The following is a 72,089-nucleotide window of genomic DNA, read 5'->3' on the forward strand; positions in this document are numbered from 1 at the left end:
TTGGGAGTATGCCCATCTACATTGGGGAGAACAAGTATTTGATACACTGCCCATTTTGCAGGTTTTCCCACTTACAAAGCATGTAGAAGTCTGTAATTTTTATCGTAGGTACTCTTCAACTGTGAGTGATGGAACCTAAAACAAAAATCCAGAAAATCACATTGTATGATTTTTAAGTAATTAATTTGCATTTTATTGCATGACATAAGTATTTGATACATCAGAAAAGCAGAACTTAATATTTGGTACAGAAACCTTTGTTTGCAATTACAGAGATCATACGTTTCCTGTAGTTCTTGACCAGGTTTGCACACACTGCAGCAGGGATTGTGGCCCACTCCTCCATACAGACCTTCTCCAGATCCTTCAGGTTTCGGGCCTGTCGCTGGACAATACAGACTTTCAGCTCCCTCCAAAGATTTTCTATTGGGTTCAGGTCTGGAGACTGGCTAGGCCACTCCAGGACCTTGAGATGCTTCTTACGGAGCCACTCCTTAGTTGCCCTGGCTGTGTGTTTCGGGTCGTTTCATGCTGGAAGACCCATCTTCAATGTTCTTACTGAGGGAAGGAGGTTGTTGGCCAAGATCTCGCGATACATGGCCCCATCCATCCTCCCCTCAATACGGTGCAGTCGTCCTGTCACCTTTGCAGAAAAGCATCCCCAAAGAATGATGTTTCCACCTCCATGCTTCATGGTTGGGATGGTGTTCTTGGGATTGTACTCATCCTTCTTCTTCCTCCAAACACGGCGAGTGGAGTTTAGACCAAAAAGCTCTATTTTTGTCTCATCAGACCACATGACCTTCTCCCATTCCTCCTCTGGATCATCCAGATGGTCATTGGCAAACTTCAGACGGGCCTGGACATGCGCTGGCTTGAGCAGGGGGACCTTGCGTGCGCTGCAGGATTTTAATCCATGATGGCGTACTGTGTTACTAATGGTTTTCTTTGAGACTGTGGTCCCAGCTCTCTTCAGGTCATTGACCAGGTCCTGCCGTGTAGTTCTGGGCTGATCCCTCACCTTCCTCATGATCATTGATGCCCCACGAGGTGAGATCTTGCATGGAGCCCCAGACCGAGGGAGATTGACCGTCATCTTGAACTTCTTCCATTTTCTAATAATTGCGCCAACAGTTGTTGTCTTCTCACCAAGCTGCTTGCCTATTGTCCTGTAACCCATCCCAGCCTTGTGCAGGTCTAAAATTGTATCCCTGATGTCCTTACACAGCTCTCTGGTCTTGGCCATTGTGGAGAAGTTGGAGTCTGTTTGATTGAGTGTGTGGACAGGTGTCTTTTATACAGGTAACAAGTTCAAACAGGTGCAGTTAATAAAGGTAATGAGTGAAGAACAGGAGGGCTTCTTAAAGAAAAACTAACAGGTCTGTGAGAGCCAGCATTCTTACTGGTTGGTAGGTGATCAAATACTTATGTCATGCAATAAAATGCAAATTAATTATTTAAAAATCATACAATGTGATTTTCTGGATTTTTGTTTTAGATTCCGTCTCTGACAGTTGAAGTGTACCTATGATAAAAATTACAGACCTCTACATGCTTTGTAAGTAGGAAAACCTGCAAAATCGGCAGTGTATCAAATGCTTGTTCTCTCCACTGTACATGTTTTTTTGTAGATCTGGAAAAGGTGTATGAGGCAGTGAGTAGGACTCGTTATAGGTGGGAGTTGGCCTCCGCCTGGGCCGTGCTTTGTCACCAATCCTGTGATATTCATGGACAGGACATTGAGGCGTAATCGTGGTGGGGAAAGGTTGCAGTTCTCACGGGAATTCACAGCACAAATGAGGTGAATTTGGCACTCGCTTCATTTGCGCCGCCCGCTCCAAATTTGTGTCTATTCGTGTCTTTGCATTGATTTTGTATGTAATAGTGGCGCCGCATTCGTGTGAAACGTATTTGGTGGGAACATGCCATAAGGCATTTTTTTCAAACAGACAAAATCAGACCAAACTCCAGTCAAAGAGAAGAATGGAAGATGTTTCCAGTGCACTTTTTAAAACTCTCTCACACACACCTAATCTCTCACAACTGTCTCTTTAAGTTACATTGAAACACAAACTCTGTTTGTGCGCGTTTGCCCCTATTTCACTTTGCAGAAACACAAAGAACAAACAAACAAACAAACAAAGCAGAAAGGCAGCTAAAGAGAAGGGACAGAAGATAAGGAGGGGAGAATAATGGGAAAAAGTGGACAGGACAGGAGAAAGGACAGGGGCAAAGAGAAAAAAGGGCAGGAAAGACGGAAGAAATCATCTGAGTAGGAATGATGACGGGGAGCAAACAGTCACAGATGATGGATGAGAGGAAAAAGAGTGGGGAAAAGATAGTGGCTTAGAGAAAGAGAGGTGAAAGGGGAGACACCGATTGGAGGACAGTGATGCAAGTTGGATGGAAAATGCATTGAGCACAGCAGTACCTCTCTCCAGTCATTGCAGTTCACTGACTTGCTGGAAAATAGGATAAGTGACTGGTCTGGACACAGGACGGAAGAGATACAGAGGGGATGAAAAATAACCCAAACACTTTAGGAAAAAAATGACTTAAATTTGGAATAAACTTTACAAGGAGAGCTAGAAAGGTTGGTCATACTGTAAAGTATAGTTTTCTACTAAAGGACATGCAACCTAATATAACTCACGTTTGTAACAGTGGTTGTTGAAGGGTTAGTCAGGGTGACAGATTAAAGGAAAACCTAAATTAATGAGTTAAGCAACATAACTGCTTCCCCCCAGGAGACAATCGTTCAATGAATGATTTACTTATTCTTCTGAATTTAAGACCTATGAAGAATATATGGGAGATTTGGTATGAACGTGTTGGACAGAGCTGTCCACCACCATCATCAAAACAACAAATTAGGGGGTATCTTTTGGAAGAATGCAGTTCATTCCTCCAGAATTCTACACAGTGGGAGAATTAGCATGTTTCCAAACCTGGTTTATGACAAGGAGCAGTGAAGCTGTTCTGGATAGTGGTGGCCAAATGAAGCTTCATGAAGCTTTGTGATCCATTTTCTTTATTTTCTGAGCCCACTAGATGGCACTCTCTGTTCAACGAAGGGTTGAAATTTCACTGAATTGCCATTACTTGAGATTTTATTTTTAAAACCAAGTGCTGGTTAAAATAAGTATGTTTTTAATTGACTTTACATACGTAACATAACTTACAAGTTAACATTAAAGGTCCCATGGCATGAAAATTTCACTTTATGAGGTTTTTTAACATTAATATGTGTTCCCCCAGCCTGCCTATGGTCCCCCAGTGGCTAGAAATGGCGATAGGTGTAAACCGAGCCCTGGGTATCCTGCTCTGCCTTTGAGAAAATGAAATCTCAGAATGGCCGATCTGGAATCTTGCTCCTTATGAGGTCATAAGGAGCAAGGTTACCTCCCCTTTCTATGCTTTGCCCGCCCAGAGAATTTGGCCCACCCATTCAAACGAGCAAAGTGGCAGTTGGTCAAGGCCACACCCCCACCCTCCACCTTGCCCCCCCCCTCTCTCCTCCTCAATAGCTACAGACACAGAAATGGCACATACTAAGGAAAGCTCATTGTGGGACTGGCTCTAGTTGCTGTAATTCTGCACCAAGGCTGAATTTCAGGAAAAAGACTTCAGATACAGTATTAGGGGACCATTAAGGTCTATATAAAAGAGACTTCAGATACAGTATTAGGGGACCACTAAGGTCTATATAAAAGAGACTTCAGATACAGTATTAGGGGACCACTAAGGTCTATATAAAAGCATCCAAAGAGCACCATGTCATGGGACCATTAAGTTAAAATAAGTCAACATTGACTTTTTGTTTCACATGGGACACGAATAGCAGCCTCCTCCTTTTTGACCTATCCATCCACCCCCCGACACCCATTCCTCTATGTAAGGCAAGGCAGCTTTATTTGCATAGCACATTTCAGCAACAGGGCGATTCAAAGTGCTTTACACAAAACATTAAAGAGCAGTTAAAAACAATAAAAAAATTAAAAACAGATAAAATACGAGAATAAAAGTTACAGTTAAGAAATTAACAATTACTTTAAAAAAGTCAGCATCAAAATGAAAGGTCTTTAGCCTTGATTTAAAAGAACTGAGAGTTGCGGAAGACCTGCAGTTTTCTGGGAGTTTGTTCCAGCTATGTAGAGCGTAAAAACTGAACGCTGCTTCCCCCTGTTTAGTTCTGACTCTGGGGACAGAAAGCAGACCTGTCCCAGACCACCTGAGAGGTCTGGGTGGTTCACAGTGTAGCAGCAGATCAGAAATGTATTTTGGCCCAAACTGTTTAGTGATTTATAAACCAGCAAAAGTATTTTTAAATCAATTCTTTATGAGCTCTGCATTTTAACTTTGCTTGCTGCTCATAAAAGTCATGATTTATCTCTACTGAAGGTAGATTGTTTAAATATTTCGAAAGTTATACATGTATCCTCTATCAAGTTACCACCATCATCATAATCAAATTTGTTTTTAATAAAATGAAATGCTTTACAGTAAGTATTATGCATTCAAGCAGGTAATGTTAGAGAATCTAAGCTAAAACACACTGTGTGTGTGTGTGTGTGTGTGTGTGTGTGTGTGTGTGCGCGTGTGCGTGCGCATCCATATCTGTCTCTCAATGAAAGGGTGTGAGTGTCACTTTAATGCTGGAGTCAGATTAATGAAGTGTGAACCTTAGAAGAGGCTAAATTAACCTATGGCAAGCCACATAGCACAGCGCTGCTGCAGAGTGCTTTGTTTGGCATCAGTAACCGACAATGGTCTTGAAAGGACACATGGGCAGAGTAACATTCGCATGACATAATTTGTTGTGCTTAGACTTCTGCTGTTGTTTGCTACATATTTTTAATTTAGCTTTTTTCATTTCATACTGGTCAGAAATGGTGAAATCTGAGTGAAATGTATTTTTCAGTATACGTGAAACTTTTAAGGCGTTTCCTGGGTGAAAGTCTTGTGTTTTCCCCTTAATTTCTTTCGGGATACAAACTCCACTCCCCCTCTTGAAAGTGTTTCAGTAACCACATTTCCACCCTGTGTGTATTTCCACAGTTCCTGATAATTTTGCTGCTGTATATCTTGTGTACATCATCCATCATACCCCTAGAGTACGCTGTCATTTGACAAGATGTCTTAGCATTTTGACTGTCTTGGTCTAAGCAATGATAAAGGAAACATTTTTTTTATGACAATGATTTATTTATTGATGGATTTATTTACATTTGAGACAGGAGTTAATTCTTTTGATTGAGTAATCACCTTTTGCAGGTCACATACAGTGATGTGCTGAATGTACCACGTGGTGTAAGGATTGTACTTAGAGTTTTGACAATTGTAAGTTTGTTTCAGTAAATGTGCCAAAGCGATTAAGTAAATTAGCTGGATAAATGGTTAAACGTAATTTTGCTCTTACCAGTGCGTGTGTATTTTGCCCATAGCAAATCCCAGCCAATCGGTCCCAAAACGTCCCAGTTAGATAGTAAATGCTATAAACATATACTTAGTAAATCTTTACAATAATTTCCCCAAAAGAATTTGGATCGTGCAAAAGAACCAAGCAGGCCGGCCTTGGCCTGCTTGGTTCTTTGCACGATCCAAATTTTCTTCAAAACTTGACATTTTCAGCATGTATTTCAAAGCAGTTTTGGCCATTTAGTCGCTGTTTTCTAGCTTTTTGCTCGCAGGTTTCTCTATAGAGCTCCCCCTACAGCTTCGGAATAGATATTTGGCAGCTCCTATGTTTACTTGCGTCTGACTCCTCGCTCGGTCAGTCTGCTGTTTCCTCTTTCTCTGTTCCTCCGACAATGCTTTCCTAGCTTTCTGCTTCTTTTTTGCCGGCTCAGCCATGACGATAGTGTGAAAAACTCCATCGCTACCTTGTTCTTATAGCTATCCGGTTCCTGTATGTGTGCAGTGCCATGAGCAATTCGTTACATCGCAAGACCTGATATCACGCGATACTTCCTGACGCTGAGGCCGCCGGCTTGCCGGCTGAAAGTTGCAAGGGTGGTTTTTCCGCTCACAGGTGCTAGGGGGGAGCAAGACGACCACTATTCAACTTGAAAAAAGTCATATAACCATTCCAATGACTCCGAAGCTGTTCAGTTAAGGAAAATTAAGCTAAAAATAAACTGCACAGTTCCCCTTAAAGGCCATGTGATTCAGGTTCCCATCTACTGCATACACCCACAGTGAGAATTCTAAAGGGTAGTTTAAGGGAATTATTAGAACAGACAGTCATGAAACAGAAAATGCCTGAACAGCAGGTTTTTGTAACTAAGCAATTCTTTGGTATGCATGCACATTATACAATAATGAGAAATGGATATAGAGAAAAGGCTCCATTTGAGCCCATTAGGCTACTTCTGTTGAACCTTATTTCATTTAACTGCAGGCAAAATGAGTCAGGCTTGTTAAATTGGGAGTATTTGTTAGGAAGTGGCTCCCTTTCCCGGAGATTCAGAGGCTCATCTCTCTCTAGCTCACTCTTTGGCCCATACTAATCTTTCCAACCCTCAGGGCAGAGGCAACCTTTAGGCTTCAAGCTACATGGTGCATGCTGATGTGTGTGTATGCACAAAACTGTGTTTGAGAATGAGTGTGTAAGGTTTGAGCATGCTTGTGCGGGAATGAATGTGCTCATACTAGTATGGACAATGTGTTGGGTTGTGCTATTAGTGCACGTAAATTTATGTTTGTGTGCGAATATGTGTGGATTCTTCTACTTTAATACTTTAGAGAGTTTACTTGACAGAGAAATGGGAGAAAAGCCTCCAGAGTGAGGATATTTAGCTTTTCCACCCTAGGATTTGGACTTTAATTTAGCTTTTAGGTTAGGATATGGATTAGATTGATGGTGCGCTATGAATTAAGTATAGACCCATATTACTGAGAATTAAAGGAAAACCCAGCCTAAAGCAGTTTACGCAGCTCTGCCCTTCAAAGGCTAAACACAGTTATTACGTATTTGGTCTAATTTAAGTTTAGACCTTTCTGACATTTATATTAAAAATATTATGCCGTATAAATATATAGTGTGAAAAGAGCTTTTTTAAATTTGAAGTAATAACAAAACAGAGCTTAAAAAACAAATCTACCGCATTCTGTAGCACAGCGATACAGCCAACTAAAGACAGCTAAAACAACACAGCAAAATAGCTCATCAGTGTTGTTCTGGAAGTAAAAATCCTATTCATATTCTAAATCAGGATTTTATTATGGGATTATTAGCTATAATGTCTTACCCATCCAAGCTATGTGATTGTGAAACAAAGGTCTATGTTCCTGTAGAAGCCACAAGACCTCCTCCAGTATTCTCCATTAACAACTTATTACTGTAAAACTGTAGAATGTGATCTTCAAAGTGATGGAAACTAATGATTTAAAAGTTTTACATTTAAAACCCCTGAAATAATAATAATAATAATAACAATAATAATAATTAAAGCGGAAAGCAACGATGAACGGGCCCTCGCCTTCTTGCAGTCGGGGGTAGTGGCAGACGCAACATCACATGTAGACCACACATTCTAAGTTTCATGTAAATCGGAATAACTTTTGCCAAGATACAACCGTTCATGTTTTAAAAGCCACCTACAGGAAGTTGTACCTCCATAACTTGCGCATTGTTTTAGCTATCAAAATTCTTTTGATAACTTTTAGTCACGAGGGTCCACCGAGTCTATATCCAAGTTTTCATGCAGATTGGACTCACGGCCCAGGAGGAGTTAGACAAAGTATGTTTCCCATATATCGCGATGTGGCTAATTAATAAAAAAAATTCTAACAGCGCCATCTAATGGCCGATTCACTCTTAATTTGGCATGGATGCTCAAGCCCCTATGCGGAACAACTGTGTCATGTTTGGTGTCAATCGGAATAAATCTTGGTAAGATATGCAACTTCCTGTTTCGACAGCCTCCTACAAGAAGTTGGTCCTCTGTAACTTGCGCATTGTGTTAGCTATCAAAATTCTTTTGATAACTTTTTGTCATGAGGGTCCACCGAGTCTATGTGTACATTTTTGTGCAAATGGGACTCACACTCTAGGAGGAGTTAAAAAAAAGTAGGTTTCACTCAAAGTGAATTTGCTAATTAATTAAAAAAATGAAAACAGCGCCATCTAAAGGCCGATTGATGCCATATTTGGCACATGAGGAACAACTGTCTTAAGTTTTGTGTCCATCGGAATAGCCGTGTGCAAGATACAACCGTTCCTGTTTTGACACCCACCTACAGGAAGTTGGTCCTCTGTAACTTGCGCATTGTTTTAGCTATTAAAATTATTTTGATAACTTTTTGTCACGAGGGTCCTCCGAGTCTATATGCCACTTTTCGTGCCGATGGGACTCACGCCCCAGGAGTAGTTAGACAGAGTAGGTTTCCCATATACTTGTTTAGACAGGAAGTTGCTGTAACTTGCGCATTTTTTCAACTATCAAAATTCTCTAGATAAATTTTCGTCATGAGGGTCAACAGATACTACCTGCAAAGATTCAAGAAGATTGAAATCACGGCCTAGGACGAGTTTGAAAGAATGTAAAACACATGAAAAATGCATAATTAAAAATGGCCGCCTTCTGGTTGGGCGTAGCTAATGAAGGTAAATGGGAAATATGTCCGCAATGATTAGATCAATATGGGTATTAAATATGGTGAAGATCGGAGCAACTATGTCCAAGTTAAGGCCTTCCAGGCATTAGGGGGCGCTATGGAGCCCACTTACAGGGTCGGACCAAATCGCTGTACAGTCTTGCAAAGCTCCCAGGTGTTTATGTGGGCGCCAATTTTTGTGAGTTTTCGTATATATTGAGGCCGTCAAAAATGTGCCCAATGGCTAAAACCAATTAAGGTCCCATAGGCCACGCCCACTTTGACCAATCAGTACCTTACTGTAGGGGTGGCCTCATGAGTGGCCCTAAATGGTACCCTTAAAATTTTGTAAAAATCAGATGAGCCGTTCATGAGCTATAAACTTTATGTACCTGGAGTGCCCCCTAGTGGCCAATTTTTGTAAAATGTGTGGGGCATCTCCAGAGGGTCATGGCAAACAAGAATCTTAAGTTTTGCGTTGATAGCAATAATTTTGATCGAGATATGGCAAAGTTGGTGTTTTCATACTTAGCTACACAAATTTGTTTGTGCGTAATATGTGAAATTTTATCCTATAAAAATTCTTTGGATAGATTTTTGTCAGGTCCATCTGGAGATGCTACCTGCCAAGTTTCGTGCAGATCGGTTGCACGGTCTAAGAGGAGTTCGGCAAAGTAGGTTTTCGATAAATCGCGATTTTTCACGCATAAAAGTCTAGGCGGAAAATGGCCGTGGCCTATATCAGGAGATTCAGCTGGATCCAAGGAACGCGAAGATATATGGTTTTTGAATGTGCAATGTACGGCTTGGGAGTTATAGGGCCAAAGCGGGGTTTTTTCTGCAATAGCGCCACCTAGTGGTGCATATGAGTAATTATTTTGAATCCTTGCAATTTTCACCAGTTGTGACATGTGTGCAAATTCTTTTGAGTTTTCGTGCATTCTAACCCCCTCAAAAATGCGACGAGAGACTCGGAAAAATAATCTGATGAAAAACAATAGGTTCCTTCGCACTTTCAGTGCAAGGCACCGTTGGGGCCTCGCACTTTCGTGCTCGGGCCCTAATAAATGAAAATAGCTGTCACAGAAATGGCTCAGACAAGGGATGGCCTTACGACATTAGGCATTTAAAAAAAAAGCTGAACATTAAAGCTGAACATTTTCAGTATCTACAAAATCCATAGAAACACCATTACTACGTGGTTGTCAGAAACTATGACAAGTGATGGCTAACATTACATTCATTAAACTTTGTATTTCCCTCCCCGGGTCAAAATTGACCAGGTCTGGTTTGACTGTTTGCAAAGCATAGAGTACAAATGATCAGCCAATTCAACTTCATTTAACCTTACTGCTAGTTTTTTTCCTTCCTCCTTCCTCCCTTCACCCAAAGACAACAGTTGGGTTAAAGTCACTGCATCAAATGCATAGCATCTAAGAAAACTAAGTAAAAGCTAACTACATTGTGTAAAATATGTGAGAATCTGCGGCACGCCGTGCAGACCAAAACCTTTGATTGACTGTTTGCACCCCGTAAACACGCACAAGTGCACTTCCCAGTCTCACTCTCCCATAAGCTCTCACTCCTTTACAAATAACTCTGCTAACCCACAAACCAGTTATATAATTCCATTAAGAATCAATAATATCAGTAATCACAGGTACAGCTCCTCTGTGCTTCCTTTGGAGCAGCCACCCATTCATAATCCCATAACTACGGTGTCTGTCCCCCGACTGAGATCGGTAAAATCAAACGTAAACCAATGAGATGCTATACTTAACAACCTAATTGGAATTAAAACCACTGCAACAATAGAACAGAATAGGAGAATCAAATGTGGACTATTAAATATTAGATCTCTGTCTTCTAAAGCAATATTGGTAAACGATTTGATATCAGATAATCAAATTGATCTATTCTGTGTTACTGAAACATGGCTGGGACATGAAGAATATGTTAGTCTAAATGAAGCCACTCCTCCCAGTCATATTAATACTCAAATTCCTAGAGGCTCAGGCCGAGGAGGGGAATTGCAGCCATATTTGACTCAAACCTGTTAATCAATCCTAAACCTAAACTTAATTATAACTTGTTTGAAAGTCTTGTTCTTAATCTTCAACATCCGATATGGAAAACATTACAGCCAATTATATTTGTTGTTGTTTACCGAGCGCCAGGCCCATATTCAGAATTTTTATCTGAATTCTCAGAGTTTTTGTCATGTGTAGTCCTAAAATCAGATAAAATAATTATTGTAGGTGATTTTAATATTCATGTGGACGTTGACAGCAATAGCCTTAGTACTGCCTTCAACTCACTGTGCATAATGCCACGCACTGTTTTAACCACACACTTGTTCTGTACACCTTGTGCTGTCATATGGCATCAAAATTGAAGATTTAATAGTATTTCCACAGAATTCCTTATTATCAGACCATTTTTTAATAACTGTTGAATTCTTACTACCCGACTATACGAAATTAAATAAAACCTTTTACACTAGATGCCTATCTGACAGTGCTATAGCTAAATTTAAGGAAATATTCCAACAGCATTTAACTCAATGTCATGCTTTAATATAGGACCTTTAAGTTAACTTTAGTCCCTCCCAAATTGATAATTTTGTAGACGGCGTGCCTACGGACGACTTTAGACTCTGTTGCTCCCCTCAAAAAGAGGGGAGTTATACCAAGCACCTTGGTATAACTCCCAAACTCGCAAATTAAAACAAATCTCACGAAAACTTGAAAGTAAATGGCGTTCCACCAAATTGGAATCTCGTTTAGATTGGCAAGACAGTTTGAAAACATATAGGAAGGCCCTCAGAAATGCCAGATCAGACTATTACTCATCATTGATAGATGAAAATAAGAACAACCCAAGGTTTCTTTTCAGCACTTTTGCCAGGCTGACTGACAGCCACAGCTCTACTGAGCCATCTATTCCCCTAGCACTGAGTAGTGACGATTTCATGAGTTTCTTTAATGATAAAATTATAACAATTAGGGATGGAATTCATCACCTTTTGCCCTTAACTTCTAACGGTTCACCTTTGAATGCAGGAGTGCTAGAAAGAACGACAGGACCTGACATATACTTAGACTGCTTTTTTCCTATAGACCTTCAACAATTAATGCTAAAGGTCTCTTCAGCAAAGCCATCTACCTGTCTATTAGACCCCATCCCAACGAGGCTACTTAAAGAAGTGTTATCTGTGGTTAACACTTCATTACTAGATATGATCAATATGTCTTTATTAACAGGTTATGTACCGCAGTCATTTAAAGTAGCTGTGATAAAACCTCTTCTGAAAAAACCCACCCTCGATCCTGAGGTCTTAGCCAACTATAGACCTATATCTAACCTTCCCTTTCTCTCCAAGATCCTTGAGAAAGTAGTCGCTAATCAGTTATGTGACTTTTTACATAGGAATAGTCTATTTGAGGACTTTCAGTCAGGATTTAGAAAGCATCATAGCACAGAGACTGCACTGGTGAAAATTACTAACGACCTTCTAATTGCTGCTGACAAAGGACTTGTGTCCATACTTGTCTTATTAGATATTAGTGCTGCATTCGACACTATTGACCATACCATCCTTTTACAGAGACTGGAACATTTAGTTGGCATTAAAGGAATCGCACTAAGCTGGTTTAAGTCCTATTTCTCTGATCGATCTCAATTTGTCAATATCAACGATAAATCCTCCAAGTACGCTAAAGTTAGCCATGGCATTCCTCAAGGCTCAGTGCTTGGACCAATTCTTTTCTCCTTGTATATGCTTCCTCTAGGCAATATTATTAGGAAACACTCAATTAACTTTCACTGTTATGCAGATGACACCCAATTATACTTATCAATCAAGCCAGACGAAACCAGTCAGTTAGCTAAACTTTAAGTATGCATTAGAGATATCAAATCATGGATGACCTACAATTTCCTAATGTTAAACTCAAACAGAAGTTATTGTGCTGGGCCCTAAACACCTCCGAACATCATTATCCCAAGACATAATTACTCTAGATGGCATTGCCATGGCCTCCAGCACTACTGTCAGAAATCTAGGAGTTATTTTTGATCAGGATATATCCTTTAACGCCCACTTAAAACAAACCTCTAGAACAGCCTTTTTTCACCTTCGTAACATTGCCAAAATTAGGAACATCCTGTCTCAAAACGATGCTGAAAAACTAGTCCATGCATTTGTTACTTCCAGGCTGGACTATTGTAATTCCCTATTATCAGGATGCTCAAATAAAATTCTTAGGACTCTCCAGCTGATCCAGAATGCTGCAGTGCGTGTTCTGACAAGAACTAAGAAAAGAGATCATATTCCCGTATTAGCTTCTCTGCATTGGCTTCCTGTAAAATCAAGGATTGAATTTAAAATCCTTCTCCTGACCTACAAAGCTCTAAATGGTCAAGCACCATCATATCTTGAAGAGCTCATAGTACCTTATTGTCCCACTAGAGCACTAGACCGGCGGGGGAAGGTGTGTAGCCACAATCACGGAACACAGCCTCCCTATCTCCCCTTCTCTGCAGCTCTTAGTTATGCGGTTATAGTTCTAGACTACCGGGGTACCTTCTTGGACACACTGAGCTTCTCTCTCCTCTCTCTTTCCATCTGTGTGGATTCATGTCACAGAAATGCTTGTTACTAACATAGCTCCGGGGAGCTTATTCCCCGGAGTCCTTATGTTCTTTTTCCGCCCAGCATCATCATCTTGGATCATGATGACACCTACATCATGGTGGCAGCTGTCGCCGTGGTCCTGCCCTACGCCCTGCTGTGCCCTATTACACCCTGTTACGCCCTGCTGTGCTCTACGACACCATGAACTATTATAACTATTACAATATCTTTATTGTGACTATTATTGCCATTGTTCATCATACCACCAACCGGCACCGTCAGACACCGCCTACCAAGAGCCTGGGTCTGTCTGAGGTTTCTTCCTAAAAGGGAGTTTTTCCTTGCCACTGTTGCACTTACGCATTCATGCATGCTCTTGGGGGAATCACTGGAATTGTTGGGTCCTTGTAAATTATAGAGTAAGGTCTAGCCCTTCTCTATCTGTAAAGTGTCCTCAGATAATTCCCGTTATGATTTGACACTATAAATAAAATTGAATTGAAATTGAATTGAAATTGAATTAAATTACACACATTCCATTAACAATAACAATTAAACATATCAAACTGGCTCTCAACAATGGTGGGTCCAAAAATGAACCTGGACATCTGAGACAGACTGAACTATACTGGCTAAATAAAGCCCCACTCAAAGTCCATCACATTTTTTAGTAGAGTGGCCACATGGGGATTCACTGTTGTTGCCTTTTTGTGGACCAGCTTCCCCGTCTTCTTTGACACCACCTTCCCCTGGCTGGTCTTTCTTCCCCTCTCAGGATTAATCCCAATGAGGCACCTAAAATGTAATAATAGAGAAAGTATATAAGATATTAGGTATGGTAAGTAAAGATCATTTGCATTTAATATGGAACCCTATTACAGTAATTGAATAATAAATTACTTTCTGTTTATGATAATGACCCCTGTGTCTCATAATTATGAGAAAATTATCTCATTCTGATAAACTATTTATGAGAAACAAAACATTTATGATTCAAGATTACAACAGATCAGCTGTTGCCATTATTACAGTATCTATTAAACTTTGATTTGAGGGTGGCATTAGGAAACATTGTTATCTTTGGGAAACTTTATCTTTGGCAAAGTTCAACATATAGATACTTTTTGAAGACTGTATTTTAGGCTCCTCAACCATGGTATCTATTGTCAACTTAAGAAGAGCAGTTAGCAAAGAAAGTCCAAGTGACGTCAACTTCTCATTAAGCTTGGAAAGTAGGTGAGACTGATTGATGTCATGTATTTCCTGATAATGTTCAATTATTGTTTGAATGGTGGAGGATGGAAGGAGCAATTTAGTTTGTAATTTCAAATAAAAGAAGGTCAAATATCTGACAAATTCCCCTTCATCTGCTCTTTTTCTGTTAAATCACTACATAACTAACTAGTCAACTAACTTTTAGCTACTGTATATTACATTAGTGCATATTTGAAGCTACTTTTTAGCTTTTTGCATCAACCTGCATAACAAGCTTTTCCCTATAAACTACCATAAACCGTTTCACTTGAAAAAGTAAAACAACAAATGGTAAAATAGAACCTTGTAGCCCAACTTAATTAGATCTGACAACAAATCAAATGCCCAAGCCAACTTATGCTAATTTAAGTAACGTGCTTCAACAGAAAGCTAAACTTTTGTCCACATAGTTGCTAAATGAGAGTATCGTTTATGTATGAAGCTGTTACAAGAATCCTGCAACCGGCAGCCACAAAACAGGCTGCAATCAGTGTTGCCAACTCTTCTCCAATGAAAGTAGCTAGCACTAGCTCCAAAAATTACTAAAAGTCCAAATGACATCTTTCACTTTAAGTTTATTCATAGTGTCAAATTATAACAGAAGTTATCTTAGGACATTTTACAGATTGAGTAGGTCTAGACCACTCTATAATTTACAGATATCCAACAATTTCCACAAGAGAAATTGCATTTATTTCGGCAGCAGCAAGGAAAAGCTCCCTTTTCACAGGCAGGAACCTCAAACAGAAGCTGGCTCTAGGTGGGCGGGGCATCTGCCTCGACCCGTTGGGGGGTGGTTCCAACATTATGGAAAGGACCCTACAGAGAAAAAAAACATTTTATTTCTCTGTAGGGTCCTTTCCATAATGTTGTCAGACACTTATATATTTGCCTGTCGGTGGCAAAAACAAGCACTTTAAGTGGACGTACATGGTAGTGGGTAATTATCCCCTAGGATTACATTGCAGCCTGTTTAGCGCGTTTGCTCAATACTGCACCAATTAAAAAAAAAACATTACTAACATTACATTACATACTAACTACATTAGTCATTTATGCACAAAAACATGGGAAAATAGGGTTGAAGATTAAGTTGAATAGGTTGAAAAATAGCAACGTTTCCTTTTAAGCTAGCTGTAAATCACATTCAAACACATTCACTTGTAAATCAATTATATATATATATATATTATATATTTTATTTTATTTTTTTATTTTTTTATTATTATTTATTATATTGTTGTAACCTTGTTAAGAAAAGTGCTATAGAAATAAAGTTATTATTATTATTATTATTATTATTATTATATTAGTTTCTTTACAAATATTAACAGAATATGAACAGACACAGCAAAACAGAGATACATTTAATCCCAATAAGATATGGGCTCAAATAATTAAAATAAAGTAATTTTTGTAGTTGGTAGATAAAGCATTTCCTCATTGTATTCTGTGATGATTATCCAAAGGCAGAGTGCCATATCTGCATTATTTAGCTATTATGTAGGTTTTATGGCAACAATTCTTTAGGTTAAATAATCAACCTAAAAAAAAAAAAGTTCTAGTTTGCCAGCCAACCTGAAGACAAATATAGGAAATCATGGAATGAAGTAAAATTAGATGAAGCACATATAGGAATAGGTGTGTGTGTGTGTTAGCAGTTGTGTACAGAACAAACATCTTTACACACCCATTTGTTCCTAGTAATCTCATGTGTAGAGCTATTTGGACACCAACCTCTAAGGCAGAAGCAATCTGACTAATCAGTCTCTCTGTTATTGATTTCCCATCCCAGAGCTAATATATTGACCAGTTGTGAAAGCTTTAATTTGGCCGATTGCACTTTGTGACGACAAAATGACACTCTCTGTTAGATTCCTCCATTACAGTTAGTGATATATAGTGCACAATCTTGTCTCAGTCTCAAACTTAAGCGGTAATAACACTCACATTTAATGATTCTTATAATTACTTATATGGCTATGGACAGCCAAATCAATAATTGGAAACATGGACAATTCTTGCCCGAAGCAAGAGGCACCAGAGACAAGAATCTAATACCTTGTGTCATCAAAAGAAGCCCGGAGCTGCTGTTAAAACAGTGAACGGGAAGCTAATGTTGTGGAAAGAGTTGTAGTACACAGTGTGATTTAACAGAAACATCAGCACATATTCTGGCTTGTTACCCTCAGCATTAACAAGTAAAATAAAACCCAGATGGGTTTTTAATTCACAAAGAAAACATTTGAAAGTAATTATACTATTTGACATCAGTGGATCAGCATCTGGACTCAAGACATCTGTAGTTTTGGGAAGAGCTTTCTTTTGTCAATGATTATTGTTGTAGAACCAATTGAGGCCTTGCAGTTGTGCTTTGGTACTTACTCTTGACATCACTGGTCTTGTAATATCTTACAAAATCCTCCACTGTTTATTTTACAATATAGTCCATATATATTTGCTTTTCATGCCTGCCTCTGCCAGAGAATAGTTATCCTAGTTGTGTTTGTTGTTTTTAGTGGTGTACATTGACGTATGTCAAGTAAGTGAAAAGAAAATTTACGTAGCCACCCTGATGTCACCCATTGGTTTATGGACTACCATAGAACGGAGGAGGCCAGATTCACGACAGGGAATACACTACTAAAATGGTTTTCTTTGCGGGTTTGGCTCTTTGCACTATGGGGCTGTGTCGGCTTATGGGACAGCTGTGCAGCTAACCTAGCTTACTAGCTAATGGCAGCTAACTACAGTTAGCGGTTACTTTAGTAACAAGTAACATTAGCCTATAGCTAATGTTATTTGTCCAAAACTCATTCAATCACTTCGGTACTGCAATCACTGTCGTCAAACTGGTCTTACAACTTTTAGGACATCTTAATGACAAGTCCAAATTGCTTCACTTTACTTGAGGTCAAGGAAAAATATTCATGACATAATTATAATGCTTTTATAATGCTCCAATGTAAAGACCTACCACTTAAGGACATTTTATGTTATTATTATATTTTCATGTTATGTTAACACATGAAGCTAAATAGTTTCTTAAAATTTGATGATTAGGCCTGCTATGACATATTTAAGATTATGTCAAGTTGTCATAACAAAGAAATTGACTGAATTTAGGATTAAAAGTCATCATTTACCAAATTACATTTAATGACAACTTAACTTACTTTTACTTACCAGAGTGAGTTTAAACTATGCAACTTGATCTTTAATCTGCAACTCCATAAAGGTTACATTTCTGCAAAAAAAAAGATTACATTGTGTGACAAGTCTCGCTTTTCTGGAGGGCAGCATGTTTAGCAACTATCAGTATTGACACTGGGGGTTAATTATGAATGCAGCTGGGGCGAGCAGATCTACAGATAATGGTGGAGGTGAACTACATCTAATAATGTTAAGAAGAGAAACTAATGATTGAACTGCCCTCAGAGTTAATACAAGCAGCAAGGGTAGAATAGCACACAAGATCAGGACTCTGCATGTGTGCATTTGCATGTGTGTGTGAGGGTATTGTGCTGGATGTGTCAGTAGTAGCGTGTGTGTGTGTGTGTGTGTGTGTGTGTGTGTGTGTGTGTGGGGAGGGGTTGGTGTGGGCGAAGTGGGACAGTAGGTGACACACAGATGGGACCATACATCAGGTGTATTTTTACAGCCAGGGCCCATTTTCAAAATGGCCTGGCAGGTTAAATATCATTAGAACCACAGTGAATCAGATGGCGGGAAGCTTTCAGAGTAATGGACACATCACACACATGCACGCATGCACACACACGCACGCACACACACACACACACACACACACACACACACACACACACACACACACACACACACACAGGCATATCATCTCAGGCCTGCCAGACATTACAGAACCATGACTACTGTAGGTAAGGATGGTGTGTGTGTGTGTGTGTGTGTGTGTGTGTGTGTGTGTGTGTGTGTGTAGGAGGACCCTTTAATTGAAGTGTAAAGGACACATACATTACTATTGAGAGGGAGAGGGGCCGCTGAACACTTCATAAATATAGTAGGAGAAAAGCCATATGCTGCAATTCATGAATACTGATAAGAGACATAAAATTAAGTGCGCCTGTGTGTGTCTGTGTTGCGGGTGGTATGAAGAAGCAAAAGAAGGGTGAGAGAGGTTACAAAATGAGAGAGAGAGAGAGAGAGAGAGAGAGAGAGAGAGAGGCTTATGTAGAAGCACATAAATCCAGAGCCATTCAGAGCTGGGACATGGCTATAAAAAGTCAGAGACCAAACTATAGCCAGGGACACTTTTTAGGACCTTGGCTGACCTCACAGTGGAAGGAGCCAAAAGGATGATGGGATTTATTGGAGCGCCTTAAAATCAAGTTGGGTAATGGCAAGGGGGTAAGCGTCTGTCAACAACCCGTAGATCCTATCCTATGGCCTATTTGATGCTACCTAGCTCTCACCCGCCGTTAGCATTCCATTGACTGCCATTCATTTTGACGTCACTTTGACAGCGAATAACTTTACATCTGAAACGTTTAAAAACTCTATTGGTCCATTGTTTATTTCTAAAGAAACACAACAATGTATAAAAGGCTCCATTACCTTGTATCTCACGTTATGGCTCCGTAGCAGCCGTTTTTGTAAAAATAGGCTAACAATTGTGTCATAACAACGCGACTTACTGTTGCACAGTAGAGGAATTACCGTAAAGTACAAGAGAAGCTCGCAGGCAGTTTGGACTTACATTAGCTGTTTAAGTTTAATTACTAATGTTAACTAGCATTTTAGTTAGCAATAATTAGCCTGTAGGGGCGGCCTCTGGCTTGCCCAGTGGGAGCGTTCGCCCCGTGTTGGCTGGGTCCTGCAGCAATGCAGCGTTTGGATCCGACCTGCTTCCCTTTGCTGCGTGTCGGCCCCCATCTCTCTCCCCCTTTCATATCTATCCACTTTCAAATAAAGGGAAAAAGCCCCAAAAAAAATAAAAAAAAATAAAAAATTATAATTAGCCTGTGCCTATGTTATCTCCTTACATATACCTACACTCTCCGTCTCTGCAAGATTGGGAATGATTGAGATTTCTCTTGGCACAGCTACCAGAAGACTTACAACTTTCAGACAGGTTGCTCATGTCACATTTACCTCATCTCTCTCAGTTGGAGGCTGCGCAGTAATGCTCAGCGCTCACTGGAAAAGTGCTTCTAATATCCTTCACTGGTCTCCATCCAGAGCAACGTTATCTGTTGGTCCAGTTTATATACTGTCTATGGGTAACGGCATACTGTCTTATACTAACAAATTAACAATTGACAAAATTGAATTAAATATGTTCTAGTTTCTTCACTCCTCTATGACAGTAAACTGAATAACTTTGAGTTGTGGATAAAACAAGACATTTGAGGACGTCATATTGGGCTTTGGGTAACACTAATCGACATTTCATCATTTTCTTACATTTTATAGACCAAACAACTAATAATCGACAATGAAAATAATTGTTAGTTGCAGCCCTAAATTTAAGGAATGGGGGCCTTTAGAGAAAGTGGCGCATCAAAATTAAGGTTTGCAAAAGTAAGTGGGCTACACCTTAATGCTACCACTCAAAACAGTTGTGCTTAAGCCTTCACAGCCAAAAAAGATCTCAACCAAATCTTTACCTTTAATTATAAAGTTAAAGGTGAATCCTCAAAGAATCAATTGGTGACTCAAATCGATAAGCAAATTCAGTACTTCAGATTCAGTAATAATGTTAAGTAGGTCTGCCAGTAGTATATAACTGGACAGTTGGCATTATCAATAGTGATGGCCAAATGAAGATTCATTTAGCTTCGTGAACCATTTTTTGAAATATGTTAGGTCCATATATGTTTGTGTTATGTCGTGAATGTGAAAATGAACTGCTACCTCTCTGTCAGCTCTAGCCACTGAAAAGACATACGCAGAGAAATCAGGCTGACGTCGTGCTGCCTGAGCTCATTACTATTCATGAGCTCGCCCAGTTGCGCTGGGTAAAGGATGCTGATAGCCAGGCTCTCATTGGCTAGCTGTTAGCCTATCAGAGTCGAGCAGCTTAGCTCATTGAATATTAATGAGAACTGGCACAAATCAAGCTGAGTCTTCCTACAGGCTTTCTATACCACGCTAGAAGGGCTTGAAACAAGGTAACAAAGGCATTTTTTCCACAAAATTTTTTATAGAGTCCATGGTAGAACTTCAGACATTACCACAAGGTAATGAAATACGTGTGGCAGGGCACCTTTAATTTTCTGAGCCCACATGGCGATGGCGCTCTTGGTTTAAAGAAAAAAGGAGGAATGGCAGCTCAGTGTGCTTTCAATGGTTTGTCGTAGAGAGAGCGCCATCTAGTGGGCTCAGAAAATAAAGAAATTGCTTCACGGAGCTTCATGAAGCTTAATTTGGCCTTCACTAATTAGCAGTGATGAACTGACAGAAAAGAGCATCACAGATACAGATTTTATGAATAAATATGTGATGATTAAATTGATACTTTCTCTGCACCATACTGGCCACAGCTTTCTTTTAATGAGTACATATTATAGCCTTATTGTTTTTTTCCATTTTTTTTTGTTATTTATACTACAACTGGGGCACAAGTGAACACATATTATTATGATTATGTTGACAAGCTTAGAACAACAAAGAAGACAAGAGTAGTTATTTGTCTTTCGTGAGACTAAATTTCTCATTTGGGTCTGTTTGTGAAAACATGTCTGGCCTTTTTCCTAATAAACAACTGGTTATTTGATGGTAGACTCTTTTTTATGTCCAGACCTATGAGCACAAACAGTTACTGACAAGTTAACAGTAGCACCTGATAAGACATCAACCTGTAACCTATGATTTGAGCAATCATTTCCTAATCCTCTCTTTTGGTTTTCTCCTCTACCTCTGTCGGTCTTTCTCCTCTCATCCTGTCTCTTCTCACAGTTTTTCTCCCTTTCTAGTTGCCTCTTGACTGCTTTCCTCCTCATATTCATGCAAAACCATGTGCACACACAAACATCAGCTAATGCCCACACATACACGCGCACCTCTCACTCTCGTTTCCGGGAGGCTCTTTTCTGACTGACAGAGTATTAGGGAAGTGTGTGATGGAAAGAGGGAGGGTGGAAAAGGGAGGGAGGAGAGCAAGGGAAACAAGGTCACCTTGGGAGAGTCGGTTTTTGACTGGATAAGGAAATGAGAGGAGATTGAAGAAAGAAAAGCATTTCACTCCTTCTGTTGCTGTGGTGTCATTTAAGTTCAAACAGGAGGAAACTGGTTATACATGTGTTGCTTTACAGCAGCTGCTTTTACTGTTTTTACTGTCACTCCTACAGCTACTAGTAGCATTAGCACCCTTCCTGCTTCTAATACCATTACCACCATTACCACTAATGCTGCTTGGGCTATGACTGCTACTACTCCTACTTATGTCGCAGTTTTTAACTACTAGGATACACAAATGAAAAACAATTATTTTAGTGATATTTGGAAAACCAATAGGAAATAACTTAATAAGGCTTGTGAATAGTTGGGTGTAAGGTTAAAATAGGTTGTTTTCATGCACGAATACAGCTTTAAAGGGGAATTTCACCAATTTAACACATCAAAGAGTACTACATATGTGAAAAATGTAACGTTACCAGGCCTGTGTAGCCTGCTCCTCCTCTCTGCCTGAGGTTACATTAGCTGCTACAAGCATAACACACCTGAATCTCTGTCTGAACTGTCGGCAGTCAAGTTACATTGTGGGTAATGTAGGTCCCAGGTTTTGACAAGGAAGAAGAACGCATGGAATAAAAAAGATGATATATATGGTTGTGCTGCAGCAATTTGGCCACTCGTATTCTGTATTTCCAACTTATTTACTTCTTATTTTACCAGCTACTTAATTATCAACAATGCCTCAATACTATTTCCTATTCGAAACGGGTGTTCATATTGCATCAAGTAACATCCAGAATGCTTTGCAAGCAGTGAAACAGGTAATCAGTTAAAACAAGAAGACAGTAAGTGGTCACATACTTACAGCTGCATTAATCAGTGGAAGAACCAGGTGTTATTTACACATTTACAGTTACATTTATTTATTTATATTACAGTTATTTGTTATAATCGTTAACAAAAACTAGGTGGGAAAAAACATCGTTGTAAACTGAAATAAAAATAAAAACGAGGCATTACAAAAAACGATACTAACTAAAACTGTAATGTCTGTTTGCAAAACTAACTAAAATAAAATAAAATTATCAAGTAAATGTCCTTAGTTTTCGTCTTTGTCAATGTCTTTCCAACCCGTTCTTATTCCGAACTCGTAAAATAAGGACGTTTGGACAGTGGCTGTCAGCGTCTGATGCGACAAAAAAGGCGTCTTTCAGCGTGTTTGTGTAACGCACCGGGGAGAGAAGCAGTTAGATAGGATTTAGCGAGTAGTATGTAAGGGCGAATTTCCGCATAAGGAGGTTGGTTGGGGTGGTGGATGGGTCAAACACAGGACTTTCACCCAGGAGAGCGGGGTTAGCGTCCTGCTTCTTACGCTTGCTATAGTCGTTTTTTTCTTTCCTCCCACGTGTCACAGAACCGTACGCCCACCCACGACCCTTTCCTAAACCCAACCGTCCCGTAGTTCCCGCGTGTCACGGAACCGTAAGCCCACCCACGACCTTTTCCTTAACATAACTGCGTCAAAAGGGACGACAGTAGTCCCGACCAAGCACGTTTACTTATAGCGCTAAGGGACGGCAATAGTCCCGACCAAGTGCGTTTACTTAAAGCGCTAAAGGAGACTTTTAGCGTCAATAAGAATGACAAAGGCACCTGACAAGAGTCCATATTTTATGAGATGGGTGTGAGAACGTGTTGGTCTTTCATAGAGCAAATAACTAGGGGTGTGCAAAAAAATCGATTCACATTCGAATCGCCATTCAAGCTCTACCGATTCAAAATTGATTCATATTTTTTATTTATTTTTTAAATCGTATGTCTACTGCAATCACATGGGAAAAGTAACTACATTTATATACTGTGAATCGTTTTTTGAATCGAAAATCAATTTTGAATCGAATCTTGAGCCTGAAAATTGATGAAGCCTGAATCGTGACATTTTCTGAATCGTGCACCCCTACAAATAATGTTATATCTTTCAGAGTTGACATTTACGACCATAGACCTGTCTTATACAGTCTATGCCGTAGACATATATAGTTTTTGACTGGGAACCCACAAATTCTGACGTTCCATGTCAAATTGAACACAACATAGTCCATGCCCCTCGTTTGGCATCATGGCGGTACCGAAAGTCGGAAGAAAGAGTCCTGTTTGATTATGACTGTGTCAGATAAAAGCAAGTGCCTTGCAGTGGAAGGTGGTAAAATATGTGGAGAATTTATTAAAGGGAAAAATCCCACGAATTTGAAAGTACATTTGAGAAGCGTGCACAAGGAGGCGAACCTAGCTTACCTTAACAAGGTAAAGGAGAAAGCAAAGCCCCATTTCCCCGAAACAGAAGCTAAGCCCGGTACAGGGCGTAGATGTATGGGTACAGGGCCAGGCAGCATGACGGAGACAACCGCAGGACAGAGAACACTACAGGAGGGCTTTCACCGGCGACCCAGTAGCTGCTGGTTAGTAAATACACAGGAACACCAAAAGCGGGAGGAAGCGTGGGTTAATATGTGTATTGATACTGAGATGTCTACACAACTGTGTGAGTCGATTGACTTCAAAAGGTTCGCCACTTTACTCGAACCAAAGTTCAAAACACCTGTTCATGTAAGTCTTCTTTAGTCTATTAGCTATTTAGGTTTTTTCCTCTCTGGCGAGGGGCCAGACTAAGAATGGTTCACAAACCCCAATGAGGAAAAGTGACCTGGCCCAGAGGAACCCGGGGGCCCCCATCTAGAGCCAGGCCTAGATGGAGGGCTCGTCAGCGAGCGCCTGGTGGCCATGCTTGCCATGGAGCCCGTGGCACCCCCCTCTCCATCCCATGGGCCCATCACCTGTGGGAACAACGTTAAATGGCGTGGTAACCCCTATATATCACCTCCAATATACAATTTGTAAACCCTGCTGAGGACAGCTTTTTTTTAAATCTTGTTAAATAAATGTGTTACAAATGTGCGGCTTCACCTTAACAACGCATCCCTTGTGATGTCTACATGGAAGCAATAATTATTTTGCCATCTGCTTTTCCTGATTATTACAATTTTTTCAAAGAATCTTAATATTTTAGCATGAAATGAACAAGCTACTGTATTGAGGCTTAATACCTTTAAGATGTTAATCATAGCCTTTATTGTAGCTATATTTTAAAAGCATAGCCATATTTCCCATGGGAATTTTGGACAACACACCAATTAGTAGAAATGCATAATGACTATGTGTGCTGCTAAATGTCTCTACACTAACACATTTATATAGCCTACATCTATTGAACAGTGATTATGATTCATTACAATACACCACTGTGTGCCAGTGAAGCCAATGATACACTGATGTACTCCATAAGAAAAGGGCCATGAATCATATTTCATTCACCCAAAATCACAATCAATTAGTGATGGCCAAATGTCGCTTCATGAACCATTTATATAGCACATTTCTAGTGTTAATGACTACTCAAAGCGCTTTTACATAGTACAGGTACCATTCACACACACACACACACACGCACACGCACACGCACACGCACACACACACACACACACACACACACACACACACACACACACATTCACTGAGGCTGCTACCTGCTAATCAGATAAACATTTACACATATTTACACACCAATGGCACAGCATTGGCAGAGCATTTTGGGGTTCAGTGTCTTGCCCAAAGTCACTTCGACAGGGAATCCAATCACCAACCTTCCGATTGGTAGAAGACCACTCTACCACCTGAGGCTTGAAACCTAAACTAACTAAATTGCCATTCCTTGAGCCTTTTTTAAAATCTTGTGTTCTCAGAAAATAAATAAAAATGGTTCATGAAGCTTCATTTGGCCATCACTATAATCAAGGCAGCTTTTAGGGAGTTACAGGTTTGTTCTAACAGTACCGACTAAGTAATATAGGACTGACACAGACCAAGGCCATAATACAATAAATTAATTATTAATGTATTGGCCAGCTTAAAGCTTTAGTGATCGTTTTTATAATAATAAACGTCTGTTACATTCAAGCCATTGCCAAATGAGTTGATACAAAGCTAATTAAGACAAAAAAAATGGTGTAGTCCGACGACTTTCGCGTGCAGAAGCTCAAGTGAAGATAATACCTCTTCTGAAGAGTCCATCATGTTTTTTTAATCCTCCGTGTCCTCCATGGCTACAAGCATGGAGGGGTGAGGGTGGTGTGCAAAAACCGAAGGCTTGTATTATGTAGATATGCACTACAGCTTTAAGTAAACTCAATTACCGCGTAGTAACACCTACAGAAGTAGATTATGCATTATTATTACAACTGTTGTATGAGCAGACAGAAAATGTATGTATTTAAAAAAAGAAAAGAAAAAAGAATCAACTTTTGAACCTCTTTGGAAGCCCAGCTCTTTCAGGATGCTCAGTTGGAAGTCAGTTTACTGTGCAAGGCTTGTTGAACATACCTAAAGACATTTGGGGCATTGTACCGTATCTCATTTCCTGACCGTGAAAGGCCAGGATTAGCTTTGTGCTGTTGAACATTAAGGCTACAGAGCAGAGATAGAGGCACACAAGGTGTAGACGTCTGGATTAACACTGGATTAAATTCTATTGCAGGTCCTTTCAGGTCACTGTGTGTGGTTGTTTGTATGACTCACCTTCTCCTGGGCAATAAGGTAGGTTAGCCTGAAAGAGAAGTAATAAAACCATACATATACCTATGTATATGTAGTTCACTGCCTTATTCAACTTAATTTTAACACACACACACACACACACACACACACACACACACACACACACACACACACACACACACACACACACACACACACACACCACCGTACCACATTTTCCATGGCTAACCTTGTGCTACTCACATTCATCTGACTTTTTACTGTAAGTCACCTAAACATATCATAGAGCAATTCTTTCAGTTAAGTTATTGTAACAATCACTTAGTCCAAGACCAAACAATGTAAGATACATGTTTCACAATTACCCTTTGAAGCGCTAAAGATGATCTGCTTGCTTCACTGTTTTCACATTACAGTAGGCAAAAATGTAACTGTACATTACCCATCAAATTCAACAACAAACTATTTCCATAATTCCTATCCCATAATCAGAAGTGTGATCAATGAAAACATCTTAAGCTGGGGAACATTCGTCTGTATAAGAAGGAGGAGAAGGAGGGAAAAGGGGAAAGAAAGGGGGAGAAATTCCAGGAAATCGCCGGTTCAAATCCCTGCCGGAACAAATGCAGAGAACAGATATTTTGGTTGAAACGCTGCATGAGTCCTGCCATCTACTGGTTGTTAAATGTACTACTGCTGTATTATTATCCAACACGTTTTGTCCTCTGAAAATGCAGTACTACAGTAATAAATCAATAACCTTGTTATCGCCGTTTCGAATACCTGCCGCAACAAATGCAGAGAACAGATATTTTGGTTCTTTTTTCTGGTTTGCAATCAATAAATTGACTTTTGTTTCTTGTATAACAATTTAAACTTGAATCCAAAATACTTTTATTTGCATTTTAAAACTGCATGAACTGCATTGACTATGCATGTCCATTGTTTCTTATTGCTTTTTTAGAGTAGTTACATCATTCACACTACACTGTTATAGACCTATATTATATTCAGCCTGCAAGAAACTATGCCTACTGGATTCAAATCCAACTCCATAAAACAGGTAATTACATTTGACCTAATTACACCTGATTGTGAATCAATACAACACACCAGATTTTAATTTCCCAAAACAAAGTGTATAAAACAAACATATTTACATTTATGGAGAGTAGCTCTAGCAAAGTAAATGCACTATAACTGCCTCATTCTTCGCAGCCACTCCTCTTTGGTTATGCTCTCGGTGTTTGGGCAGTAAATCTTCCCTTTATATTGGCTATGGCCAGTTTCCCCTGTACAAAACTGGCCACATTTTCGACACAAATTGGTAGTCACAGTACAGGTGTACCTGCGTTTTGTTGTCTCTGCAGATGGAGGGGGCATGGGAGACATGGGAGCGCTTGCTACAGGGTTAGTGATGGGCATTGTGTACTGTAGAACTGTAGGATGTGGCAACACAAACTGAGACCCTGGTGCTGGCTTGGGCAGAAGCAATCTGGGCAACTGAGGTTCTGTTGCCATAGGGGCTGAGGTAGCTGAGGCAGAGGGCTGAATGTTTTTGAGCTTGGTCTTCACCTGCCCAGCTGTGTTTGGCGGCATTTTGTATATGTGTATTAGGTGGCTGTATGTGGAGGTGTGACAGGCTGCACTTGGTGCTGGAGGCAGCGTGTCAAAAGTGACTGGCCGAGCCACAGGTAGTTGCAGACCTTGCAAAAGCACCGACACCCCCTAAGCCTTTAGACACTCATTGTGCCACGTGATGAGTGTCCTCTGGTTGACCTCCACCAGCTGGAGTGTGGTGTGCTGCATTACCTCTGAGTTACTCAGGATAAGCTGCCTACTTTTTCTGTAATCCCTGAGAACGAGGTCCCACCTAAATAGAGATGGTGTGCCTTTATTTGTGCATTTATTTTTGGGGCTGCGGTACAAAGGTCATCTCTACAAGGCAACAGCAGTAAGGCCACTGAGCCAGAGAGCCACTGGATCCCAATGCTGTCGACACCAGGAGTGAAGGCAGCCCTCTTTTTTGATGACCTAAACTTCCCCGTAACTAGCCTTTCCTGATGTCGAGCAGCATAGTTCACCCTATCTTTATAGAACTGCTCCAGGTTCTGCCACAAGCTGATAATTGTTGCCACTTGTTGTGGACTCAGTACAAGGCTGCTTTAGGTCCTCAGTTCAACAAGATTCTCCGCCAACTCATCCACTCTTTCCAATCCTGGAATGCCGTGTCCACCAACAGCCTGGAAATATATAACTGGTGGTTAGGTGGGTGTACATATGCATTTTTGTTTCATCATTTCATTTTCATGGGCATTGGAAAATTACTAAATGATTGGGAAAAGTGGGTCATTTGACTACCATAGTAAACCTTACCATTGCTGAGGGCACAGGACCGGTTGGAGCAGGCAGGGCAGAGGTCGGTTGGGCAGCAGGCAGCACTGGAAAAGGTGGACCCTGGGTAGAGGGCAGCTGGGTAGTGGGCAGAAGCACTGGAGCAGGTCGAAACTAGACAGAGGGTGACTGGGTAGCAGGCAGCTGTGTGGCAGGCAGCTGGGCAGGGGGCAGCATGGCAGGGGGCAGCATAGCAGAGGGTGGCTGGCAGCATACAGCACAGGAGCAGGTGGACCCTGGGCAGAGGGCAGCTGGGCCAACCCAGTATCATGGCAATTCGTGAAATTGTCACGTTATTTAATCTATTGATTCATGTTCACGGTGACGTTTTTTTCGTGGTAGCCAGCACGAAAATGTAAACTAATGTATTTCAATGGGAAACATATTTTGTGATCACAGCACGAATACGGTAGGGAGTAGTATGAAAAGCTGAAAATCTGCGTAGGGAGGTTGGTCAGGGTGGTGGATGGGTCAAAAAACTTCTACTGTTGCTGCAGAGAGAGACAGAAACGGCCCAGCAGAGCTGCTCCGAGGTCCTTCCACATCGGGCAGAACCACTGCCGCAACGTTCCGTCATCAACTCCCTGTGGACAGTGTCTCCGTCCAGTCATCCATTTAGTAAACAAACAACCAACGGTAAAACATGTGGGTTCCAGACAGAAACGGCCCAGCAGAGCTGCTCCAAGGTCCTTCCACATCGGACAGAACCACTGCCGCAACGTTCCATCATCAACTCCATGTGGACAGTGTCTTCGTCCAGTCTTCCATTTCGTAATAAAAAACAACCAACGGTAAAAACTTTGGGTTCCAATAGAAGTTCATAGGGAATTTATTGACAAACCCGAACAGTATTTCTTGCCATGTGTCCCCGAAACAGCAGTCCGATGCTGCCGAAACCCGGGATTGAACCAGGGACCTTTAGATCTTCAGTCTAACTGAGCTATTTCGGCACAAAAGCATAAAATGTGGTGCCCGTCAGGTGGAAAAGACAACATCGCGAAAAACAACGGCCATGTAAGAAAATAGCAACTTTTCCACATACCAACAATGTTGGTGGGAAAAGAAAAAACTTCTACTGTTGCTGCAGAGAGAGTCAAAAACAGCCCAGCAGAGCTGCTCCGAGGTCCTTCCACATCGGGCAGAATCACTGCCGCAACGTTCCGTCATCAACTCCCTGTGGACAGTGTCTCCGTCCAGTCATCCATTTAGTAAACAAGCAACCAACGGTAAAACGTGGGTTCCAGACAGAAACGGCCCAGCAGAGCTGCTCCGAGGTCCTTCCACATCAGGCAGAACCACTGCCGCAACGTTCCGTCATCAACTCCCTGTGGACAGTGTCTTCGTCCAGTCTTCCATTTAGTAATAAAAAACAACCAACGGTAAAAAATTTGGGTTCCAATAGAAGTTCATAGGGAATTTATTGACAAACCCGACCAGTATTTCTTACCATGTGTCCCCAAAACAGCAGTCCGATGCTGCCGAAACCCAGGATTGAACCAGGGACCTTTAGATCTTCAGTCTAACGCGCTCCGAACTGAGCTATTTCGGCACAAAAGCATAAAATGTGGTGCCCGTCAGGTGGAAAAGACAACATCGCGAAAAACAACGGCCATGTAAGAAAATAGCAACTTTTCCACATACCAACAATGTTGGTGGGAAAAGAAAAAACTTCTACTGTTGCTGCAGAGAGAGTCAAAAACGGCCCAGCAGAACTGCTCCGAGGTCCTTCCACATCGGGCAGAACCACTGCCGCAACGTTCCGTCATCAACTCCCTGTGGACAGTGTCTCCGTCCAGTCATCCATTTAGTAAACAAACAACCAACGGTAAAACATGTGGGTTCCAGACAGAAACGGCCCAGCAGAGCTGCTCCGAGGTCCTTCCACATCAGGCAGAACCACTGCCGCAACGTTCCGTCATCAACTCCCTGTGGACAGTGTCTTCGTCCAGTCATTTATTTAGTAATAAAAAACAACCAACGGTAAAAAATTTGGGTTCCAATAGAACTTCATGGTTAATTTATTGACAGACCCAACCAGTACTTCTAACCAACGGTAAAAAATTTGGGTTCCAATAGACGTTCATAGGGAATTTATTGACAAACCCGACCAGTATTTCTTACCATGTGTCCCCAAAACAGCAGTCCGATGCTGCCGAAACCCGGGATCTTTAGATCTTCAGTCTAACGCTCTCCCAACTGAGCTATTTCGGCACAAAAGCATAAAATGTGGTGCCCGTCAGGTGGAAAAGACAACATCGCGAAAAACAACGGCCATGTAAGAAAATAGCAACTTTCCACATACCAACAATGTTGGTGGGAAAAGAAAAAACTTCTACTGTTGCTGCAGAGAGAGTCAAAAACAGCCCAGCAGAGCTGCTCCGAGGTCCTTCCACATCGGGCAGAATCACTGCCGCAACGTTCCGTCATCAACTCCCTGTGGACAGTGTCTCCGTCCAGTCATCCATTTAGTAAACAAACAACCAAGGGTAAAACATGTGGGTTCCAGACAGAAACGGCCCAGCAGAGCTGCTCCGAGGTCCTTCCACATCAGGCAGAACCACTGCCGCAACGTTCCGTCATCAACTCCCTGTGGACAGTGTCTTCGTCCAGTCTTCCATTTAGTAATAAAAAACAACCAACGGTAAAAACTTTGGGTTCCAATAGAAGTTCATAGGGAATTTATTGACAAACCCGACCAGTATTTCTTACCATGTGTCCCCAAAACAGCAGTCCGATGCTGCCGAAACCCGGGATTGAACCAGGGACCTTTAGATCTTCAGTCTAACGCTCTCCCAACTGAGCTATTTCGGCACAAAAGCATAAAATGTGGTGCCCGTCAGGTGGAAAAGACAACATCGCGAAAAACAACGGCCATGTAAGAAAATAGCAACTTTCCACATACCATTAGGGGGCTGTTGGTGGGAAAAGAAAAAACTTCTACTGTTGCTGCAGAGAGAGTCAAAAACAGCCCAGCAGAACTGCTCCGAGGTCCTTCCACATCGGGCAGAATCACTGCCGCAACGTTCCGTCATCAACTCCCTGTGGACAGTGTCTTCGTCCAGTCATCCATTTAGTAAACAAACAACCAAGGGTAAAACATGTGGGTTCCAGACAGAAACGGCCCAGTAGAGCTGCTCCGAGGTCCTTCCACATCAGGCAGAACCACTGCCGCAACGTTCCGTCATCAACTCCCTGTGGACAGTGTCTTCGTCCAGTCATCCATTTAGTAATAAAAAACAACCAACGGTAAAAAATTTGGGTTCCAATAGAAGTTCATAGGGAATTTATTGACAAACCCGACCAGTATTTCTAACCATGTGTCCCCAAAAAAGAAGTCCAATGCTGCCGAAACCCGGGATTGAACCAGGGACCTTTAGATCTTCAGTCTAACGCTCTCCCAATTGAGCTATTTTGGCACAAAAGCACAAAACGTGGTGCCCGTCAGGTGGAAAAGACAGCATTTCGAAAAACAACGGCCATTTCAGAAAATAGCAACTTTTCCACATACCAATAATGTTGGTGGGAAAAGAAAAAACTTCTACTGTTGCTGCAGAGAGAGACAAAAACGGCCCAGCAGAGCTGCTCCGAGGTCCTTCCACATCGGGCAGAACCACCGCCGCAACGTTCTGTCATCAACTGCCTGTGGACAGTGTCTCCGTCCAGTCATCCATTTAGTAAACAAACAATCAACGGTAAAACATGTGGGTTCCAGACAGAAACGGCCCAGCAGAGCTGCTCCGAGGTCCTTCCACATCGGACAGAACCACTGCTGCAACGTTCCGTCATCAACTGCCTTGTGGACAGTGTCTTCGTCCAGTCATCCATTTAGTAATAAAAAACAACCAACGGTAAAAACTTTGGGTTCCAATAGAACTTCATAGTTAATTTATTGACAGACCCAACCAGTACTTCTAACCAACGGTAAAAAATTTGGGTTCCAATAGACGTTCATAGGGAATTTATTGACAAACCCGACCAGTATTTCTTACCATGTGTCCCCAAAACAGCAGTCCGATGCTGCCGAAACCCGGGATTGAACCAGGGACCTTTAGATCTTCAGTCTAACGCTCTCCCAACTGAGCAATTTCGGCACAAAAGCGTAAAATGTGGTGCCCGTCAGGTGGAAAAGACAACATCGCGAAAAACAACGGCCATGTAAGAAAATAGCAACTTTCCACATACCATTAGGGGGCTGTTGGTGGGAAAAGACAAAACTTCTACTGTTGCTGCAGAGAGAGTCAAAAACAGCCCAGCAGAACTGCTCCGAGGTCCTTCCACATCGGGGTCCTTCCACATCGGGCAGAACCACTGCCGCAACGTTCCGTCATCAACTCCCTGTGGACAGTGTCTCCGTCCAGTCATCCATTTAGTAAACAAACAACCAACGGTAAAACATGTGGGTTCCAGACAGAAACGGCCCAGCAGAGCTGCTCCGAGGTCCTTCCACATCAGGCAGAACCACTGCCGCAACGTTCCGTCATCAACTCCCTGTGGACAGTGTCTTCGTCCAGTCTTCCATTTAGTAATAAAAAACAACCAACGGTAAAAACTTTGGGTTCCAATAGAAGTTCATAGGGAATTTATTGACAAACCCGACCAGTATTTCTTACCATGTGTCCCCAAAACAGCAGTCCGATGTTTCTGCTAGCTATCCACTCCCATTCACTTATTCATTATAAGATCCGTAAGAACTGCTCCAGTTCTGCTGTCTCGTCTTCTTGGCATGCAGCCCCGTCCCCCCACCCCTACTGACTGCCTGCGCAGTGCGGCTGAAAAAGTAGCCAAATCTAGCGAGAAAGTCGGCAAGTTGGCAACACTGTCCACAATGTACTGCTGTCTCGGTTCCTGATTTCCCAAACCAAAGATGTTTACAAGTAATTTTTTGGAAGTCCAAGTCGAGTCTCAAGCAAGGTTATTATAGTTTTGCATTTTTCATTATTGCAAATATTTCAAAATTTCGTTTTGACTTTTTGTTTTCAAATTCAGTTTAGTTTTAATTAGTTTTTAAATCGGGTTTGCTAGTTTAGTTTATTTTTTATTTTTTGAAAATGCTTAGTTTTAGTTTAGCTTTTATTAGTTGTAGTCTTAGTTTTAGTCTTTTTTTGTAATATGGTGTAATGGAAGTTTCTGGTCCAGCAGGGGTAGAGGTTTCAAAGTTTAGTAAATGTAACAAATAAGACAGTCGGAGAACTGAACCAAGTTAGGGTTTCGTATTTATTAGGATATATTTGCAAATATAGGAAGAATAACAGAGTCACAAAAGCACAAGCATCTCAGTGAGTACCGATTCTTCAAATGAGTCAAGGAAACACTGAGCTTAAATGCACATTGGGAAAAGGGGAGTGACAATTCAAACATGATCTACCTACAACAATGGTTTACATTTTCTCACAGACAGTGTCCAGTTAAGGTTAACAGGTTATAGGTTAACATGCACATAAAAATAAATATCCTGCCAGATACTTTTCTAAATCTCCCAAGGTGTCATAAACCCACTTCACCTTATCCCCTGTCCCCCACTTTCACATCTGGGGTCACATTTCCCGGACATCGTAACTGGCTAGGGAGGAACGGATCTGGGAAGGAAGATGGTTTATAGTGTCCTTGTAGTTTATCAGTTTAAACAAAGGGCCTATGCTTCGTCTCCCAGACTTTCTGTCTCAGCAGTTTAAGCAGGATCAAATCAACATGATAAGGGGAGACAAACTGTTCTTTCAATAGTGCTGAGAGAAGTTAATAAAAACATAAGAACTAAAAAGAACAGTGCTCAAGTGTAATTTTTGCCATTACAATGGGTTATTTGTCGGGGGATTCAAAAAGTTCAGAAAAAGTATTGTGTAATAATAACTTTTTTTATTGATTTAACAAAAGCATTCGACTTAGTTGATCAATTACTTGCTCTTGGATAAATTGTTCTCTGCTGGTCTGTCACGCAACGCAGTACTCTGGTTCAATTCTTATCTCCATAATAGAAAACAATGTGTAATGATACAAGGATGCAAATCCGATATATTAATTCAGCAAGGAGGTGTCCCTCAAGGTTCAACTCTTGGTCCACTTCTCTTTTCTATTTTTGTTAATGACCTTCCATCAATCTGCTCTGAATGTTGTGTTCAGCTTTATGCAGATGATACAGTATTATACACTTCCAAAACTAATTTATTACAAATCGAATCAGCTCTGCAGTCTGACTTTGATAGCCTACAACATTGGCTCATAAGAAATAAATTATTACTTAACAAAACCAAATCTCACATTATGATTTTTGGAACTCCACAGACCATCAAATCCAAATTAAAAGGTCACACGTGTAATTACATGTTCTGATGGTAGTTCACTGCAAAAAGCTGAACACACCAAATACCTCGGACTTTGGCTAGACTCTGAGCGCTCATTTAAGTATCATATTTATTATATCTTAAAAAGAATTAATTTTGGTATTGGTGTTCTCTACCAATCCAGAAAATGTTTTTCTCTTACTGTTAGAAAGAAACTTGTGCAACAACTTATCTTACCAATTATGGACTATGCTGATGTTGTATATCAGGTTGCACCCAGCACTAATCTGCTCCCTCTCAATGTTGCTTAAAATAGAATCTGTAGATTTGTTCTTGGATGTCCTTTTACTACTCATCATTTTATTATGTATGAAAAACTTGCTCTTCCATCACCCTCAATAAGAAGACATCAGCATTGGTTGCTGTTTATTTACAAATGTATACATTGCAATTACCCTAGCTATCTTAAACAGCTTATGGTACTCATTTCCTCTACCTACCACTTGAGACACTCTACACAACTTTTTTTTTCTGTTCCTGCTGTACGTTTCTCAACAGCTAAGAAAGCCTTTAGGTTTAAAGCCCCCTCAGATTGGAATAATCTACCTGTAAATATTCGGTCCATTTTATCTTTCCCATCCTTTAAAAATACCCTGTTTTCCTATTACAGTACCAACTGTACCTGTCCTTAATCCACTACAACACCATAACACCTCTTCTAATATTATGAGTAGTATCCAGTTTCATTCTTGCTTGGTCACAAACTTGATTATGACTGACTGATTATGTTTCTTTTCTTTTTTTTTTTTTTTGCTTGTCTGTTTCTGTTTTGTTAACTGTTGTGTCCAATTATGATTGTACTGTAAATTCAATTATTGTTAAGGACCCCCTCGAAAACGAGATGGTACATCTCAAGGGGTTACTCCTAATAAAGAAATTTTCAACAACACCAGTACATAAAATGTAGCCTACATATGGTCATAAATATGTAAACAGTCTACACAAGACGCCGCAGTAAGTGCAAAATGTGCAAGTGATGTGTTCCAGGAAAAAAACCTAAATAGCCAACAGACTAAAGAATACATACATGAACAGAACGCACTTGGGTTAAAAAAAAGTTAAATGCGTTAAAAGGAATTAGCCTTAACTCGTTATTATCGCGTTAATTTTGACAGCCCTAATAAAACAAAAGTCAATAAAAATATTAAGCTTTTGAAGGATTTCTTACCACCTGACAATTAGCTTTTTCAGTGTGTGTGTGTGTGTGTGTGTGTGTGTGTGTGTGACTCTGAGTGTGTGTGTGTGTGTGTGTGTGTGTGTGTGTGTGTGTGTGTGTGAACCTCCACCCAACAAATGACAGACTACAAGAAAACCATAGCAGAGATAATCAGTGTAGAACATCTGTGAGTTTCAGACCTGAGCTGCCAGTTCATTGAATTCTTAAAGATGATCTGTAATGACTGTGCCGCCAAAAAAATAATGAGCTAGGTAAATTGTTTTATCTTGAATCTTCCAGGCTTGCCTCTAAGAGAAATAAATCTGACTGATCTTCCTGTGCTGGCAGATCATCTTTCTCATATTATTATCAAGTCAGTTTATCAAGGTAAAAGTGACATTAAATGAGATAAAAACTAAATACCAGCCAACATTGGACTTATATTCCGAAAGACAGAAAAAAGTTGAATTCAACCGTATTTGAACAAAACCAGGAATCCAAATAAATGAAGTGATATCATAATAGTTTAATAACTGCTAACTTGTAATGCTTTTTTTCTTCAGGGATAATTCACTTCACATCACCTGAGAACTGTTTGCGCGACCTAAATAAGTATATTCGGAGTATGACACATTTAGTATATCTTCTGAGTGTATATTGATAAAATGTATATTAAGCAGGGGTTGATACATAGACTGTATAAGTACAGCCAAAAAAAATCTTGATCGCCCCCTGGTGGCTGGCTGCAGTATACCCTGCCCCCTCTATGTTAGCGGATAAGACATGGGGCAAGTACATGTTAAACACATTTTTCACAAAGATGGTTTCTGTCATTTTAGATAGTTCTGATCATGCTGTTTGTTCAAGTGTTCATATTTCTGATTAGTTTGGTTTTATTACTTATTTTATGCTATTAAAACAGGGTGATATGTCATGATTGACAACTGTGATTGGTTGGGTGGGTATAGGCTATGGGCGGGACTTCGATACTGCGGCTTTTATGCTCAACTGTAATTGAATATCATCTTCCCAACAATTGAAGCACAGCTGGAACGTGAGAAAAGGAGAAACAAAGGAAGAATAAAGGAAACAATGATATCCAACCACATCCAACTAGAGAGAGAGGAAGTCTTTCACAGTCATTTCAGACTCGCCCAAGGGCACAGCGAAGGCCTCTCTTATTGAATAAAACTCTCAGCATGCAACGGCCAATCTCCATGACAATCTGTTTCACTATGGGCTAAAAATGTAAGCACACACACCCACATAAGGGGAATGATTGTAAAATGAACTCAGTGTCTGGGCCTCTGATTCATGTTACAGGAGCAGAGAAATGATAATGACAGAACATGTGGAAACAGGAAGTAAGTAGAGAGACGTGATTGATAGACGGTGGGCTTTCATTTATAACTTTCCCTTCTTTAATCTCTTCTGCCCTCTGGACTGGTGTTCACTTTGTCCTCGGAATACACTCTAAATGTGCTACTGTATGTAAAATAAGATAAGATAAAATGTTATTGTCTGTTCACACAGAAAATGTTCTTGCATCGTCTGCTCCAACAATCTCCAACAACACTATGATTGTTATGATTGCAGTCCCACAATGGTTGACAGATCACAAGTTTGTGTGGGAAGGTGGGGGGGCAGTCCAAGTATGTGTAATGTTTTACCATTAATAAAACATCACTGCAGTCATGTTGATTAGTGTAATTACAGTAATCATATGAAACTCCCTCCATTAGATGCACAGGTGCTTCAGGGATAAAAAACCCTTTCTAACCGCTGCAGAGACCTGTTACTATTCTGCAGCAGAGCCTCCATCTTGGCAGTATATTCCAACACAAAAATAATCTGCAGTCTTGGTGGAATGCCGTTGAGGGATTGTGGAAATTGTTGATGACTTTACATAGGCCTAGTTATAATTACTAACATTAACAATGGATCCATTCAATTAAAGTAAACCCCAGTGAGCCAACATCCACAATACAAGGCCCCTGTCATTAATGTTATGAGTCGCAAGTATTTGGCAAGTCAAAATGCTCTCAGTGAGGACGGCTACTGGGACACATTGGGAGAATATGGGGAATATTTTGAAAGCCGCTTGACTTGGCTCTTGTTGCTTAAGAGTATGCAAACCTTTGACAAATACCAAATTAAATTCAGCAGTTAATTACGAGGTAGTAAAAATGTCAAATTACAAAAAGTTATGTTGAGAACACACTCTCTACTAAAACCTGCCACATACTTACCACCTCATCAAACTTAACACCTTTGACTAGTATACTCGTTGCAAGGAATTCACCATGCATATTGTTTTCAATGCGTTTCTTTTAGTATTACCTTTGTATTTTGTGGTATTTACTGTACACAATGGCCAGTCTCATTATATGAAGGGCCACCTGGGACATTATTCACAATTACCTCACACACATACAAGTGAAATGCTCTCACACACTCTAGCGAAATGCTTTCATACATACTAGTGAAAAATTATACTCTCACATACTATACTGAAACCTCACGCACACACAACTGAATTGCTCATAAACACTACTGAAACACCCCCTGTATAAAAGCTACTGAAACGCTCTCATAAGCGCTACTGAAACGCGATCATAAACGCTAATGAAACGCTCTCATAAACGCTACTGAAACGTTCTCACGCACAACACTGAAACGCTCTCATGCACAACACTGAAACGCTCTCATAAACGCCACTGAATTGAAACACGCTCATAAACGCTAATGGAACGCTCTCATAAACGCTACTGAAACCCTCTCACGCGCAATACTGAGTCGCTCTCATATACACAAGTGAAACAGGAATTCACTTTCAATTGTGTACATATGAAGGTTTCAATATAGCGCGTGAGTGTGTTTCTTACTGTTACTCAAATCTGTTACAGGAATCGGCTCTGTGCGGCGCATAGTGCCGCCCATGGTGATTGCAATTGGTTTAAAGAAATGCCAAAAAACCAGAGCACGTTTTTCTCCCATCCCAGAATGCTGTGTGGACTAGCCAGACCCTCCTCCGCAGCGCTGTGAAGGAAGGTCTGGCAATGCGGGACTACTCTCTGTACAGCATGCCATTCCTCTCTCCCTGTACTCTCACCTCCCTGCAATTTTCCCTCAGACCAGCCATCTTGAAACTTGGCAACGAATCAAAAATGACAAATGACAACCTGTGACCATGACACAATTTAAGTGTAAATGTATCCACATACAAATGCATTCCAGGCGAATTGTAGTCTGACTCACAGGAAAAAGGATCTCCAGCAAATTCAACATATACAGATTTTTGTTTTTGTAATGATACAATGATGACGTGTGAAATTTTTTTAACTAAAACTAAAAAAATCTAATCCCTGATCAGTTCAACAATGGGATTATCTGTGTATGTGAATGATAGCCTGTTAAGACAATGGAACTTTTTATCTCGCTCATATTCATTAATATGTAAGGGTTAATGCCCGACGAGGTGTCCATTGTCAGATATTAATGGACGACGGCGAGGCGTGAAAGAGAGAAGCTAACCGTATTGCTAGTGTTTACAAGTGAATTTAACTGCTTACTAGTATTATGATTTTGGGCAACAAGTGGAACTGATACTCACCAGCATGCATGTCTTCACTTCCAAGATTAACAACGGATGGACAGAAGGATCTCTTGATCAGCAGTTTACGTGCAGATGTTAAGGAAAATCTCAGGATCAGCACAACTCTTTTCACATACGTGAAGAAGGTTCTTGGGACTTTGATGAATTACACAGGAGCATTTAATAAATTCTCAATTGAGGAGAGTTTAGGATTACACAGTACAGTGTAGGTGCCATCCCAATTTCTGAAGTTACCGTCTTCCTGAAGGTGATGCTGAAGGCGTTTAGTTTAGCTTAACTTTTAATGAAAACAAAGACATTGCGGGCACCCAAATATCTCAGCAAAGACAAAATGTTTTATGTGTTTACTTTCTCCATGGCCTTGGCAGGATGAGGCAGTACTGTCTTATCATTCAGCTGTTACATCTCCCATCTTCCATGGCGACACAGAGCTAAAGTATTCCTCTGCCTGGAAAGGTTTTTTTTTTTTTTATATTGCCAAAAAAACAACATACAAAACTCTCATAGGAGAAAGAAATGTTGTAAATGTACAAGAAAGAAAAGAATCAACTTAGCAAAAACAACAACAAAAAGGGGGGAATTACTTAAATAAATCACAACTCCTTTTAGGAGCAGCACACAAGGGAAGATTAATCAAAACAGTAATTTCTTGATATGTCACTACAGACTTTTATTTCAATTTTACCTTTTCCAGTGAGAAAAAAAACAACAATTTAAAATCATTCATTAACCAAACAAAGGAAGGCCTAGAACTTATCCACTTGCTGCAACAAATATGACATTTGCCCATGGGAACAATCATATCAATTAGCATAGCATGAGTTCATAAGCTGGAAATTCCACAACACCCAGACTAACAACAGATGGACAGAAGGATGTCTTGATCAGCAGTTTACGTGCAGGATTGCCTGCTGAGGGACTTTCACTTTTAGACACAATTATAGAGTATGGTCAAGACCAACTGCCACTTTGCTTGTTTGAAACCCATGATGTCTCTCTCTCATGGGTGGGCCAAATTCTCTGAGTGGGCAAAGCAGAGAAAGGGGAGGTAACCTTGCTACTTATGACCTCATAAGGAGCAAGATTCCAGATCGGCCCATCTGAGCTTTCATTTTCTCAAAGGCAAAGCAGGATACCCAGGGCTCGCCATTTCTAGCCACTGGGGGACCATAGGCAGGCTGGGGGAACGCATATTAATGTTAAAAAACCTCATAAAGTGAAATTTTCATGCCATGGGACCATTAAGATTTAACCGATGCCTTTTAAGGCTCTTCCAGAGGTCTTTTGTCTGTTCCAGAGACCTGGCTGAAACGTAAAGGGGACAGAGCGCTTGAAGTCAAGGTAACAACAGTCCATTGTGACCAGCAAATTTAAAGAGAAAACAGCAAATATCTAGTGATGGCCAAATTAAAGGTGCTGTACGTAGGATTGTGAAGATCCAGGACTTAGTCAAACTATTTGAACATCAACAACTTCTCAGTCCCTCCCCCCTTTCCGCTAAAGTCCAAAACGGTCTAAGCCCCTCCCCCCCACAAGGTAGAATGAATGTGCGTGCATGAGCAGTGATTGACACGCAGTTAGACACCCCCCCTGGCCCTGATTGGTGCATCTGAACAGGGAGCTGTGGATTTTTGCAAATCGCACTACAGGCTGTAGGTGGTGACAGAGGAGCCAGATTTTTTTTTTTAAATTACCTGCTTACCTGTGTTGAGATTGCATTGAGATTTCCACGGCTACTACCAATGCTGGTCTGTCAGTCGCGCCGTCCACCACTTTGTGTGCATTCGTGGTTCCCAGAGGTTGAAGGCCTGAAACTGCTGCTACAGGCCTGAGCTCAACCTTCGGGCTAACCGGCCTTGCCACACAAGATTTCCCAAAAAGGACAATTAGTCACACTACTCTCAGCATGGCAACAACACCTGACAAATCTATATTACTCAACCAAGCTGAAGAGAAGATCATCAACCTTAAAAATTAAAGCCAAAAACTCACCAACGAGCTGCGGCATAAAGAGGCTCTCCTGTCTAACTTCATGGACGTAGCTGCCGGGCAATCCAAGCAGCTGGCGTCTCTCACAGTAGCCCTGCAGGACACTGGGATTCCTCCACCTGTCCTCAGCTGGCCTGCTCTACATCACAGTCGTCGTGGTCTATAGTGCAGATCCGTGGTCATCTGAAGCAAACAGCGGGTGCGAGCAGGGCATCACCACCTAGCCTGCACCTCTCTAACCACTACTCTAAGCACTACTGGCTACTGATGATCTCCACTGATGAGGCTCCCCTCCAGGTTTCAGCTCCCCTGCAGGTTCCGGCCCCCCTCCAGGTGGATGGGCCAATGGCAGGTGACCACCTGGCTCTGGCTCCCACCGTAACTGACAACCAGATGGATGCCTTCATTGACCTCCAACGGAAAAGGCGAGGGGTTTCCTCCGCTCGCCGGCAGCTCATAAGAGATGCTGTCAGAAGATCCGGTGGCCTCCCTCGTCCCAAGTCTGCTGCTGGACACCCTCCAAAAAGTCCCCAGCCCCGTTCTTCACCACTACAACTCTCTGTTCGGTCCACCCACGGGGCTGTTAGCACCCAGTCTTCATCCCCTCCTGACTTCCATAAAAAGGATCATTGTCCACGTGGGAACCAACGATACAGTCCGCCAACAGTCGGAGCTGACCAAAAAAAGATTTTAGCCAACTTTTTAAGCTTCTAAAACAATGTGGCAGATCTGTTTTTATCTCAGGTCCCATTCCCACACTGGGCCGTGCTGCCACTCGCTTCAGCAGAGTCTTTAGCCTTCAGAACTGGCTGCAGTCTGCATGTGGGGCACACAATGTTGGTTTCGTTGACAATTTTAATCTTTTTTGGGATTGATATTCTCTCTTTATGAGAGACGGCATTCATCTTAACAGGCTGGGCTCACAGGTGCTAGCCGCTAACGTCCAGCGTGTTGTGCAGTCCTCACCACACAAGTGACTATTTACACAACACACACACACACCCTGGAATCCCTTTCTCCTTCTATGGCATCACCTCAGGACACTGTTTGCAGCACTAGCCCCCCCCCTACTGTCTTCCCTTGCCATTAACACTACCACTGGTCCATCTCCCCATTCAAACTGTTGTCACAGATAGGGCCTGCTGCCCTCATTACACAATTAATAAGATTAATAAGAACAATCTTCTTTACATAAAATGCACTACTGTCCCATTACCAGTGGTTATGTGTAAACTGGCCCTCCTAAATGTGAGGTCCCTCTCAAAAAAGACTTTTATTCTAAATGAGTTTATCTCCTCCACCATCCTAGATTTCTTGTTCCTCACTGAAACCTGGTTGGAGTCTGGTGAATATAGCCAGCTCTTAGAAGTATGTCCCCCGACTATGACTTCTTTAGCTCACCCAGGCCAAAGTGGCCGTGGAGGAGGTATTGCTGTTATTTTTAAAAAAATGCCACCGGTGCACTCCTGTTGGTACAAATGCTTATACCAGTTTTGAGGTTTTATGCTTAAAACAGGTGGTATAAAGCCTGTCCTTTGTGTAACTGTCTACCGCCCTCCCAAACAGAATTCTCTATTTTTAACTGAATTTTCAGAATTTTTATCTTCGGTGGTTTTAGGCTATGATAAGATTTTAATCTCTGGGGACTTCAATATTCACGTGGACATTCCATCCAATGCCAGTGCTGAATTTCTCGGAACTATGGACTATTTTAACTTTACTCAGCATGTTACCTGCCCTACTCACAACCGTGGTCATACTTTGGATTTAGTTTTTACACTTAGTAAAATTGATTCTCTGGATGTGGAGGATTTGGGTGTCTCTGACCATCAGTGTATCAGGTTCTCCACCTTGTTTCAAATCATCGCCAATCATCAAACTCCTGCTCACTACTGCCGATCTATAAATACATCCACTCCAAGTTATTTCTCAGATGCCTTCAGAGCCTCCTTTTCACTCAGCAGTTCTAAAACCCACACCCCATCAGCTGAATACAGACCTATTAATCACAGAGTTTAATTCTATCTGTGGAAATATTTTGGACTCCATTGCCCCTCTGACTATCAGGAAACCTAGAGCCAAATCTCAGCCTTGGCTGAATAGTGACACTCGTGCTCTTAGACGACTATGTCGAAAAGCAGAGAGAAAATGGAAGAACGACAGGCTACAGGTGTCTTTTGAGATGCTGAAAGGCTGTCTGGCTAATTATCAGTTATCGGTCAAAGCAGCAAGGGCCAAATATTTCGCCAACATCTCCAAAAATCACCACAATCCCAAAGCCTTGTTCCATACAATAAATGTAGTTCTCACCCCTGTTGACAACACTTGTCTTGTACCATCCACAGCCATTTGTGAGGATTTTCTAACATTTTTCTTAACAAAAATAGATCTTATTCATTCAAATATCTCACCGCCCATTTATGATCCTGGTCTGATGCTTGCCCCCCCTGCCATCCTTAATGGCTTTCAGCCTGTATCTCTGTCTCTCGTCTATGACACTATTGCTCATACAAGGTCCTCCACCTACCCTTTGGATATTGTTCCCTCACACCTTTTAAAGGATGTATTAGACACTGTAGGTCCCACAATTTCCCTTATTATAAACAGCAGTCTTGCCAATGGAACTGTCCCATCCATTTTTAAACATGCAATAGTTCATCCTCTTATTAAAAAACCGAACCTCAACAAATCAGATTTAAATAATTTCCGTCCCATTTCCAAGCTTCCCTTCCTGTCTAAAGTATTGGAGAAAATTGTTTATGCTCAGCTACTGGCTCATTTAGAAAATAACAACATCATGGAAAAATTTCAATCTGGGTTCAGGGCTCGTCACAGTACAGAATCGGCCCTTCTTAAAGTTTCAAATGACCTGCTACTGGCTTTAGACTGTGGTAAATGTGCCATCCTAATTCTGTTAGACCTTAGTGCAGCATTTGATACAGTGGATCACAATATTTTATTAAATCGTCTTGAGGTCCAGGTTGGCATCCAGGGCACTGCCCTCAAGTGTTTTGCCTCCTATTTAGCCGATAGGACTTTCTCTGTTAACATTGGCAGCCTTTACTCCTCCACAGCCCCTATTTCTTGTGGAGTACCCCAGGGTTCCATTTTGGGACCTATTTTGTTTGCTCTGTATATGCTCCCTTTGGGCTATATATTCCACCAACACAATGTTTCCTTCCACTGTTATGCCGATGATACACAAATCTATTTGATGTTAAATCCGTAGGAAACTCCGTTATATCCATTCTTAACTGCCTCCAGGATGTGAAATGCTGGATGGCCAAAAACTACTTACAGCTGAATGACTCTAAAACAGAGGTGATTCTTCTTGGTCCCCCAAACACAACAGCAAGCATAGCTAGCCACCTGGGTCCGCTGTCTCTTAACCTTCACGTCCATGCCAGAAATCTTGGTGTCATCTTTGATTCATCACTTCGTTTTGAGAAACAGATCAATTCAGTGGTGAAAAGTTGCTTTTTTCAACTCCGGAATATTGCCAAACTGAAGACCATCCTGGCTTCTGATGACATGAAGACTGTCACCATTGCATTAATCTCCTCCAGGCTTGATTATTGCAACTCACTGTATCTGGGTATTGGCCATTCCTCTTTGTCTCGCCTGCAGCTGGTGCAAAATGCTGCAGCGAGACTTCTGACTTGCACAAGAAAAAGAGAAAGCATCACACCGATTCTGGCATCCCTGTATTGGCTACCTATTAAATACAGGATTGATTTTAAGATTCTTTTATTTGTTTTTAAAGCCATTCGTGGTCAGGCTCCTCAGTATATTTCAGAACTCCTCAGCCCCTACTCCAATTGCAGGCCTCTTAGATCCTCGAATCAATTATTTTTAACTGTTCCTCGATCGAGGTTAGTGGGTAAGGGAAAACGTGCCTTTTCTGTGGCAGCTCCAAAGCTTTGGAATAATCTCACACTTTGTCTCAGATGTTCCCCCTCCATTGACAGTTTTAAAACACTTCTCAAAACATATTTGTTCTAAATGGCCTTTGGTTGCTCTTAGAGGTTTGTAGCATCTTAATATAATATTGTACTGTATTTTTTGCATTTATTGCTTTATTTTTATTTATCATTTATTTATTTTTTTACTCCTTTTGCTTGATTTTTGTGGTTGTGTTGTGCACTTCAATTTGTACAGTACTTTGGTCAACTTTGGTGGTTTAAAATGTGCTATATAAATAAATTTGACTTGACTTGACTTGACTTTGACAAATATGGCAGAAAGTTAGTTTTATAAGTCTTACCTACTGCACCTTTAAGCTTTGTAAAGCTTCATGATTAATTTTCTTTCCCACTTATTGTGTCCCCCATCCAATGTTGAAAAAAACCCAACATCCTTGATGATAATTTATTATTGTAATAATAATAAATGTTTATTAGTGTAATAATGTATTATACACTTGAGCACCTGCCCCCAAAAATGTCTGTGAACAGCACTGCAGAAACACACATACACAGCCTTGACCTAAGCTGTCATTGGTGTTATTGAGAGGTGTTTGTTGAATGAGCTCTCTCTCTTGTTTGGGCCTGCAGCTTTCATTTCCATTTAGGACATCCTGTCAGTTGAGCCTGTAAACACCATTATAGCCTTAAGAAATGAGAGTTGTAATTGTGGGGCAGAGCTAAGGTGAATGACTAGCGGGACAAATGACACTGGAGTAGAGTGGACTGTGACCATGTGGCACTTTACTGTGATAAAGCTCACAGTTCCCCAACATAACTGAGCAGATTTCTGATCTGCTGCTACATCATGAACCACCCAGACCTCTCAGGTTATCTGGGACAGGTCTGCTTTCTGTCCCCAGAGTCAGAACTAAACATGGGGAAACCGCAAGTTTTTATGCGCCACATATCTCAAAAACTCCTAATAAACTGCAGGCCCGCTGCAACTCTCAGTTCTTTTAAAGCAAGGCTGAAGACTTTTTTTTTTTATGCTGCCTTTTTTAAAGTAATTGTTCATTTCTTACACTGCACTGTAACTTTATTATTGTATTTCATAGCTGTCTTATTCTATTTTAGCTGTTTTTTATATTATGTAAAGCACTTTGAATTGCCTTGTTGCTAGAATGTGCTATATAAATAAAGCTGCCTTGCCTTGCCTTTAAATCGGACCTAAGTTTATCACTGTTGCTCTGCCATCATGTAGGATGTTAAAAGAGATTAATTAACCAGCTGTATTTGTTAATAAGCAGATGTGGACATTTGCCTGCAAGGAATGTCATTTTCAGTATAGTGACTGCATTCCTTTAATCAAAAAAGATCTAATATTTTCCTGCTGTATTCTTGATACAGCTGGTAGAAGAAATGCATGAAATTACTTACTTTGTAATTTTGGGAAGTGAAAAATGTTTTTCATTAAAACTTTCTAGAACAATATTAAATGTAACGCTTTTATTCACAATGTTGGGAACACGGAGGAGTTGAAGAATGCTTTCTTTTTAATGTCCATGAGAAAAGAAATGCTTCAATTTATTTTTGAGTTTTGCTTTACAGAGAACCTTGTGGATGTTAGGAAGAAATTAAATTAACGTACCAACAATAACAAATAGAACAGGTGGAGGGCCGCGGGCCAAAAGCAAACGTTCAAGTCGTGGACCTTTACATTGAAATGTTTTGCATATTTGCATATCATAAATTTGAAGTTGAACACATTAAGGAATAATGAAATACATATTCATAAGTAATATTTATTAATACAAATAGTTTTGATTAATCATTACAACAATTCAGGGCAGAACATGCCCCTGTGACATAGATACACAGTCACCATCGTACCCACTGTAAATCATTCATTTATTTGTAAAACAAAACTTCACACATTGTGACTATTGTGTAAAAATGCTCTGTATCCTCTCTGTATGATTCACCGAGCAAAAGACACCAGCAGGCCGAACATTTCTTGGTGTATCCCTATTTTCCTTTTCGCCTCTGTGAAAATCTCAAGTATCTCAATATCAATCTTGATGCTGATCTATTTTGAACAATATTGCATTTTACAATTTGGAGATAGGACAAATGTGAAGTGAACTCAAACCAAAACATCCCTTAAATATACAGTCAGAAATAGACAGATATTTCATATCAAAGTTATAATAACAACAGCTTCCAGTCAGTGTTCCAGCATTGGTCTTGTTACATTAGTATGTATTACCATTACCATATTCAAATATAAGTACTCTAATGAGCTGTTGCAGACTTGTATCATAAAAGCAGAGAAATGTTGACAGTGCTCGGTAACTATATTCAGAATTGTCTATGCTTGCTGAAGATGTATTAAAACTGCATGCCAGAGCTAAAACAGAAAAGCATCTGCGTGTGTCCTATCCTGTCGACTCCCACTGCTATACAGAGGGGTTATACTGTCATGTTCATCTGCCACATACTGTACATTCAAAGTTTGACAAAGTCTGTTTACGTTTATCAGTTGGAATATCAGTGGGAGACATGAAGCCTGTCTTTGCTTTTCAAAAGTCCCTCAATATCAGGTTCCAGCTGACTTACTGACAGAGTGAGAATGTCATGGAGGTGAGAGTCAGACAGTGAGTTTCTCAGTTTGCTCTTGTTCGGATTCTTTAGACTGAAAGTCTGCTCACAAAGGTAGGTACTTCCAAAGAGGGACAGCATCGCCTGTGCATGTTTGCAGATCTTGCTGTACCTGGTTGCTGGAACACATCTGTAAAAGTCCTGTAAGGGAAGATCTCTGAACTTGTTTTGGAGTTCTGAATCAGACTGTGTCCACATCAATAGAAAAGGGTTGAGCAAACAGCTGAAAGGCTGTTGCATTTTCTCTGAAATCTACAAAGCGGCTGTCAAACTCAAGTACAAGATGGCTGAGGATTTCTGTGTACTTGGGGATGTGTTCTTCCATCAACCCGACTTCTTTAAGGCTGGGAAAATGTGCCAAATTCCCTAAATGTAGACACGAAGACAAAAAAGAACAGTATAAGATGCAAGAAGAAATCTTGGTGTACCATTTCATTAAGTAGGCTAAATGCACATTAGACCTTACTTTACTTAGTTACTCAGAAAAGTATAAATTACAGTAATATATATTAAGTATCTGTTTACCCCAAACACTGCACACAATAACATTATGCTTAATAACGAGCCCATTTTATTATATAATTTGATCTGTTGAGCAACAACAGTTTTTGCTTGAAGGCTCTGACGTGATCATACATCTGGTTGATTACCTGGTCCTTCCCTTGGAGCTGAAGATTCAGAGTATTCAGTAGCTCTGTAATGTCCACCAGAAAAGCCAGGTCAGCGATGCATTGCTTGTCTGAGGGCACTTGAATGTTGCTTTTCTTTCTAGCTTGAAACTCCCTGACCACATCACGCAACTCAAAAAAGCGCCGTAAAACTTTCCCTCTGCTCAGCCACCTCACCTCCTGGTGGTACAGCACATCACCATACTGTGCCTCCATCTCATCCAGCATAGCTTGGAACTGACGATGTGAGAGCGCCTTCTCTGACACCAGTGTAGCGAGACCAGAATGCTTACCGACCATTGCCGGAGCTCCATCGTTCGTGATGTTCTTCACATATTTTCCCACTTCAAGTTGTTCTTCTCAACAACTCTTTCCACTGGCAAAAAAATATCCGTTCCTTTTGTTGTGCCTGAAAGTGTTTCAAGGCCGGCGAGCTCCTGACACACCTCAAAGTCCTCGCTGACTCCTCGCAAAAACACCAACAACTGCGCAGAGTCGGAGTTATCTGTACTCTCATCACAGGCAATGGAGAAGGCAGAAAATCTACATGCTTTCGCTACGATTTGCTCACGGACGTTTTGAGCCATATCCTCCATGCGACGGGTAACGGTGTTCCAAGACAGGCTAATTTGGGAGAAAACCTGTGTCTGATTTGGGCACACAGTCTCAGCAGCCACACTTAGACACTGTTTCACAAAGTCACCACATGAAAGAGGTCGTCCATTTTTCACAATTAATGTGCTAATCCGGTAACTTGCACGGGTAGCATTTTCTTGTGCTGTTGACGGCTGAAGCAAAGTACGTTGTTGAGAACGTAACTTTGCTAGCAGGTCTCCTGCCTTGACTTTTCGTTCCTCTTCACTGTATCTTGAGAACTGATGCAAATGTTTCGTTTCATAATGACGACGGAGATTATACTCTTTAAGAACAGCCACTCTTTGTTTACAGATAAGACATACTGCCGTAGACTCGATTTCAGTAAAATTATTTTTAAACTTTCTCTTGTCAATGTGCCAATGCCTCATACGATCCATGTTAGCTAGCTTCTCCTCAGCCCTCTTCTTCACTCTTGTCATCATAAAGATCTGCGTTGACAGAAGCTAAATAGCGCCTCCCTATCGCCCCATCTAAACCAATGTTAAACTGTGGCCAGATAGTGAACTGCAGCTGACCAGAGCGCGGGAGAAAGTCGAGACATGAAATTCTGACCAGAGAATTAATAAAAAAAATTGTGTGCGCTCCAAACTGGGCAGCTCTGAAATAGAAGGTACAATTATTCAATAACATACCATACTAAATGCACACAAATAAAAATAAATGACCAAAACAAAATACCGTAGATGCCTTTCTCAAGGAATTATTTCAATTTACAGTCTCCTTTCTTCTTTCATAAAATGATAAATATTTGCCTCATTTTTTGTCATAGAATTCTAGTTTTCCAAATGTCTTAGAAGACATCCTTTCAAATGCTGCCACTCTTGCCAATTCAACAGTCCATTCTTGAACCGAGGGAACTCCCTCGGTTTTCCACCCTCTAAGAAGTATCTGTCTGACTATCATGATGCTGGTTTGGATCAAATTTTTTATGTACTTACCAGTGTTGGGAGTAACACGTTACAGTAACGTAACTACTTTTTAGAGTAAAAAGTAGTGTAACGCGCTACTACTGAAAATTTAGTAACAAAATGTTCCTTTTTCAATTAGGCTCAACGTTACTTTTCCCAGGGACATTTGACAGCGACACTGTCTTCTCAGCTGCACGCTCACAAGCTCCACACAGGACGTGACAGAGGCTGGTAGCAGAGCAATCATGGCAAGCAAGTTAGCAGCCAAAGCTAACTTTTGAGAGCGTTTTAAGCTTCGTGGCTTTTTGCTAGACAGCGCTCTGAGCCAGGCAGACACAAAGCTGACAAGCGGACCGCTGTGGACTTGTGTCAGTTGCACAGACGTGCAAAGATTTCCAGAAAAGAGGCTGCATGTGTCTACCATGGACACATCGTGGCTGCGCAACTGGTACAAGTCAATACAGACATTACATAGTATACACTAACAAAGTGTAATGCCAATGACCTGCCGATGTGCATTCAACCCGCGCTGGACTCGTTCATAATGAATCAGCCGTCACTCTGTGAGGAGAGAATCCAGTCTGCAGTGCAGTTCAGACACTTCACTGATAAACCATAGATTGGCTTTATGGTCAAAGATTGTTAAAGTATAATTAACTTCAATCTCTGCCAGAGACCCCTGCTTTTAAATGTAACGTACAAGTAACGAGTAAAGTAAAAAGTTACTTTCCATAGGGGGTAACTAAGTAAAGTAACAGATTACTTTTTTTAGAAGTAACGAGTAACAAGCAAACACTACTTTTTAAAAGTAACTTCCCCAACACTGGTACTTACTCCCTTCGGTTAATACTGAATCATCCCCTAAGACAAATAGTCTCAGTGAAAACATTTTAAATGCTAACAGGAATCAAAAGGTCAGTACAACAACCAATATAAAGAAACAACAGGGTTGTAAGGATAAAGATTTCTATTAAGCTTAGGTAATGAAAGCTGCAGAATGATAAATGTGCATAATAAAAAAGGACACAAGGCATTTTAATAGCTAAGGGACATGAAGGTCAGCATGCAATACCTTGCATTTTGAATAGCATGCTGTGATTATATTAACCATGTCACCATTAAATGAAGTATGAAGGATGCCCGTCCATCTGACCTTTTTCTTTATCCAGACAATTCAGATATTCAAGTGTTTCATAGAGATTTAGCAGGAAAAGTCTTTGAGAGAGGAGCTTCAAAATGTTGGGACATGACTGTCTGATAACAAGCTGTCTCTTCATTTAGGGAAAACAGAGGCCATCTTTTTTTGGATCCAGAATTAAGCTAGAAAAGTCCCCAGAGATGAAGGTAAAGCTAGGAGAGCCTGTTATTTAGCTGAGAACACTGTGAACTATTAAGGATGTACAAAAGATAATCATCTTTCAGGGGAGGCCACGGCTCTGAAAGCCCTCACTAAAATCAGCCAAAAGACTAAATTCTTGGCAAGAAAATCAGGGTTGTTGGATAGGCAAGGCAAGGCAAGGCAAGCCAGCTTTATTTATATAGCACATTTCAGCAACAGTGCAATTCAAAGTGCTTTAGATAAAACATTAAAAAGCAGTTAGAAATAAATACAAAATTAAAAACAGATAAAATACAAGAATAAAATTCACAGACAATTCCTTTTTCTTGGTGTTAGATCAATATAAAAAACGTTAGCAGGAGCATTAGTTCAATGCCACTTTGACTGCCAACTCCTGGTTTAATAGTATACCACAGCGCATCAAAAATAAACTCCAAAACAAGTTAATCACAGTTGTGTTAAAGTTAGTCTATATCCACGATGTTCCATTTCCGGGATTGCTCTCGTTCTGCCGGAAATTCCGTCGGATGTCACTCTTTTACGGCTGGAGGTCCGCCTTCTTTGTGGTGTAATTTTAAACTCCGGACTATGGTTAATTGCTCCTCAGATCTCTGCAGGGTAATCTGTCCGATCTGAGTTTATAAGAGTCATACAGAGATTAAGAGATAATGACAACTGTGCAACAAGAGGCAGCTCAACAGATTTTTTTTGTCCTTCTAAGATTCAAGAGTTCACTGGGCAAAAGTTTTTTTTTTTACCCGGCTTCAATTGAATGGAATACACTTCCATTATCTCTGAAACTTATTGAAGCAGAGAGAAATAGTAAGAGGGCTATGAAGGAATGGCGAGCAAATAGTCTTTCAGAATAGGGATCTTGCAGTAACTCAGTGTTGTCCTTTTATATTATTTCTTGTATGTGAATAATCACAATGGAAAGAAGCCTGACAGTCTGTAGGTATATGTTATAACTGTCTTCGGGTGAAGCAGTAATCTATCTATCTATCTATCTATCTATCTATCTATCTAAATACAGTATCAATTCTTAGTCTATCTGAAAAAATATGGAGCTTTCAGGTGACCCCTCCGGTTGTTGTACCTGTCCTTTGTCAAAACTGACACTTTGGTTGTTGTTTTAATTCAGCAGCTGTTTCATCAAATGTGACCCAGAGGCAGACTGGCCATCTGGATGTTCTTTCAGAATTCCTGAGCAGCCACTGCTTACAGGTCGTCCAACAGCAGCTTCTCTGGCCCATTTGGCCATGTGCGTAGTGTTAAAGCTGCTTTTTTGGCTCATTTAGTCGGAGCTGTTGTTGTAATTGTGTGTGTTCAGTCACAACGGTGAAAACCTTATTATGCATGAAATAGATTTCAGTAAAAAAAAAAAAAAAAGGAAGGCCATATGCAAAACATTTTGAAACTAAAATAACAATATAAATATGTACATATTATGTTCATCGCTGTGTGGGTGCAAGTCTATTACGTGACATAGTGTCAAATCATAACAGAAGTTATCTCAGGACACTTTACAAGTAGAGTAGATCTAGACCACACTATAATTTCCATTCATCATGGAAATTTGCAGTGTTTCAGCAACAAAGGAGAGACAGAAAAAGACAAGATATAATATTAAATACATACAGATTAAGAAAAAAGCAGTAAAAAGAAGTAAACTGTATAAACACAAGACAGTAAAAAAGCAGTAAACCGTAAAGGCAAAATATAAGTAAACAGACTGAAAGGTTGAACAGACAGTATTCACAGCATTGCACAGAGAAAATATTGATAATGATATTGCACAGTTAATTAAACGTTGATATTGCACATGAGTGAGTTGTCAGTTGTACATGTACAGTCTACTTGGAGCAGTGTTGATTTGTAAAGTCTGACAGCAGCAGAAAGGAAGGCCCTGCAGAATCTCTCCATCACACACCGCGGGTGCAGCAGCCTGTCACTGAAGGAGCTGCTCAGTGCTGTCAGAAAGTCCTGCATAAAAGATGGCTGATGCCACCACAGAGTCCAAAAAGGTGCTCAGAAATGCCACCCGCACTCTCAAAGATCTGAGTCTCCTCAGCAAATAGAGTCTGCTCTCTCCTTTTTTGTGCAGTGCATATCTGTCATTTGTCCAGTCCAGTTCATTGTTCGGGTGAACAATACACCCAACAATACATGTAATATTTCACCCTCTCAATGTCCATTCCCTGAATGTTCACTGGTGGAAGAAGGGAGTGTTTGCACCTGCGTAAATCCACCACCAGTTTTCTGGTTTTCCCTGCATTCAGGAGGTTCAGCTGGCACCAACTCACAAAGTCCTGGGTCAGTTCTCTGTCCTCCCTGTCCTCCCCGTCTGTGATGAGGACGACGACTGCAGTCGTCAGTGATTCTTTGCTGGTGGCCATTAGCTGAGGTGTTTGTGAAGTTTGCAGTGTACAGAGTGAAAAGGAAGGGACCCAGAACTGTTCCCTGCAGAGCTCCCATGCTGGAGACAACCCTGTCAGACTCAGTCCCTTATCATATCCCTTATATATGTAGGACCAACAGACTCAATAACTCCTTTGTCCCTCATGCCATCATACTCTACAACTCCTCACTCGGGGGGAAGAGGAAATAGGGTAAAGAGAACAGAACAGAACAGAACAGGAAGGAAGGAAGGGAAGGAGTGATAGCCACTCACTCATTCACTGTGCAATAACTTAATAATCTACTCACATACATACCTGGACACTCTAACTGCTCTTAACTGCTAATTTATGGTAAATGTCGTTTATTTATTAACTGTATAATAACACAATACCATACACAGTCCTATATATATCTATATATATCTGTAGTTTATTGTCTACTGTTTGTTTACTTTTTGTAAAAAATATTTAACTAAAAGTTTATTGTTATTGTTATACTTTATTTTTTTCTATATTGTATTTTTTATACCTCTTTATTTAAAGAGTGTTTTGTAAGCTGCTAAAATCTGCTGCTGGAAATCTAATTTCCTTGCGGGAGTCATCCCAAAAGGATCAATAAAGAGAAGTCTTTTATCCTCACATACTGTGGTCGGGTGGTGAGGTAGTCAAGTCAGGTTTTGTGGGTAGTGGTGGACTAGCTATTAGGAAGTTTCCCTACTCTCAGGACATTTAATGGCTGCCACATGTTTCTCCATTTGACCACATACTGTATAAAAGTAATGAATAGACATGGTCACAGTTATGATATCAAGTGCTAATTAAACCAATTATCTAAATATCTTTCATATCATCCAGAGAAGATGTGGGCAAAGAAAGGCTTGAATCATTCAAATTTGCAAATATGTTCATAGCTGGTACACAACTCATTTTCCACACCAATTGTTAGAGTCCACATTGTCCACTTCACTGTTGCCGGCCTACAAAGAGCAGACAATTACCATAAACATGACGTGTCATACCTTGCTGTTACAGTTGGGATAAAAAAACTCTACAGTACATCAAACATCTAATAACAGATAGCACATACATCGTAAAAACATTTAGCCTCTACAGGACATTTCAAGGTTCTTCAGATTCCCTCTTCTGTGTGCTGTTACCATTTATTTTGGTAATTTAGCTTTAAAAAAAAGGTTTCCCTTGGTATGCTTGATAAAAGACTGAGTGATGCGCTTTTTTCTGAGTTTCATTTGGCCTGCGTTGCTGATAAGACCTTCTTTTGATGCATCAGCATAACATTTCATTATTTTGGCTTGTTTTCTTGTCAACACTTTGAGATTTACAACTCCTCAGCTCTCCATCTGGCTGGAATATGGTTTATCAATATTTCTCTGATTCTGTCACAAGTCCAATAGCTGGAAGAGTGAGAGAGACTGAAAGAGAGAGATAGGAGGGTGGGAGGGAGGGAGTGAATGAGTGAGTGAGGGAGGGAGGTGTTCATCCCCAATAGGTTGAACACGGATCCATTTGTTTTACAAGAGACAGAACAAGCAAGAGATGAGTGGTGGAGTGAGAGGAAGAGAGGGACCTTTGAAAGAGTGAAGCAGAACGGTAGAGAGAGAGAGAGAGAATAGATCAAAGTTTGTCTTAACACAGCACTTTGTCTGTAGGCCTCATAAAACTGCATCTACTCACTTAGGCCAAATATTCCCCTGAAGCGCGCGCACACACACACACACACACACACACACACACACACACACACACACGCAGGCTCTTGAAATGTGAAATATGCTGATACAAAGTTAGACCGGAAACATTACTACTGTCAGTAAGAAGCAAGCAGATATAAATGCTTAGCTTCAGCTTCCATGTCACAGCAGGGTGATCAGACTTTGTCCGATAATATTTTTCCTTTTCAGGAGAACCTTTCTGCCCCAAGCTGTTTGTCAGTAGAACTTAAACCTTGTGTCTCTTACCAGGTTTCTGGCTGAAAGCTGCACGTGTGTCTGTCATTACATCCACATGCATGGTTTTCATTTCATCCATGCTTAAAGATTACCTTGCACGGCCGCTGCATTCTTGCGATGTTTACGAAATCACTCGAGAATTGTGGGATCACATACAGTGGTGTGAAAAAGTGTTTGCCCCCTTCCTCATTTCCTGTTCCTTTGCATGTTTGTCACACTTAAGTGTTTCGGAACATCAAACCAATTTAAACAAAAGTCAAGGACAACACAAGTAAACACAAAATGCAATTTGTAAATGAAGGTGTTTATTATTAAAGGAGAAAAAAAATCCAAACCATCATGGCCCTGTGTGAAAAAGTGATTGCCCCCCTTGTTAAAACATAATATAACTGTGGTTGTCCACACCTGAGTTCAATTTCTCTAGCCACACCCAGGCCTGATTATTGCCACACCTGTTCACAATCAAGGCATCACTTAAATAGGAGCTGCTTGACACAGTAAGGTCCACCAGAAGATCCTTAAAAGCTACACATCATGCCGAGACCCAAAGAAATTCAGGAACAATTGAGAAAGAAAGTAATTGAGATCTATCAGTCTGGAAAGGGTTATAAAGCCATTTCCAAAGCTTTGAGAATCCAGCGAACCACAGTGAGCCATTATCCACAAATGGCGAAGACATGGAACAGTGGTGAACCTTCCCAGGAGTGGCCGGCCGCCCAAAATTACCCCAAGAGCGCAGCGACGACTCATCAAGAGGTCACAAAAGACCCCACAACAACGTCCAAGAACTGCAGGCCTCACTTGCCTCAGTTAAGGTCAGCGTTCATGCCTCCACCATCAGGAAAAGACTGGGCAAAAAATGGCCTGCATGGCAGAGTTCCAAGGAGAAAACCACTGCTGAGCAAAAAGAACATCAAAGCTTGTCTCAATTTCTCCAGAACACATCTTGATGATCCCCAAGACTTTTGGGACAACATTCTGTGGACCGATGAGACAAAAGTGGAACTCTTTGGAAGGTGTGTGTCCAAGTATATCTGGCGTAGAAGGAACACTGCATTTCATAAAAGAACATTATACCAACTGTAAAATATGGTGGTGGTAGTGTGATGGTCTGGGGCTGTTTTGCTGCTTCAGGACCTGGAAGACTTGCCGTGATAAAAGGAACTATGAATTCTGCTGTCTACCAAGAGATCCTGAAGGAGAATGTCCGACCATCTGTTCGTGTACTCAAGCTGAAACGAACTTGGGTTCTGCAGCAGGACAATGATCCTAAACACACCAGCAAGTCCACCACCGAATGGCTGAAGAAAAAACTAAATGAAGACTTTGGAGTGGCCTAGCCAAAGTCCTGACCTGAATCCTATTGAGATGTTGTGGTATGACCTTAAAAAGGCCGTTCATGCTCGAAAACCCTCTAATGTAACTGAATTAGGACAATTCTGCAAAGATGAGTGGGCCAAAATTCCTCCAGGGACGCTGTAAAAGCCTCATTGCACGTTATCGCAAAGCGCTTGGTTGCAGTTGTTGCTGCTAAGGGTGGCCCAACCAGTTATTAGGTTTAGGGGGCAATCACTTTTTCACACAGGGCCATGATGGTTTGGATTTTTTTTCACCTTTAATAATTAACACCTTCATTTACAAATTGCATTTTGTGTTTACTTGTGTTGTCCTTGACTATTGTTTAAATTGGTTTGATGTTCAAACACTTAAGTGAGAGAGACTGAAAGAGAGAGATAGGAGGGTGGGAGGGAGGGAGTGAATGAGTGAGTGAGGGAGGGAGGTGTTCATCCCCAATAGGTTGAACACGGATCCATTTGTTTTACAAGAGACAGAACAAGCAAGAGATGAGTGGTGGAGTGAGAGGAAGAGAGGGACCTTTGAAAGAGTGAAGCAGAACGGTAGAGAGAGAGAGAGAAATAGATCAAAGTTTGTCTTAACACAGCACTTTGTCTGTAGGCCTCATAAAACTGCATCTACTCACTTAGGCCAAATATTCCCCTGAAGCGCGCACACACACACACACACACACACACACACACACACACACACACACACACACACACACACGCAGGCTCTTGAAATGTGAAATATGCTGATACAAAGTTAGACCGGAAACATTACTACTGTCAGTAAGAAGCAAGCAGATATAAATGCTTAGCTTCAGCTTCCATGTCACAGCAGGGTGATCAGACTTTGTCCGATAATATTTTTCCTTTTCAGGAGAACCTTTCTGCCCCAAGCTGTTTGTCAGTAGAACTTAAACCTTGTGTCTCTTACCAGGTTTCTGGCTGAAAGCTGCACGTGTGTCTGTCATTACATCCACATGCATGGTTTTCATTTCATCCATGCTTAAAGATTACCTTGCACGGCCGCTGCATTCTTGCGATGTTTACGAAATCACTCGAGAATTGTGGGATCACATATCATATAAAAAGCTGGTCAGGCTTCAAGTAATGCGTTCGTATCTGAAATACCATAACCAAACCAATCAGCGTCCGACTAGAAGCTACTGGAAGTTACGGGCGTGGTTTAGGTGTGTGTGACGCCCGCCACTGTTTGTTTAAAACATAGACGGTATAAAAAAGGGTTCAAAACATAATGGCGGACGTGATAGACAGATGGTTAATCCAATCACCTGCAGGTATTTTTGCTCTATGGTGTATTTTGCCTCCAACGGCACCTTCCAGGCAGCTAACTCTAACCCTAAACATAACCATTGCTGGTAGGAGACAGAGGAGAGGTTGGGGGCAAAAAATACCAAAGATAGGTATATTTGATAGTGCCTGCCCTTTTCCAGACAGTTTCCAATGATGGCTACTCGGATGGTTCTGGGTAACAAACCATCTTGTCAAGTTACGTTAAAGATCCCCTTTACTCAAAAATGTGTTTTTATTATGTTTATGTCAGCTTAAATGTCTGACCTTGACTTGTATCTGTGCAAAGTTTGTCACAAGAGAGGTGTTGTCACATCCCTTTCCTGAAGAGGAAGATGTCTGTGCACTTCCATAAAATCTGAGATTCAAACGTAACCCGGGCAAGCTCGCATTGGTACATCATAAGTGATGGCCAAAGAAGCTTCATGAAATTTCGTGAACCATTTTCTTTATTTTCTGAGCCAACTAGATGGCGCTCTCTGTTGGCTCTCTCATTGTGCTTACAACAAAGGGTTGAAAGCACAATGAATTGCCATTCCTTAAGCCTTTTTCTTTAAACTGAGAGTGCCATTTAGTGGGTTCAGATAAAGAAAATGGTTCATGAAGCTTAAAGCTTCTCTTTACCATATTACGGTTTTCAATTGTTTACACGCAATTTTGAAAACCGGGTTCTTTTACGAAATATAACCACAATTATCCAAACGCCACACTCAATTTGCATTATTCCTAGATTGTTTGCAAAATGACACACTTCAGTCAAAACATATACACATTTGTGAAAATGCTATTAGTTTTCATTTAACCAACACAGTCCTCAATGATCAGACACTATTGCAGCCAGTTTCACACTGCTGTGATAAATAAAAAACACATTTGTAAAAAAAATAATTTTAGGAAATAGCATGTGCTAGATTTTTGGCCAGAATTGTTATGTAAGGGATCATTTAGATGACCAAAAAATAATTGTGACAAACCCACAACATTCTTCAAGATTAGTTTGAGATACAGGGAGAATGTACACAAATAGGCCTACTATAAACTTACCAATCACTGCACAACACTGATGCTGCAGACTATTGAATATTTCAAGTATTTATTTCAATACTTACAGTATTTCTTACCATAATCAGTTACAGTAATCAACCAACAGTGAAATCAATGAAACAAAATCTGTAGACAAATAAAAATTACTGCATGAAGTACATACACTTTGACTCTGAAGAAAAACTACTGTAAAAGCAACAAGAATACTGTAACTATTCATCATGTTGAATGAATGAGGGGCAAACGGTCATAGGGCCGCATGTCGTATACCTTCCACCACCATGCTGAAAAAAAAACTATTGGATTCAGGAAGGGGGAGTATGGGGGAAGGTATAAGACTTCAAATTCAGGGTGCTCATGGAACCAATTCTGGACCAGAGCAGCCCGATGGAATGAGACATTGTCCCAAACGGCACCTGGTCCACTTGGTTTAATGCTGTGACAATCTCGTGCAATCTGTCAAGAAATGCAAGTATTAGATTTTCATTATAGGGTTCCAGATTTGCATGGTGGTGGAGGACCGCATTTTGTGTAATAGCGGCGCAAAGGGTGATGTTACCCCCTCGCTGCCCTGGCACATTGGTGATTGCCCTGTGTCCAATTACTTCTCTCCCTCTTCTTTTCGCAAGGTTAAATCCAGCCTCATCCACATATATAAATTCATGTTGAATTTCTGCAGCATTCATTTGCAAGACTCTCTGAAACACAGTAAGACAATAGGATGCTAGTCAATATCTATTGCACAGTATTTTCTTGTGCCAGAACATTATGAGCAGTGCACAATACCAAACCATAGTAAGATGAACAATACATACCTCCACATACTCATTGCGCAGATGTTTCACTCTCTGAATTTCTGTCAAATGGTACCTGATACAGTTGCTTCATGTATATTAGATTTTTCTTCAGGATTCAACCTAATGTTGACAGAGAGAGACTCGTTGGATGTTATTGAAAATATGGTCATCATTGATGATACTGGCTTGGATTTCTCGCAGCCTTATACAATTATTGGTCAAAACCATGTTCACAATGGCGGCCTCTTGTGCACGAGTGAACATAGGGCCCCTTCCACCTTGGTGTCCTCGACCCTCAATCCTATGTAAAAAAGATATGAAAAAAAAAAAATACACATGCAGCCTACTGTCAAATGTCACAGTAAACAATATTGATAAGTACAGCAAACTTCAGTTTCAATGTACTGTGTGGTTAGTTTACCCGTTTTCTCGATGGAATGTCTGAATTACTGACGCAACAGTATTTCTGCTGAGATTTGGTTGAACTCTTCGTCCAGCTTCCATCAGTGTCAGTCCATGGTTGATAACATGGTCAATAAGTGTTGCACGGATTTCTTGAGTTAAATTTGGTCCTAGTCTTCTTTGTTCAGGTTCTATCAACTCTTCAAGTCCTTCTCTACCTCTTCCTAGGCCTCTTCCTCTACCTCCTTCATCTCCTTCTTCTCCTCTTCCTCTACCTGGGCTTCCTCCTCTACCTCCTTCTCCTCTATCGCCTTCTTCTCCTCTTCCTCTACCTCCATCTCCTCTTTGAGCTCCCCCTCTCATTCTCATTCTCATTCTTATTCTTATTCTTCTTCTTCTAGCTCCTTCTATTTTAGTTGAAGACAGGTGAACTCACCTGCTGCCTTTTATAGCACACCTGAGTGCTGCGTTTTCAAATTAGCACATGTGTGCTTCCACACCTGGTGGATGTGATTATCCAATTTGTTCATTAGTGTGGTCATTGGCAATCCGGGGTTTGTAATGACAAGGAAGTAACCTCACAATCCTTATCTGTGTCTAAGGTGTGAAAATGTGTGTAGAGTTTTACAAATCACTGTGTGTAATGTTTTGCAAAAAGGGTGAAGCAGACATTGTGTGTAATGTTGTGCAAATCTGTGGAGGTGTTTTGCTCATTGGAGTAGAATTTGGCAAATTGTGTGGACATTTTTATATTAGTGTGTAAACAAATCGTAAAAAACTGTAAATTGCAGAGCATCATTTGGCATCACGTCAGATTGCATAGTATCACATTGAATCGCGTTCTGATGAATCAGATTGTGTTGAATTGCACTGCCTCGCAATAGGGGGTTAATCGTATCGTATCTGTAATTGCTTTTGCTATTTTTCAAAGAGAGTTTTGCCTCCTTCCCAATATGTGAGAAATGGAAGTGAATGGCCACACACCATTGGAGAAAAGAAAATAAGTCTTTTTGTAATTTGGGTGAACTGACCATTTATACTGACACCTCTCTTTGACCATCTTGAAACACAAAGAGAGATAGAAATATTACTGCACACAGCATTCTACAGCGTGAGGTCTAATTTCAGTCCATCATTAGTGGCAGAGATAATCAGAATTTTAAGCTCTATCATCATTATTATGTACCTTTGATTTTTTTTTTTTATCATTTCATCTTTTCTACTAATGATCCAGCCAGGAGAGTTCAATGCCCAACCAAGCCTTTTCTCCGCTAAATATGAACTGGACTTTTACTTCCAGAATCCCAAAATAACTCCTCCCACGTCACTATTGGAATTTCAGAGCCCAGAATTCAGCATTTTGATGGAAATGTTTTCCATGTTAATATCAGCAAGCTCTTGACTGCAGATGGAAAAGACAAAAAGTTACTTGTCATATCCTTTCTGTCCATTTTTCTTCCCCTTCTCTTCTTCCTATCCTGTCATCACGATTACCTCTTCATCCCCTTGCCTCTGATCAACTCCTACATCTCTCGACTCTAATCATTATTCAATACCCCTTCCTCTCATCTCATCATCCTCCAGAAGCTTCTCCATCATTTCTGTCTGTATTCTCTATTTTTTCACTCCTTTCTCACGTTCCCTCTTCTCTTTCTCAAACCTCTGCTGTCTTCTTTCATCCGTTCCTTTCTTTTCCAATTGTTCCTTGCTCTGCCTTCATCATGCTTTCTTTTTTTCTTTCATACTTTCTCTCTTTACTACTCTCTCTCTTTACTCCTTACCTCTCCTGGGTTTTTGACAGAATGTATAAACACCCACTAAAAGCCTCTGTCAGAGGCTGCTGTTAGGGCAGCACTAGTCCGCCTAATTTACCTTCAGTTGAAAAAGGCTTTTACTGGCTGCCATTTTGGCTGTGAGCGTGCATGTGTTAGCACATCCAGCGTCTGGGTGGACAGCCCAACAATTTTCACGTCGAACCGACAATGGCAGATAAAATTGTGGTGGAAAATCTGGAAAAGTTACATGACCAGAAATGTCAATTTGAAGACACGTATGTTTGAAAAGGTTGAGAGGACTGATTTTGACTGGGAAACAAAGGTGAAATGGAGAATAAACTCACAAAAACTCAGTTTTTTTGGTTTTTTTTTTATACGCTGACATAGAGCTTTAGAACAAATCACTGTTATACCATATTAAATTATTTTGCTATCATGTATTGTTTTGCAGGTATGACTGAAACTACCATGATGCAGATTTATTTAACGGAGAAACACTATTATCATTTCATATTTACAACAATATTAGCTAGGTATTCATAGCTATTCATTTAAACAGAGTGGACAAAGCGGCGTATTGATGTGTTGACATGTCATATAGTCTATGAATTGGCAGTGAATTGGATTTGGTTTGTATCTCTTACTTTTACTTACGTTTCTGAGTTTCAGTTAGTATTCATGTGTTCTTCAGCATTTATTAGACAAAGGTTGTGGGGGGAACTGCCAGTCATATTCTGCAAGGGAAACTGGGAAGTTGGCAGAAAGCACTGATGCTAAAGGAATTCAGGCAATAGCTCAAGCTAAACTTTGAAATATAGATAATTTCCACAGTCCAACTAACCTGACAAGCCAGATGGTTTGTTACACAGAACCATCTAAGGTGGTGTCATTGGCAACTGTTTGGAAAAGGCACTTTCAAAAAAATACCTGGCAGGTGGTTGGATGAACCATCTGTCTATCATGTGCATTGTTATTTTGAACGAACAGTCAGTCATCACACTTCTACCATGCATGTAACTGCCAGTAGCTCGCCACAGGATACTGATTGGTTCGGTGAAGTGGTAGTTCCGACACAGACGCGTTACTTAAAGTCTGACGTGATGGATTTTTGTGTGATGTGTGATCCCACGATTCTCGCATGATCTCTTGATTAGTGATGTCCAAATGAAGCTTCATGAAGCATTTTCTTTATTTTCTGAGCCCAACAGATGACACACTCTGTTCAACAAAGGGTTGAAAGCCCACTGAATTGCAATTCCTTGAACTGTTTTCTTTAAACCAAAAAGTGCCATCTAGTTATGTCAACAAATACAACTAATGGTTTATGATTTATGGTTCATTTGGACAACACTACTTGATATATCTGGAGAATCCAGCTACCGTGCAAGGTAATAGTCCAGTCTGATCTCAAAGAAAATACCTAAAATGACCACAACCTCTTTACATTGCATTATGTGGTGCAGGCACCACGGAAACAATGCCGATGGATAGTCAATTAGGATCCTTTGTCGTGGTGGACACTTGAAATCCCTAATTCAATACAGCCCTGTCTCAAAATCCACATAGGGAGGAGTTTGGGTTGGATGCATGGATCAAACAAAAACAGGACTTTCACCCAGGAAACTGCTGTCCGTGTCTCGTTTGAAACCAAAAGTCAAAGTTGACTTATTGTAAGCCTTTGTAAGTTACGTTACAAATATACAAATTTTATTTAAACCATGATTTTTTTTAGTAGTAGTTGTGTTGCCTTAACCTTTAAATTGTTTCTGTCACGCTGGTACGTAATTTTAACCACCAGCATGTAATGCGGTGTTAAGAGGTTGTGGTTATTTCACGTATTTCTGTGGGATCAGGCAGACTACTGGAGATGGATGACCTTCTAGCAAGCAACTTATGTAAGATGTCTTGAGTAGTCCAAGTCACTGGTATATCTTGTAAGCAAACATCACGCAACCTAGCAGAACGTAATGTACTTACCATGGACAGTCATTTTTTTTATTCCATTTTGGGATTGGAAAAATAAATACATTTAATACTCAAATAGGGGGTGATTTCAGACACAGCCATAGTTTCATTAATATATATTATCCTTCATGGAGTCTTATGTCTATGAGTACACAATGAGTTCATGTTCATCCACTTCTCTGTTTCCACTGCACTGTTTAGCCTTCTCATGGACTACTTTACAAAACTTACGAAGGTAAAGTACTAAAGTATCTAAAGCTCAAACACTCTGCTGTTGAACAGAGCTATTGTCAGGATTAGAGGGGAACAACTCAGCGGCACATTGGCTGGTGAGATTACTGAAACATTTGAGTTTGTTGAACATTTACATCTTGAACAGTTGAATACTTTTTATCAAGGCTATAACGGCCAATTTAATCCTTACTTACTTATTCCAAAGGAAATGAATAGAATATATTAAAGTTATCACTTCCTGTAGGCCAGATTACTTTTGAACTAAAGAATAAAAAACGCTTTTATTAAGGGGATGGAGGTTGAATCACTTCGTCAATCATAGAGAATAGTGGTAACAATGTTTATTTATATCTTTAGATGACTTTAATAATTTGAAAAGTAACACAATAGTGCATTGTCTCAAAGAAGCCACCCAGATGGTCTGAAACTGAAATATCCTATTTAGCTATGTGATTGTGGTGGCTGAAGGATGGATGGATGAGAATGAAAGAATACCTGGATGTTTAACAATAGAGGCTTGCTTTCCACAGGCTGCTTCAATAAACAAGGCTTCAATCCCCCCTTGGCTTCCTGTGTAAATTATGTGTTCGATGGAGCTGGAAGCTCTGGCGCCATTGTCCTGCTGGTTTAAATAGAGAGAAAGAGAAAGCGTGTGTGTGTGTGTGTGTGTGTGTGTGTGTGCGTGTGTGTGCATGTGTGTGCCTCTTAGGACCAAATGAGAGTGCCTTCCACTGGAAGGCAGCCATAACTGGCACACAGGACACACACACACACACACACACACACACACACACACACACTCTCTACTTGTGTTTCTAACTCCATCTATGTTTTTTTCCACTCAAACTCGCAATCCCTTGGTCCCTGTGCATGGGTGTGTGTTTGGGGTTTAATTATGTGATTTTTATGGCATAATCATTTGGCTCTAATAAAGCCAAGAGAGTCTTAGGGGAGATTTGCACACGCACACTTTCTTTTCTCTCTGAACCCTGCTGTCAGCTTCTCCTTCAGTAAATTATTTGTGGATTGTTTTGTAATAAGATGCTGAAAATATTTCTGTGCACCTGATTGTGTGACAACCAGGTGTATCAGAAGGCAGCACATCATTAATAAACATGATGAACTTGCTTAGAGCTCGTTTATTTTATAGTTATTTATTACCGCATTTTGCTTTTATTCAAAGTGTTTCACCTCCATTCACAGTCGTGCTTCATGATATATATATAGCTATTACAGCATTCTCTTGTCTCATATCTTTTATGATCTTTTGGTTGAATTTTTATCATATAAGTCATGATATAACTGTGTCATTAGGAATCATATGAAGTCATACGTGATACAATTGTCCGATTCCAATAAGATTCCAGCTGACTAGTGTGTGGCCATGTTGCATAATTGTAAAGGGGCACTTACAGTAAGCAATTTTGTATTCTACCTCCACAAAGAACTAAACGTTCCTAGAACACTGTTTTTGTCGTGTTCTGTGGGGATTTTTAAGTTCCTCTGGCCGCTGTAGCGTACTTTTTTAGCTCCTACTTCAGAGCAGGGTCTTTTCCCTTTTCCTAGGTGTACTTGATTGGTCGAACTTATAAGTCATGCCCACTGCCAACTCGGAAACTTGCAGACAGAGCAACAACCAACAACGGGACGATTTTCACCATCTTATTCATCATTAAATTCACTTCTGACAACGTTTTAGACGAGAAATTAACTTTAGACTTTTAGATTTCGAATATAGGCAGTGTTGCGAAAATTTATGCCGAATTGACAATTTGTTTCAAAGTTTTTCGGAGTTCAGAAGCTCCATCAAGTGAGGCGACAGCCAGCAAGCGCCTGCCCCGGGTTCTAGCTCGTCGCTCGGCCAGCCATGCTCAGACACCTCGCGGTGAGCTGGAGGTCTCTCAGACCGCTCTCGTAAATAAGAGGCTTTTATTTCGCCGTTGACGGTTCGTTTGTTTAAATATCACAACACATGTCCATCATAAGATTAACGGGAACCTGTGGTTAACTGTCTTTTCGGAGTTAAAACACACATACACACACACACACACACACACACACACACACACACACACACACGTCCACAGCACAACAGCAGGCAGAGGCGGGGTCTGTTCCGAGTATAATAAAGCCCGGTCTGTGTTGAGCAAAACATTACGTGAATTACTACGAGAATGGACGTGCATTTAATATAGGAAAAGTGCACAAGTATTAGCATCATTTGTTGTTGTTGTATGTGGCGCTAAGGTCTAGTGACGATGCTATAAATACCATTGCCGTGCTTGCGTCACTCCCTTACCCCTCCTACCAGTCCCTATGGCCACTTGGCCAGTGGGAATGCAAACAGAAAAAAAGATTTTGGGGGAGAGTAGTTCTTAGAACTGCTTAGAAGTGTACTTTTCCTCTAAAAAGTATAAGTACTATCTGGTTGGAAAGCACCTAAAGACAGCCAAAGTGGGCGCAAATTGAGGTGAAGACATATCCGTGCAAGATGAAAAGGTTTAAACTTAAAAGAGACATATTATGAAAAACTCACTCTTCCGGTGCTTGTGCACATCCATTTGGGTATCTTGAGTGCCTACCAATCCACAAACTGTGAAATAAGACAACCCAGTCAGTTTTGTTGTAGTGAAAAACTGAAGCTTCGTGAACCAAATTCTTTATTATCAGAGCCCACTAAATGGCACTCTTGGTTTAAAGGAAAAAGGCAATGGCATGGCAATGGCAATTCAGTATGCTTTAACCCTTTGTTGAAAAGAGAGCGCCCTCTAATGGGCTCCGAAAATAAAGAAAATGGTTCTCAAAGCTTCATGAAGCTTCATTTGGCCATCACTCATTTTTTTGTGGGCTGCCTAGATTAGAAAACATTCAGATTTGGCTCCCCTTCCTTTGTCACATGCAGGCTCATTCAAATATACTGCCCCTCATCTGAGTATCTGCACCTAAAGCTTGAGAACTACTATTTCTACAATACATAGACAAGTACATATGCTTTCTGTACTTCTGCATTGTATCTTATCAAAGACTTTTTAAGCCTGACCCCTGTGCTGAAATAGTTTATACAGCATTTCATCCAATGTTTAAAACATTTTCGAAATTAATTTCTGTCTTGCAAAAAAATCAATACCCGCATTGAAATTAGTCTCAGATTTATCCTGTGAGATTGAAAAAGATGGACTGTAGCCATGATAGAGAAATTGACTTCAAAGCCCTAACCATACTTACACCATAGCACTCGTCCGACTCGATGACACATTGTCTACGACTACCATTTACACGCCAAGAGTGTCAAAACTGGACTCACAACGCGTAGCATTTGTACAATCCATTGCTTTAGCAACATCATCTTTTTAACCTAATGTTACTTTTTAAGCTAACCTCACTTTACTTCTACTTAGTTTTTTGCGATCGCTAAACGACACTGAAGGTCACAACTGAAGCCACATGTGCAAAACTCGAACCGCAGTCTGCATTACCAACATTCACCTGAGCTAAACAGTTCACGTCTCCTGCAAAACTCATTCCAAGCAACACAACTCTTTACATGTCTTTAAACAGGCTCAGTGCAGCCAAACACTATGAAAAATCCTCATCGGGTCAAACCAAACCGTCACTCAGAACATACTGAGAGTAAAAACACTAGCATCAAACACCAATACAGAAATTAAAAAAATGTCCATCTTTACAGTTTGAATAATTTGTTACTTCCCACTAATCAATATTTTCTTTAAAGACATTTTTTATTTTATAACATACCAGTTTTTTTATGTAAACAAGAAGGAATGAAAATCAGCAGTTTGCTTCAATACATACATATTTTTTTGTCTGTAGTCATTTATGGAATTACTGGGGGGGGACTAAAGGTACGTAATAGTAACAGTGACTATATTACTAGCCAGCATCAGGCCACATGTTTTCATCATCACATTGGATGTCCTCTCTTGCCATGCACTTGCATCATCTATACAGTAAATACAAATGACTGTGGTGTTTGCTTAGATTCCACCTTCATTACTTTCTGAAAAACAGTAAGTTTGTGGACATTGCAAGAGACAACTTCTCACCTTGTCGTTTATTTATATAGGAAAAACAATTCATTCAGAAAATGGTGCTGCCCAGCAACGCAACCCCCGGGTCCCACGTCATCACACACTTAAAGGTATTACATGCACAACACATTACATTACAGTTTTTCTTGGTTGCTTTGACCTGCTTAAAGAAACCTGCATCATCACTGTCTCAGCAGAGCAGAAGACACCTCTTGCAAATGTGTTAACTCTTTCTCATTGGATTGACACATTTTCCTCACCCTTTTGCAGAACAGTTAACACAGATGTCATTCAAGCAGTCTAAGCATTGTTTAAGCTATGGTAACCGAACAAAAAACATCTCTTCCTAACTATTAGAAACTATCTACATCAGTATGAAATCACTATAGCACCTGTTTGACACTCCTTCACACGAATCTTCAATTAGCAATGAGTCTGCAGGTTTAGGCTATGTGGCCCCATCGTCAAGACAGAAGAGACTGAGTATCACTAGTGGCTATTTCCTATACTCTACAGTACAGTTTTTCTCAATTGATTTGGTACATTTCTCCAAACTCAGGTAACAGCTCTCAAAACAGTTAACACAGTGATCTGTACACTTTGTAACTGTCCTAAACAGATAGTAAATTCTCCTTAATTTCATACAAGTTACAAATCAAAAGCATCATTTTCTCAAAACACTGTGCACAAAATTCCCTAATGTTATCACAGCAGTTCATACAGCCAACCAAATCTTTAATATATCAGGAAAAACATTTGCAGCTTTTTCACTGGTCTTCACAGAGACCACAAGCATTTTTGTACCATTTTCAAAACACAACAAACAAAACTCTGTGAATTGTAAAATAGTCAGTTGCACACCTTTTGTCCTCAATTAACCCCAAATAGATATCTGATGAGTTAGTAATCCACTCAACACAGAAAAAGCCAATTTCCTAATTGTTCACACAGCTGTCTTACAGTTTTTCTTGATTGCTTTGACCTGCTTAAAGAAACTAGGATCCACTCGGTTTTCATCATCACTGTCTCAGCAGGGCAGAAGACACCTCTCGCAAATGTGTTAACCCTTTCTCATTGGATTGACACATTTTCCTCACCCTTTTGTAGAACAGTTAACACGGATGTCATTCAAGCAGTCCAAACTCCATTGTTTTAGCTTTGGTAACCAAACAGAAACCATCTGTTCCTATCTATTAGAAACTATCTACATGAGTATGAAATCACTGAATCACCTGTTTGACACTCCTTCACACAAATCTTCAATTAGCAATCAGTCTGCAGGCCTTAAAGGTGCAGCGTCTGTGTTGTTCTTCGCCGACATGGATGGAAGAGGTCTAAGACAGAAGAGACTGAGTATCAATAGTGGCCATTTCCTATACTCTACAGTAATAGATGTTTATACTTTACTGTAAGAGATTTTATTTTTATTTTCTTAATTTCTTATACTCTAATATTTTATTTTGGTTTACATGTATTATGTATAATATTTACAGTATTTCAGTTTTCAGCCACAGTTTGAAAATAAGAATCAATGTAATCAATAAAATGTGCATCAAAGCATTTCTGATTCTAGATCCAGTTCTTTGCAAGAAGGCAAATATGACAACAAATGTCACTGGCATGAAAGCTATGTACAGTAATAGGCTACAATAACAAGCAATGGTGCACTGATTCATACTGAGTGCTGTATTTAGTATTTTGTTGTCCACTGTGTAATGGTTGATTGGAGGAGCTCATACACTTGTTTGCAAGTTATGTTGTTTGAAGGCAAAATTAGCTTGTGTTGTATGTCACATTCACTACAAGTGTTCAGTTTTACTGTAGTAATGCCAGTGTTTTTCAAGTTTTTTTTTTATAGCTGTGTCTGTAACCTCAGACAGCTTACCTGGACATATTGGTATCTTTGCTCTTTTGCCTGTTCACTGTTTCTCTCGAACGGTACAGTAAATAACTATTTCATTCTTACTTGGTGTTTCTTTTTTTTCTCCAAAAAAAGGCTTTCTGAGCTTTCCCATATGTTCACTAACAAGTCTAAAACAAGACACCTGCTTAGGCTTTCAGCTGAAATTGCAATCAGCAGTGTTTGAAATGCACCAGGGTGAAATCCATTTTGTTTTGAATGTGTGGTTCAAAGCAGTGTGTTCTGTTTTGACAGAAGTGTGTTAGCATTTTAACAAAGTGCTGTAAATTCACAGTGTTGTGCAGGTTGTGGTTAAAGGCATGGGATAAGTGTGTAGAGTTTTGAAAACTATGTTCAAGCAATGAAAAACAAACTACAGTTTGGTCCAGAGGAACTGCTGCTGTGCAGACTGTAGTTAGTTTTGCACATGTGGCTCCAGTTGTGCTAGCCTGGCTCCGCCCTCCTACGTACTTACACTCAATTTTTATTTCCCTTCAGTAATATGTCTGGATTCGTGGTATAGTCTTGGGTTTTCTCCAGCCAAATTTTTGGCGGTCCAATCAGCGAACAGGGGGAGTGGCTGAGAACCATGACGTTGAGGCCGTGCGCTAGAGTTGTAGTTCCGTAATGGCGGCGGAGAAAGAGGAGCGAATCCAATCGGTCCGTTGTGGCAACGCTGCCAAATATTCAGAAGTCAAAGTCCGAGCAAGAACAATCTTTGCTGAGTTTTGTTGGTGGCCATGACGTTGTGGCCCACCTCCCCACGGGGTTCGGGATTTTCCAGCTCGCTCCGTTAGTGGTGAAGGAGTTGGCTAAGGCTAACGCTAGCGATGCTAATGCTAAATATAAGCCTTGTCGGTCTCCCCTCTTGTTGCACATGCGCATGACATACGTCACAATCAGACGTTAGCGATTGGTTATGGCCAGCGTTGGGAGTAACGCGTTACAAAAGTAACGCAATTACAGTAATGTATTCCTTTTTGCTGTAACGCAGTAATATAATGCATTACTAATTAAATTGCGG

General features: G+C 40.6%; 4 non-coding genes across 4 annotated transcripts; all 4 read right to left on the reverse strand.

The window, feature by feature from the left end:
* Positions 1 to 30,121: 30,121 nt before the first annotated feature.
* On the reverse strand, positions 30,122 to 30,194 carry trnaf-gaa (transfer RNA phenylalanine (anticodon GAA)). The gene has a single exon. It is a non-coding gene; the product is annotated as a tRNA-Phe (tRNA).
* A 1,189-nt stretch (positions 30,195 to 31,383) lies between these two features.
* On the reverse strand, positions 31,384 to 31,456 carry trnaf-gaa (transfer RNA phenylalanine (anticodon GAA)). The gene has a single exon. It is a non-coding gene; the product is annotated as a tRNA-Phe (tRNA).
* A 532-nt stretch (positions 31,457 to 31,988) lies between these two features.
* On the reverse strand, positions 31,989 to 32,061 carry trnaf-gaa (transfer RNA phenylalanine (anticodon GAA)). The gene has a single exon. It is a non-coding gene; the product is annotated as a tRNA-Phe (tRNA).
* A 602-nt stretch (positions 32,062 to 32,663) lies between these two features.
* On the reverse strand, positions 32,664 to 32,736 carry trnaf-gaa (transfer RNA phenylalanine (anticodon GAA)). The gene has a single exon. It is a non-coding gene; the product is annotated as a tRNA-Phe (tRNA).
* Positions 32,737 to 72,089: the final 39,353 nt, after the last annotated feature.

Source organism: Sander vitreus, chromosome 10 (assembly GCF_031162955.1).
Source record: "Sander vitreus isolate 19-12246 chromosome 10, sanVit1, whole genome shotgun sequence".
NCBI classification, from domain to species: Eukaryota; Metazoa; Chordata; class Actinopteri; order Perciformes; family Percidae; genus Sander; species Sander vitreus.